At 34.9% G+C, this 66,907-nt stretch overlaps 7 protein-coding genes across 11 annotated transcripts in view; 6 read left to right on the forward strand and 1 right to left on the reverse strand.

The window, feature by feature from the left end:
* Positions 1–560: 560 nt before the first annotated feature.
* LOC132170084 (uncharacterized) lies at positions 561–989 on the forward strand. The gene has a single exon (XM_059580992.1). The coding sequence runs from the start codon at positions 561–563 to the stop codon at positions 987–989; it is 429 nt and encodes a 142-aa protein (XP_059436975.1).
* Positions 990–13,214: 12,225 nt separating this feature from the next.
* LOC132171744 (homeobox-leucine zipper protein MERISTEM L1-like) lies at positions 13,215–18,415 on the forward strand. 3 transcript variants are annotated; one of them, XM_059583135.1, is made up of 12 exons: positions 13,215–14,002; positions 14,304–14,565; positions 14,656–14,773; positions 14,981–15,169; positions 15,249–15,695; positions 15,919–16,020; positions 16,100–16,303; positions 16,384–16,558; positions 16,740–17,011; positions 17,154–17,249; positions 17,338–17,728; positions 18,016–18,415. In XM_059583135.1, the coding sequence occupies exons 2-11, from the start codon at positions 14,357–14,359 to the stop codon at positions 17,701–17,703; spliced, it is 2,178 nt and encodes a 725-aa protein (XP_059439118.1). In that variant the 5' UTR covers positions 13,215–14,002; positions 14,304–14,356; the 3' UTR covers positions 17,704–17,728; positions 18,016–18,415. The 3 variants fall into 3 exon arrangements, with proteins under 3 accessions (XP_059439118.1, XP_059439119.1, XP_059439120.1); XM_059583136.1 differs by having other exon boundaries at positions 13,215–13,630; XM_059583137.1 differs by having other exon boundaries at positions 13,216–14,002; positions 15,255–15,695.
* A 13,804-nt stretch (positions 18,416–32,219) lies between these two features.
* Positions 32,220–35,646, forward strand: LOC132168657 (tryptophan synthase beta chain 1-like). Of its 2 annotated transcripts, none has more exons than XM_059579657.1 (5): positions 32,220–32,557; positions 32,732–33,088; positions 33,312–33,745; positions 34,007–34,101; positions 34,923–35,646. In XM_059579657.1, exons 1-5 carry the CDS (start codon positions 32,252–32,254, stop codon positions 35,102–35,104), a joined length of 1,374 nt encoding a protein of 457 aa, XP_059435640.1. In that variant the 5' UTR covers positions 32,220–32,251; the 3' UTR covers positions 35,105–35,646. The 2 variants fall into 2 exon arrangements, with proteins under 2 accessions (XP_059435640.1, XP_059435641.1); XM_059579658.1 differs by having other exon boundaries at positions 34,942–35,037.
* A 291-nt stretch (positions 35,647–35,937) lies between these two features.
* On the reverse strand, positions 35,938–42,788 carry LOC132168656 (polyadenylation and cleavage factor homolog 4). The gene is made up of 7 exons (XM_059579656.1): positions 42,286–42,788; positions 40,908–41,009; positions 40,560–40,814; positions 39,220–40,059; positions 37,080–38,045; positions 36,412–36,960; positions 35,938–36,196 (listed from the first exon to the last, which is right to left on the reverse strand). The coding sequence occupies exons 1-7, from the start codon at positions 42,634–42,636 to the stop codon at positions 36,149–36,151; spliced, it is 3,111 nt and encodes a 1,036-aa protein (XP_059435639.1). The 5' UTR covers positions 42,637–42,788; the 3' UTR covers positions 35,938–36,148.
* A 5,847-nt stretch (positions 42,789–48,635) lies between these two features.
* On the forward strand, positions 48,636–52,409 carry LOC132171274 (F-box/LRR-repeat protein At3g26922-like). Its single transcript, XM_059582557.1, has 5 exons — positions 48,636–48,830; positions 49,026–49,978; positions 51,388–51,543; positions 51,645–51,948; positions 52,179–52,409. The coding sequence occupies exons 2-5, from the start codon at positions 49,046–49,048 to the stop codon at positions 52,238–52,240; spliced, it is 1,455 nt and encodes a 484-aa protein (XP_059438540.1). The 5' UTR covers positions 48,636–48,830; positions 49,026–49,045; the 3' UTR covers positions 52,241–52,409.
* A 4,943-nt stretch (positions 52,410–57,352) lies between these two features.
* On the forward strand, positions 57,353–59,515 carry LOC132172441 (F-box/LRR-repeat protein At4g14103-like). Of its 2 annotated transcripts, XM_059583949.1 has the most exons (5): positions 57,353–57,452; positions 57,680–57,871; positions 57,974–58,649; positions 58,789–58,944; positions 59,054–59,515. In XM_059583949.1, exons 2-5 carry the CDS (start codon positions 57,696–57,698, stop codon positions 59,375–59,377), a joined length of 1,332 nt encoding a protein of 443 aa, XP_059439932.1. In that variant the 5' UTR covers positions 57,353–57,452; positions 57,680–57,695; the 3' UTR covers positions 59,378–59,515. The 2 variants fall into 2 exon arrangements, with proteins under 2 accessions (XP_059439932.1, XP_059439931.1); XM_059583948.1 differs by having other exon boundaries at positions 57,680–58,649.
* Positions 59,516–62,989: 3,474 nt separating this feature from the next.
* Positions 62,990–66,907, forward strand: part of LOC132170086 (F-box/FBD/LRR-repeat protein At5g56420-like) — a 4,765-nt gene continuing 847 nt past the window's right edge. Inside the window, exons 1-3 of the mRNA XM_059580993.1 lie at positions 62,990–63,952; positions 64,102–64,257; positions 64,363–64,585. Of these exons, the coding sequence (XP_059436976.1) occupies positions 62,990–63,952; positions 64,102–64,257; positions 64,363–64,585 (1,342 nt within the window). The remainder of the gene's footprint in view (positions 63,953–64,101; positions 64,258–64,362; positions 64,586–66,907) is intronic.

Raw genomic sequence — 66,907 nt, forward strand, 5'->3', positions numbered from 1 at the left:
TGGGCTGGAAAATGGCCATTCTATGGATCAGGCAGATCTGGAGGCCCTAATGGGCCTAGTCCATCAACCAAGCAGGCCATGCGGCTTGCATCTAATTCCCTCGATCACATCCCAACACAAGCCGACAAGCCATGCATCTGCAAAAACAAGAATCACAGGATTAAAAAAATCAATTGAAATATTACTCAATCAATTGAAAAATCACCGTCTGATGATCACCGTCTTCCACAATCAATTGAAAAATCAAAATAAAAAAATGTCTCCATTGCTTTCTTCTCCATTGCACACCGAAAACCAAAACAAACAGCACCCATATATCAAAGCATCCTCGTTTAAAATATTACTCAATCTCAATCAATCTTAATCAATATTCCATTCTTATATCACCCTCTAATCAGAAAAAAAAAGGCAAAAACATCATCATCATCATGAAGAGGAGCCTGAAAATATGTTATGGTGTCACAACCATTTTCCTGATCATTTCCTTAGTGGTTTTAGTTGTCTTGTTCTTCACCGTCTTAAAGCCTAAAGAACCAAAAATTGTCTCTCAGCTTGTAACCATGGCAGGCTTCAAATTTGAAGTATTTCCGGCGGTGGAGCTAAACATAACATTAGGAATATTGGTGACGGTTGATAATCGCAACTATGGAAGCTCCAAGTACCAAAACGCCACGGCTTATATCAGTTATCGTGGAGAAGTCGTCGCCGAAGCTCCGATAGCGGATGACACAATTCCGGCTCGTGGGAAGCATAATATAAGCACCACCATGAATCTAATACCAGATAAGTTCGTAAAGAATCCGTATTTTTTGGCTGACGCAGTTGGTACTGGGATCTTGAATTTTACTTCCACCACCACGTTGCATGGGAAAGTCAGCTTATTCAAGCTAGTCAAGATGAAAGGTACCAGCTTTTGCACGTGTGACATCTCCATCTTTGTTATGCCCAAGACCGTTAATTCAGTTTGCAAAGCCAAGTTCACCTTATAAATTTGCAATATTTAGTAAATTGTTATACGATAGACTGTCATATAACTAAGATGATATGGCAGTGAAAATTATTAATTTGAGTTTTTTTTTTTTTTTTTTTACAAGTACGGAAATCAATGACGGATTTGATTTCAATACTCTACTAAACAGTATGAACAAAGTTTTTTTTTTTTAAATTGGATTTAAAGAATTTCCTTCAACTCGATCTATTTAGCTTACATGTGCTCCAAATGCACGTGTATTTTTAAAAATTATAGACTGAGCCAGAGGAAATTTCTTCAAACCCAATTTGGAGGAAAGTTATATATTTGTAATTTTTTTTTTTTTTTTTCATTTATTGAATTTGACCATTAGGGTGAGAAGTTACAAATCCTTAAGATTTCAATAAGCTGGTAATTAGTAACAAATTATCTTAATTAATTAGGTTATTTATTTTACATTGTTTTAATTGTTATTGTTAACTCTTTTGCAACTTAGAGCCAATATTACTCTATGAATGGGGCCTTCAAGCCCACATAGAGGACACAATATGTTAATCTATTTTAGATACATTTTCTTCTACTATTGTCATATTGTATTTTCCGTGATGCAAACTTTATCTGGGTATAAAAGAGGGTGTAATCCTTCTAGAGCTTTTTATTTTATTTTTTTTATTTTTGGTTCTGTTCTTTTTTGGATGAATGAGTAAGCATTTCATATCAACAAACCAAAATGTACAAATCTCTCTTTAGCAATCAAAATAAAGAACATTGACACTAAACAAGTATCAACCCCAAACCATACTAGCCCATTGAGCCCGACAAATAAAAACAACTAAACCAGTATTTTGTATCTACGGCAACAAAGATCCATATGTTAAAAGTGGTGAATGTCCTAATATGTATATTAACTTACTCTTGTTTGATTTCCTTAGCGTTTCTCTCCCCAACAGTACCATATTCCCAGCAGTACACTGGAATTTCCTTTAAAACTAACACACCCTTTAACTTCCCAAAGATTTTTTTGAATTACTTGTTCTTCAGTTTTAGGCCAACCCCATTTCCGATCTTATATATTCCTATTCCTCCAGATATTGTAAACCAAAGCACCAAAAATAAGCCTGCACAAATTAACTTTAAGACTCTTCCTACACCATTGATGGATACCATACCTTCCATGTGACAGGAATACTGTATATATATCTTGCACATCTTCGTCCCGTTACACCAAACACGTTTACTATACCCACATGCACTGGAAAAACAAATGCTCATGATCTTCAATAGTACTAATCCTACAGAAACTACAAAGAACAGCAGTACCCATGAAACTCCAATATTGCAGGAGGTTTGCACAAGTAGTAATTAAGAGCATTCTTTATAGCAAGCCAAGAAATGAATGAGTGCTTAGCACACCATGCTTAGGCCAAAGCTCATTCCAAGTATCATATTTTTTTGTTAATTCTCCTGAAATATTCTTATTTACTAGTGCTTACGATCGAACAGCAGGACTACAAATTAAACAATAAATTCTTTTGTTGATCATCAAGTATTTGCCACTATGAAGTAAAGTCGTTGCTCTGTTGCTTTCAATTGTATTTATTAAAAGTTGTAGAAGATGATAGAAGTATGGTGCAAATTTAATTGAAGCACTTATATTTCTACTTCCAAACTGGCCCATTTTGATTCTCTCAAACTTCAAGAGTGATATTGCTTCAGATTATTAAATTTGAGCGAGATGGGGAAGTTATTATATGTATCAACTGCATTATTGATGCAACATTAGTCTGCAAGCTGTAGAAAAGGCCACCATTTGCAGTAACCATCCATTGAGGCCTTGGCTTATTAAGGGTTTTTTTTTTTTTTTCTTTCTTTCTTAATTAGCCGGTAAAAAATTATGAATCTAATCATTTACTTAATATCTTACACTTTCTTTACGTGATGATAGTTTTTAATTGAAATATGATTAAGGGTGTGTTTCGCAAACCCTTTTACCTTTGTTACTACCGTAGTTGACATGGATTGTTGTAGTATAAAGTTTTAACTTTTTTACATTAAAAAGTGAAAAATTTTATTTTGTTGTGATTTTTTTATTTGAATAGTAATAAAAAGTAAAAATATTTACAGTTCTTTTTTTGATAAAAAAAAAAAAAAGTGTAAACGAGGGAAGGATAAGGGTTGCCAAAGCGCCCTATAAATAACTATATTAAATTATTATTTATCTCAAAACAATTTAAAAAAATAATAATAATGTTTTGGGTTATTTAATTTTAAAAGGACCACATGTCCGAAACTTTATGTAGGTACGTAGTCCATGACAAGCACGTTTTTGAGAAGCACAATAAATATAGATTGTCAACTTTTGGTAAAGTGGTTGGTGAAAATTGAAATTCAACACAATCTAATTCAATGTACGTTGTACAAAATATCGTGCCCGAACCTACTGACCATCAAACATCATTATCAGCCTTACATTACAATCGTCGTTTTGGGCCCCTACTGATCATGAGAAATGTTCAAACGTAGGTTAACATGTGTACTAAGGTTCTTGTGATGCGCCCATGAGAAGCGACAGCTAGCACTTTACTTACGTAGTTTTCTGTTCAAATGTAGGTTAACATGGTAGCATCTCTCGGCGGGTTGGGTAGCTAAATAGTTCCTAATCGTTATATTTATGGTACGTTATATTTGAACAGGAAACTAAGTAAGTAAAGTGCTAGCTGTCGCTTCTCATGAGCGCATCACAAGAACCTTAGTACAATTAATATATACGTTTGAAATTGTGATTATATATATATATAAACTAAATTAAAAAAATAGATTGTTTGAGACTGTATTTTTACATAAATTGCGATTTAAAAAGGTAAAAAAATTTTGTTTTCAAATCACAAAGTAAGGAGGTGGTTTTTTTTTTTTAAAACGCAAAATTTTAAATGTCAAATTGCGATATTACTAAATGTTTAACTGCGTTTTTTAAAAATCACGTTATCAAATCACATATTTTAAAATTGTAAACCCAAATGAACCCTTAGCTAATTTGAGCTTCTTTTTTTTTTCTTTTTTATCATAAAAATGGTCATTATTATGAAGAAAAAGACCATTTTTTTTTTAAATACCAAATAAAAAAAAAAAGGACCACATAGGATGTTATTGCTTAAGAATTTTTTTTTTTTTTTTTTTTTTAAAAAAAAAATGACCACATAAAGAAAAAGTTTGACCAAAGTTGTGTCTTTATCATTTTTCTATTAGAATACTCTCAGAAGCTTCCCTTTGATTGTTCTTAACTTTAAGGAACAAAACTAACTACTTTTTTTTTTTCTTTTTCTTTTTTTAATCCAAATACACTCCATAATAGATTCCCATATATATATATATATATATATATATATATAACAAAATTAATATATAGTTAAATGCACTTGAGAAATTATAGCAACAAGGGGGACCGTGGAAAAAGACAAAATTCCCATGAGGGCTAAAGATAAAAATAACAGCTTCAATATTCATCCAATCAATTTTTTTTAAAAAAAATGGCCTCAGATATGTAAGAAAATTTAATTCTTGAAAGGGATTTATCCCGGCCACGACAAAATTTGGACGAGAAACATACCTGGAATCTTTTTTGAGCAGTAACATCAACAGATTTCATTTACATTTATAAATTTATTTTTCTTTCTTTCTTTTATTAATTATATTATATTTTTAATTTTTTATTAAATTTGGAGAAAAATTTATCATGTTTCATAATATTAGATTATCATGACTTATCCCAAATGCTTGATATCATAACATATATATAGATCTTGAATTTAAACTTTGTCTTCATAATTCACCATCAATTTTAATTAAATATTCTACTTGATATGTTTCACTCATAAAAGGAAATTCTAACCTACACGTGATCAGAAAGAATATTATAATAGTAATTAAATATTTATAATGAGTCAAAAAATTACTCAATCGTCCTCTCTGAAAATGTCGCATAAAGCGGTGTCTAAAGTAAAAGGAACATACACAGAAATTGACAACCCTTCCCAAACTCCCGGTAAGGCGCTACAACAACCACCATAAAGAGGTTGCTGAAGTAGAAGTACAGTAAAAATCTTAGCGGAATCTCGATCGATGTGTGCAAGGGCGAAGCCAGGGGACTTTTGAGGTATAATTATACCTTAAGGTATAATTATACTTATACATTAAGGGAAAGGAGAAAAATAAATTATACCTTTAAGGTATAATTTAGCATGTGAAGTTGAGTTGAGTTTAGCATGTTAACAATCGACATATATTACATATATATAAAAAATAAAACCTAAACTCATAAACTATGTTGCGATTTGGCGATTTCAAATTGGTAATTTGCAAATTCAATCAGCCAAATATCTCTTCTTCAAGCCATTATTTTTTGAGAGGTATGTAATCAAATTTTTACACTAATTTATTATTAAATAACAAAATGTCTAAGTACACTTTTATATTTAAATTGGTCAATATAGATTAATTTTTTATGAATATAAAAAGCAAAAATAAATTATAATTTACATTTATATATGTTTTAAACAATAATTAATTAATTAATTATTTATTTATTTATTTTATTAACTATATTTTTTATTTTTTTTAATAAATTTTTGTTAATTTTTTATTTTTTTTAATCTTGACCCGTCTAAACTAAAATCCTGGCTCCGCCACTGGATGTGTGGATGGAACAAGTCCTGCTATGCGGCTGCCAAACTAGCGTCATACATATATTAAAAAAATAAAAAATAAAAATTGTTATTTTTTTTTTATTAGTTAAATTTCTATGAGTTAAAACCTAGGGGTGAAAGGTTAACCCTTTAGGGATGGTATCACCTAAAAGGGATTCGATCATTCTAAATTTGGTGCTAATGCCTCAAATTTAGTGCTAATGCCTCAAATTTAAATTTATCTTTAATATCTCTCTTCTTCAATTAAAAAAAAAAAAAAAAAAAAAGAGCAAAATGTCTGAGGCTTGGCTGCCTCAATTTGGCAGCCGGAAATCTCTATTCGGATGGAAGATATGATTAATTTCCTGCTTAATTGTTCTGGTTATGCGGCAAGGGCAGCCTGCAGAGCTATGGTCAGCTGCCAATGTAACTCAGTTCAATTGGCTATGTGCGCGCCACTTCACCCAATTGAACTGAGTTTCTCAGCACTATAAACAAACGGTAGATGTCAAAATGGCAATTAGTAACTGCATACAAGATCTCACATGTACAGAAGATCTTAGTTTCAAAACTCATGACTTTGAGTTTTTCTTTTTCTTCATAATTTTAGTGGTATTACACTTCTTACAGTGATGCAGTGTACGGCAAGTAACTTAGTGATCATTTCAGGAATTACACTGAATTTACTGTGAAGAGCGTGAGTACTGAGGGAGAAGGTTCGTAGAACTGGAGGCAAGGATTGCGCGCAGTATGTCGTCACTTTGATATGCCGAGCACAGGCCACATTTGGTATTCTACTACGAAATGGTACGGAAGAGGATGAAATGGGTACAGTTTCATTTACTAAATTTTACGTTGATTTACGCACCGTTTCATTCAGGATATTTTCAAGGGTATTTGTGTACGTACATGTTATTTTCAACATAAAATAATAGATTCCTCATTTTAAAGAAATTAAATGCTATTCCTAAGACTAAAAAAATTATCAAATTATGAAATATATAGCTCCATGTGTTTAATCATTGTACCAAACGTACAAGATCTTGAACTAGCTAGATTTTTTTTTCCTTTTTTTTTTTTTTTTAATTAATGACGAAAGGGCAACAAGCCCAAGAAACTAGCTAGTTGTTGTTGAGCAATGCTATATACACCATTAACCCTAAGGGGTTAGCTCAAATGGTAATGATTTTGGTCTTGATAGCATATTCATCAAGTTCAAAGTTGGAATCATCTTAATTCTTGAGTTTAAACAATTCATTGAGGTCACACTTGCCAGCGAAATCGAAGTCTTATAACTCTATCCGTGTAGAGGGACGCTTTAAATAGATCTAAAATTTGCTTGACAGGAATGAGTACACAAAATAGCCATACCTTGAAAGAATCTCCTGTCATTAAAAAAAAAAAAAAATTGATATACACCGTCATTTTATCTTCAAAGTTCCTTAATTTTAATTCAATAGTACTAATTGTAAACTGAATATTGTAATGTCCAATCTGTTCAAAACACCCAGGATATTTCTGTGGAGATCGAAAGGCAAATCTGAAATGGCTAGCTGTCAAGTAAGTTGGTAAGTAATTAATGTTTGAAATGAAGTAAAAAGTTGTATTATTTTGGACGTTTTAATTATGTTTCTCTTTCTGGCCCTCTCTTCTTCACGATCGAAGAGACATGCATTTACCAGCATTCTGCAACCAAAATGCTGAAATGGGAACATCATAAAGGGACATGCATTACCTTCACAGCTCGCCTATGGTGATCGAGGACCTGCGCGAGCGCGACAAGCCACGTGTTTTTGCATGATGGGGTACACAGTGAAAGACTTTCAGAAAAGAATTTAGTTTGATAATTGGGTGGGGGTTATAATTCTGATTATTGAATATTCCATGTTCTTCACCTTTCAACTAGCAAAAGAATTTCACACATGAAATCCCCACTTAGAGATCAATTAGTGTTAGAATATTTGTTGTTTTAAGTTTTTGAAACAATTAATAGGAATTTGTTAATGAGAAATGACAAGTGCTAGCTACATGTTCTTTTCTTTTTTAAAAATAAAAAAATAAAACATGCCATATATATGTTAGATCAAAGACCAAAGTATTACTATATTTATTGGTTTGATTTAGTAGATCGAATGTAAACAAACAAGGATCCTCTCAAATTCAAATGAAATAGATCCAACTGATTTATTTTATGGTATATATTAAATTTTAGAGATTTAATTGTGTATATATGTTGTCATGCATGCTATTATTATAAATTTTTAAATAATAAACAGTTCAAATCAAACTATATAATTGTTTTTGTTTTTAATCTGAGTCGGGAATCTGAACGCATTGAAGGCCGGAGGTGAGCTTTGGTGGGTCGTGGGGTCACCTTGTAAGTGCAGTTTGCGCTCCGTTTGAAGGGCTCCTGCAGCACTGGTTCGTGGGCCAACATATATCATCTTCATCGGCAGCCATTACTACACAATGACATACAGAGTCAATTTGTCTGTGCTCGATCATGATGACTGAAATGACCAAAATGTAATTAATTAACTTGAAAAAGGAGTGGTGCACCAAACAAAATCTGTGTGATGGTGATGAGTAGTGAAGATGAGCTAGTCTGATGAAGTATAATTAATAAACAAAAGAAGAAATACAAGCTAGGTCCACTTTCTAAAAATAAAAATATATGCATGGTCATGTCGTCGATTCCTCTTCTTTACTTGCATGAATAATATTGTCAATGGTCCCTCTTTGCTCGGCCAATTCTACAGCTGAGCATGCAATCTTCACTGTTGAGAAACTTCTGCTTTAGTTTTTTCAACCACGAGAAAAATTGAAAGTAAAAGAAATTGCAGCATATATATATAAGAGTTATAAATAATGAAAAAAGGGGTAACTTCACTTTAGATTCCTAAATTACCACCAAATTTGAAAAACTTCAAAATCTCTCAATTTAGACCCTGAACTTTCAGTTGCAATCAATTTTAACCCTCTTCATCAATTTTTGCCGTTAAAACCCTTAAAAAGACAAAATTACCCTTTAATTTTCTTTTTATTAAAAAAGAAAAAAATGAAGAAAAAAAAAAGGTCACAATTAAGGTGGCCCAACCGTGGGTCACCTTGTGATTTTTTTTTTTGTTATAATCTATATATTTTTTTTTTATTTTTAATTTGAAATTAAGGGAATTTGGAATTTTATAAAAAAATTCAATGGTATAAACGTCATTGTCTCACTTTTAACGTTTACAAATTGACGAAGTGGTTCAAATTGATTGCAATTGAAAGTTCATGGGTTCAAATTGAGAGGTTTTAAAGTTTGGAGGAGGAGTTTCTCAAATCGGATGGTAATTCAGGGGTCTAAAGTGAAGTTACCTCTAATAAAAATAATTTGTGTCAGTAATTTGTCCATATTTTTCTTATATTTTCCTACAAATTATCCTACTTAAATTATCAAACTATCTGGTCAAGGGTTAATTCAAATCTTCTAAAAAAAATATGAGTTTTTGGGATGTTACGACTAGTCTAAGAAATTGCTTTTGTCTTGGAAGAAGATTTTGAATCTTAGAGGTATTATTCGAGATAATATATATATATTATGAATCCTAGCTATTAGGGATTTAATTATCGATTAAACGGGCCTGGGAGGGCTTGAGGGACCGCAACCCTAAAGTGCTCTGAAACAATCTTGTGTGGCATGCTAAAATGATTTCTCACAACTCTTTTTATTTTATGCCTTCCAATTATTTTTTTTAAAAAAAAAAAAAAATTATATATATACACCCAAGAATTTTGTGCATATGGGTTGGGTGAAGAATTTTTTTATTTTTATTTTTGGCAACTATAATTCATTCTTCTCAAACATTATTAATTAGCCGACAAGAGACGTTAGAACTGCAGCTTTGATGGATTGGGATTTGGTATTTTGCTGATCTTAGATCCAACTTTGAATGTATCAAGAATTTAATTATGTATCACTACTTAAATTGATACTTGACAGGGTAACATGTTATTATATATAGGAAAAATTACAGTTTATCTCCCTAAAGTTGACAACATTTTTTAATTTGAACATCAAAGTTTCAATTTTTGCAATTCACCCCCTCAAATTTCAAATTTTTGCAATTTGACAAATTGTACTCAAAACTTTCCATATTGCCCCTAATTTTTTTTTTTTTTTTTTATAAAAAAAATTTTAAAAAAATTCGGGATGGCCGTAGCCACCCCTTTGGCCATTTGGCCATTTTTGCAGACCCAAATTTATTTATTTTTTCATAAAAAATAAAAATAAAAAAATAAAAATTATGGACAATATGAGAATTTTGGGATAATATTGGTTGAATTGAAAAAAATTGAAACTTTGTGGGGATGAATTGCAAAAATTAAAACTTTTGTGTTCGAATTGAAAAATGCTATCAATTTTGGAGGGGTAAACTGTAATTTTCCCTTATATATATTAACTCGAGGAATGCTTCTATGCATTCTCCATACCATCTCTCCTCTTAAATTTTTTTTATTTTTTTATTTTGAAAAAATCAAGATGTACTTGGAAGAGATGGTGGGGAGATCGATGGTGTTGAGAATGAAAAGAAGAATATCTCTATTAACTCTACCTTAAGCATATTGGTCGGTATCAAAGTATAGATGTAGGAGGGCTAGCTATCTGTTATTATGTTAGCTCTACCCAAAAAAAAAAAGGCATGCATGCACTGAAACGTACGTACTGACGATATAACGGAGTTATTAATGCTATCTCTAGTACTAATAACAACAAAATAAAATTTAAACCATATAATAATATTATTTTAATTTTATGTCTCAGAGCTCACAGTATTTTTTTAAAAAAAAAAAACAAAAAAAACACATCTCACTGCCACACTTAAATGTACACACAATTAGGGGTACCCGTTTTGTGTTAGGGTATGTATCTGGTTCGGGTTATGTTGAATGAATAACATAAGACTATAATTGCAATTCATCTTTCTCAAATATGAGTTTATAAGTGGTTATTTTTCAAGCCATATTAATCAATTTTGTCTAAAGCAAAAAAAAAATTATTGATTGAATTACACAAAATCCATTAGAAATATTTTGATTCCCAAAAATTGCATTCATGAAAACTAATGAACACCAGTAGAATGAGTATACAAGTGCGTTTGATATTGCGATTTTATAGACAAAATATGCGATTTTAAGCCAAATCACAAAAAATTGATTGTTTGGCATTGGATTTGAAAACACATAATTTTAAAAGCTAAACTATAATTTTAAAGACTAAACTGCGATTTTGCTAATCGCTTTAACTATGTTCTTAAAAATTACGTTTTAATCCTCCAAAAAAAAAAAAAATTACGTTTTAAAGTCACTATTTTTAATCGCATTTTTTAAAATCGCAAACCCAAATGGACTCTGATGAATGAGTACTCAAAATACAATTTAGGTAGTTGAAGGAGAAGTGAAGTACTTATGATCAGATCATTTAGCATTATACTCCTAGAGATAAAGGAGATCGACTATATATATATGCTTGTTGGTATTATTGTTTGGGATGAAAAGAATTGGGTTAAGACATTTGGTGGTGGAAGACGATACAAAAGGTGCATTAATCAAGGCGGCCATAAACATCACCCATTGATTTCGATCGAGACTATGATTGAGGATATATATATAGAAGGACAATCTAGCTGTTTCAGCTAATGTTATTCACTGCAAAACGTTGAGAAGAATGCAAGACGGCTATTTTTTCATTAAATTATGTTTTATATTTTTTAGGATAAATTTCACTTAACCCCTTCAAACTATCACACTAATGACAATCTATCCCTCAAACTATCAATTGCGATAATTTACCCCTCAAACTACCAAAACAATGACAATGTACCTCCAATTTTAACAAAAAGACGAAATTACCCTTACTAAAATAAAAACAAAAATACTAAAAAAAAAAAATTTTCAAAATTTTAAGAGTATTTTTGTCTTATTGAAAATTCTATAGGGATAATTTCATCATTTTGCTAGCATTGGAGGGTACATTATCATTGTTTTTGTAGTTTGGGAAGTAAATTATCGTAATTGATAGTTTTTGGGGTAGATTGTCATTTGAGTGGTAGTTTGAGAGGGTTAAATAGACTTTACCCTATTTTCTGTATTCATTGTTTCTCTTGCCAGCTAGCTCTTGGGTTATATAATATAGTGTTATTTATTTAATTGACCTTTTTAATTCCTACCCAAATGTCGTCCTTTGCCAGTACAATAAAGAAGAGTTTGCAGAATTTTTTGTTGGTTGATAATTAAATTCATTCATCCAAATATATATAAGTTTGTATGTAACTAAAATCTGCTCTGCGGAATTCAAGATTGAGAACACCTCTAATAATGCCTACTACAAGGAAAGAAGAATCAGCACAAAGGGTTTCAGGTTGGGCCAGCAGGGTACTGATAGAATGGTGCATGTGTGCCATTTGATCGCTAGGCACCGTTTGAAGGACATAATTTTTCTCTAAACTGGGTTGGAAAAACTTCCTTCAACCTAGTCTATAAAATTGACATGTGTCTCTTTTTTTAATAACATGTGAGATGTATATAAGTTTTTAATATTATTTATTCTAACTTTGTCCTTATTATTAAAAAAACATGTGCATCTCATATATTCAAATGATACATGTCAATTTTATAAACTAAGTTTGAGGAAGTTTTTCCAACCCAGTTTGAAAGAAAACTCTGTCCCCATTTGATAATGCCGTTTGATCACGTGCAAGCATGCATACACAACCCCAAAACCTTCTAGAAAAGACCCACTTTTCCCTCTCCCTCTCTCTCTCTCTCTCTCTTGATGGTGCTAGACGACCAAATGGTCACTGAGTAATGTTAGATGTCACTCTTGTATCTCTCGTCTCTTGTGTCACTCTAAAAATGATGTGGCTTCTAAAATCACTATTAGACATCTTGTGATTGATCATTATTGAATTTTGATCAAATAGTAATTTTAAAAATCACCTCTAATAAGAATCTTGAGCTTGGTTGGAGAAAAAACTTAAAATATGATTTATATGTAATCCCCGATAGAACGATACCCTTCACCAATCGGACAATACATGTAAACCGATATATCTGCCTTTGTGCAGCGATCAAATGGTGGAGGTCAGCAAGTAAAATTTAGGGTTTTATGATTTATGAAAGTGACTAATAATATAGTAAAAATACATATTAAGAAGATTGATTTCTCGGAGAGTCCAAACTAAGAAGAAGAAGCAGAAGAAGAAAAGACCTTAATTATTTATTTTAATGGACATTCGAATTAAAAATTTAATAAAATAGAAGACCAAAACTAGGTTTTACTTTTTTTCTCTTTGGTGCAACATATGGGAAAAAATGACCGAGTTTTTGAGGCCGTGAAAATTGTTGAAAGTTCGGGGAGTTAGGAAGCCGTAGTTTCACCATGATACCCTTCTCTCTCTCTCTCTCTCTCTCTCTCTCTCTGTGTTTCTCTCGCAATTACACCTCCTTCCTACCATAAATGCTATTACATCCTATCAATACGCTCTGCAATAACTCCTCGCTGCCACATCCTCTCCACCTGTTTCCTTTGCTTCTTCCCCTTCTCTCACCCTCTCTTGATTTTATCTCCTCTTTTTCCTCGACCGTTTCTTTCTCTCCGTGACCCTTTTTCTCTCTCATCTGCATCGCTGCGTTCTTCTTAAACCCCTTTTTATTACAGTACAAGTACCAATCATCACACCCCAAAAAAAATTGAAAAACCCCACTCCTTCAGCCCCCAAAACCTAGCTTTCCGGTGACCCAATAGTGTCAAAAACAGATCTGATCCTTCTCTCCTCCTTCTTTCCTTACAACTTCAAAAGGGCTTTTGCGTTTCGAGCTCAAAACAGCCATAACATAAATATCTGTTTTAACCTCTATTTTCAAATTTCCGTATTTCCTTTATTTTAGCAAGAGAGAGAGAGAGAGGGGCGCGGCTTGGTTCAACGAGATCATAGTAAGCGTTATGTAATCTTTGTGTTTTTTAAGTGTTGAAATTTGCATTGTCAAAGGCCTTTCAAAAGGGTCAACTCTTTTCCTGCTACTTTTTTTGTGTCAAAATCTAGTCTTTTGGCACGTAAGAGCCCAAAGGCTGAAGACTTTTTGAAGCCCAAAACTGTAGTCATCGCCCTTTTGAAACATGTACTATTCCTATTAGCTTTTGCTCAGACTGTGCCAGAGTCTAGAGAATCTATTAATACCAAACCCACTTGCCTCTACTCTCAATACATATGATGCAAGCCCGGAAAATACTTCCGGTGAGTGAGTTGAAGGGAACATATAAGCTGCTCATCATCTCCACTCATCTTTCTGGCTAAGCAGCAATCAGGTTAGGTTTATTTCCCACCACTAATGAAGTTTTAAGCCGCACGTATATATTTGTTCCTTTCGGTTTATTTCACCATTTCTTTTTTATCATAGTTGTTAGGTTCTCTTCTTTCTCCCACTTCCTCTACTAGGTTTCTTTTTCTTTTTTCTTTTCTTTCTTTTTTTTGTTGTTGGGATTAGGGATGGGTGGTTTAATATTTCCATTTTCCACTGTACTTTAAATTTGGGTGTCTGTGCTACACACAAAGGTCTCAAATGCGTTCACATTAATAAATTAATTAAAGCTTCTCTTTCCTTGGCAGATTAAAAATCATATATATACATATATCCATTGAAACCATAGAGAGGTGCAGAAATGTTTCAGTCAAACCTGTTCGACACCCAGCATCATGTGCTGGATATGACACCCAAATCACCCGAAAATGAATTGGGAAAGATTAGAGAAGATGATTACGAGACCGAAACCATGGAAGCTCCCTCAGGCGAAGACCAAGACCCCAACCAACGTGCCAAAAGGAAGCGTTACCACCGCCATACACAGCGCCAGATTCAGGAAATGGAAAAGTAAGCATTCTCATAACTATTACAGAAAGAGAGATATGATTCACATGGTTTTTTAGTGATTTTTTTTTAAAAAAAAAAAAAATTTCTCAGCTTCTTCAAGGAGTGCCCTCACCCAGATGACAAGCAAAGGAAAGAACTGAGCCGTGAGCTAGGGTTGGAGCCTCTTCAAGTCAAATTTTGGTTCCAAAATAAGCGTACCCAAATGAAGGTACGTAGCATATTATTTGGTCTTGATGTCTCGTAAAGACTGTATAACTTTTCCTTTCGCACAGTATCTCCCAAAAAATTTCACCTTTATTCAAAATTTTATATTTTTCAAATAACCTATTAATAGGAACGAAGTCTTAATACTCCTGTTACAAATTAAAAATAAATAAATAAAGGCTACGATTTCACACGATTTCCTCGATGGCAGGCCCAACATGAACGCCACGAGAATGCAGTTTTGAAGGCAGACAACGAAAAACTCCGTTTGGAGAACAACAGGTACAAGGAAGCCCTGAGCAATGCCACGTGCCCCAACTGCGGAGGCCCAGCAGCACTTGGTGAGATGTCATTTGACGAGCAGCATTTGAGGATCGAGAATGCTCGTCTAAGAGAAGAGGTAATTACGGAATAAGGATTATGCCTTCAGCAGCCTTGTGGGGTTGTTGCATTTTTAGTGACCGTTAATTTTTTTTTAGTTGCAGATTGATAGGATATCTGGAATTGCGGCTAAGTATGTTGGGAAGCCATTGTCATCGTATTCTCACCTTTCCCCTCTTGTACCTTCCCGTTCGCTTGGTCTTGGGGTTGGGAATTTTGGGGCGCAAACGGGGTTCGTAGGGGAGATGTATGCAGGAGGGAATGATCTTTTCAGGTCATTTTCAGGCCCCACTGAGGCTGATAAGCCAATGATTGTTGAGCTTGCTGTTGCAGCAATGGAAGAACTAATAAGAATGGCTCAGGCTGGAGACCCCTTGTGGGTTTCCAATGACAACTCAACTGAAATCCTCAACGAAGAAGAATACTTGAGGACTTTCCCTAGGGGAATAGGCCCCAAACCCTTGGGATTAAAATCAGAAGCCTCAAGAGAATCTGTGGTAGTTATCATGAATCATATTAACCTTGTTGAGATTCTCATGGACGTGGTAGGTACTTCTCCTATGATTTGATTTGATTAGGATCCGTTTGAGTTTGCGATCCAAAAAAAATACATTTTTTATAAACCCAATTAATTATTTGATAAAATTACAGTTTTAACTTTAAAATCGAAATTTAGTTTAAAATCGGACTTCTGTCTGGGAAATTACTTTGCCTTATTATGAATATATTTGAAAGATTTATTAATTAAACTGATATTGTTTTTTTCAGAAACGATGGTCAACTGTGTTCTGCGGTATCGTTTCAAGAGCAATGACTTTAGAGGTCCTATCAACCGGAGTGGCAGGGAACTATAACGGAGCCTTGCAAGTGGTATATATATAATCTAATCAGCTTAATTTCTTTGTGCCTAATTATATGTTAATTGCTAACTTTGTTATCATATATACAGATGACAGCTGAGTTCCAAGTCCCTTCACCGCTTGTTCCATCTCGTGAGAATTACTTTGTGAGGTACTGTAAACAGCATGCCGATGGAACTTGGGCGGTTGTTGATGTTTCCTTGGACAATTTACGCTCACCAACCCCACTTTCAAGTAGTCGACGAAGGCCATCTGGTTGTTTGATCCAAGAATTGCCAAATGGTTACTCAAAAGTAAGTTACACTACTAATCAGTCGATTAATTAATCTAATTAATTCTGCCATCGATCCTTAATTTCATGACGATTCTTCAGGTTGTATGGGTCGAACATGTAGAAGTGGATGACAGAGCTGTCCACAATATATACAGACCAGTTGTTAATTCTGGTCTTGCTTTTGGAGCAAAGCGTTGGGTGGCTACGTTGGATCGACAATGTGAACGTCTTGCAAGTTCAATGGCCAATAATATTCCAGCAGGAGATCTATGTGGTACAAAATTTGCAATTTTTTTTTTTTTTTTTTTTTAAGAAAATTCGTTGACCCAAATGATGTTTTTGTTAGAGAATATGTGGGCTTGTCCCACATTGCTAATGTTTATGCCGAAGTACCTTAATCTTGTGTGTTTTTTTTATTATTCCGCTGGCCTTTCTAATTCAATTGTTATTTTCAGTAATAACAAGCACAGAAGGGAGGAAGAGCATGCTGAAGCTGGCAGAAAGAATGGTGATGAGCTTTTGTACTGGTGTGGGTGCTTCGACTGCTCATGCATGGACGACACTATCAGCAACAGGTTCGGATGATGTAAGGGTGATGACCAGAAAGAGTATGGATGATCCAGGCAGGCCTCCTGGTATTGTGCTCAGCGCTGCAACTTCCTTCTGGATTCCAGTTCCAACAAAGAGAGTTTTTGATTTCCTTCGGGACGAGAACTCGCGAAGCGAGGTACGTATGTATATCAATTAATCAAATTAAACGATTAAATTCGTTAGTTTTTTACATCAGAAGTCTTGAGTTTCAATATTGGCTTCCTTCGTGAGATAAGTGATGATTTAACGATTTACTTAAAATTTAATATTGTTTGCAGTGGGATATCCTTTCTAATGGTGGCCTAGTTCAAGAAATGGCACACATAGCTAATGGTCGTGATCCAGGCAACTGTGTCTCTTTATTGCGAGTAAATGTAAGTTTTCAGACATTTCTAATAAAAACTGTGGTATCATTAATAAAAACTAATGTTGTATATATATTTATCTGAAAACAAATTGTAGAGTGCTAATTCGAGCCAGAGCAATATGCTGATACTACAAGAGAGTTGCAGTGATTCTACCGGCTCATACGTAATCTATGCTCCGGTTGATATCGTTGCCATGAATGTTGTCTTAAGCGGCGGGGATCCAGATTATGTTGCCCTTCTACCATCAGGTTTTGCTATTCTTCCTGATGGGCCTGGCCTTAATGGTGGAGGCATTCTAGAGGTTGGGTCTGGTGGCTCTCTATTGACAGTTGCATTCCAGATCTTAGTAGATTCAATTCCGACTGCAAAACTTTCTCTCGGATCTGTTGCAACAGTGAACAGTCTAATAAAATGCACAGTTGAAAGGATCAAGGCAGCTGTGATGTGTGAGACTGCATGATTTACAAGCCCTAACTCTGTATTTGGTGAGCAAAATCTTCAAACTTTGTCTTCAATTTACGTACCAGGGGCTAATGGGTTCATGCAATTGACCATTGGGTTAGCTAGATGTCTACTGGATTATTTTTTTTTTTTTTTTCTTCCCCTTTTTGCCCTGATCTTAGAATACTTGAAAGCATAAAGCTGCAAGTACAATAATAGAAGAGTAATGACTATATATATATATATATATGAATCCTCAACTATATTTCATCTTGTATCTAATGACTACAGTGGGAAAGGACCTAACTTTCTGCTCCTCTTTATGATGCAGGCAGGAAAAAAGTAGGGAAGATCAGAAGAAACGAAATTAGGAAGGTGATTTAATTTGTAGTCTAAAGCCAGGGAAACAGGGGAAGAAGTCAAGAACGCACCTTACAATATATATCCTTGCCTCGTGGTGTTTGTCTGGGGCAGAGAAGCAAAAAGATCAGCAAACCACCACCCTGCAAGGGTAATAGGTTCGGGTATTGACTTAACCTAACAGAGGTGAAAGTAAAACCAGAACTTATTAGATGGAAGAAGTCCCCCCCATTCAGCTTTTGCTGATTTTCTGTTGGGGTTAGCTAGATTAATAATAGTTTTCTTGTAGGAGTACTGGTTATTTTGTAATGTCTAATCCTTTCAAATGTGACTTCGTTAACATAAAAAATGGATTGTCTTTCCCATTTTAATAGCTTAATTTTAGAATAAATAAGCTCTTTTTCTCTGCAATTATCATATTACTATTAATTGACATCTCAACTTTAAGGGTAAATTGGTTTACTGCATGCGGCCTGCATGCTTAAAATTCATGCTGCAATTCAAGCTGAACTCTAACCCTAGCTAAAGAGTTTCTATACAGATTGCAATTCAAGCTACAAAGGCATGCATTGGATCCAAAAATCCAATAATACTATAGTACTAATCCAAGGGTGATCATTATAACATGTGAGAGTGAGAGTGTTGGAGTGGGAGTATGTGTAATATTTCTCTTATATATATATTGGTTGCCCCGAGAGAGGATGGTATATATATATATATTAATTAAGTTTATGATTAACCATTATTGAATTTTGATCAAATAGTAATTTAAAAAGTCACATCATTTTTTAAGTAATAGGAGTAATTTCTAAAATTACTCGTATGTATGAGCTATGTTGAAGCATTCCGTGCCCACTTCATGTCAGATGCAGTAAATTATGTTTCAGCACATTTAGGATGAAATCCCTAGTGACATGGGAATTAGAGGCAGGCAACAGCAATCATAACTACTGGGGAGCATTATAAACTATTACAACCTCACTTTTTTTTTTTTTTTACGTTGTACGAAAGGGAAACTTCATCCGGTGAAACTGTATGTGGGTTGTTGAAACCAATGAATATAAAGCAAAAACTTCCCAGAGAGGACCCTGGAGTTTTGTGGTGTTCATTGCTTCTGATCACTGGCTAGTACTTATGCCGGTAGAGGAGTACTGGTTTGAGCTAGAGCTAGCATCTATGATAAGTGAGGTCATATATAGAGACTACCAATTGAATAACATTAGCAGACACAAAATGAATTGCATTAATTCTATCTTAACTCCCTTCATTTTTTTCAATCTAAGCGCGGCATGCAGCCAGTGGGATGAGAAACATTGTCGTCCTTGAATCTTGGTCATGCGTTCATTGAATATAAAGCAAAAACTTCCCAGAGAGGACTCCTGGAGTTTTGTGGTGTTCATTGCTTCTGATCACTGGCTAGTACTTATGCCGGTAGCTGAGTACTGGTTTGAGCTAGAGCATCTATGGCGGGCGTACAGATCAGTGAGGTCATATATAGAGGCTACCAATTGAATAACATTAGCAGACACAAAATGAATTGCATTAATTCTATCTCAACTCCCTTCATTTTTTCAATCTAAGCCAGTGGACTGAGAAACATTGTCGTCCTTGAAGCTTGGTTATGTGTATCAGGCTGCCGCTGTAATATAACCAGAAATCAAGGCAAAAACAAATATGGTAGGTGACGACTATAGTCTATAGTACATGTTTGTTTCCTTATGACTTATACGTGAGTCGTGACCTATTCTTTCCTTTTTTTTTTTTTCTTTTTTTTTTGTACTACATGTTCACTCAAAATGTGGAATGAAGATTTCAACTAGTGATTACTGCTTCGTGGTTCTCAATCAATTAAGCTACTTGAGCATGAGTCATGACGTATTAATTTATTTTTAAATTTTTGAAATAAATTATGATTTAATATTACGGTGTACGTATTGAAAAAAAAAAAAAAAAAAAGCAGCCCCCCCTATAGCTACCACAATTAAAGACATCCTCTAAGAAGCCGGCCCTAACAGTCTACTGCCACATGTTGAAGGAGATGGCTGGAAACCATGTAAGATATTAACCCTAACTCTAACTCTAGATGACGTGGACGAAACTAGCTAGTTAGAATTTTAAGTGGTGGCAAAATAAAAAAAATAAAAAATAAAACTTTTTGGGTAGTAAATAATTAATTTTAGTGGATCTATCTCATAACCTAAAATTTAGAGGAGATTTTCAAAATATGGGGGGAAATTTGGGTGGTTCTGCCTAATTTCATAAAGAATTCCAACTACACAACAATTTCAAAGTTTTTGACTAAGTTGTACTAAGGTTGATTATGTTGTGATGTTTTCTTATTTTTATAAAAAATATTTACCTTACCCAAAAATGAAATATGAGATTCAGCTTTTTTTGAAGTGCCAATTTTATTTAATAAATTTAAGGAAAAGTACATTTATGATCCCCCTCTAATTAGATAAGAATCCTCTCCATTTCACTTGAAATTGAGAGTAGACACTCAATGGTCTTGATTTAATGTTGTTGTATTTAGAGTATGTTTGGGATTGCGTTTGAGAAATAGAGCTTTTAAGTCAAAAAGTGATTTTTGAGAAAAGCTTAAATAAAGCTTTTTTGCCAAAAGTGCATTTTGGTAATTTTTAGGTTTTTTTGACCCTTAAAAATGCTTTCAATTTTTTTGGTAAAGTCCACATACCCTCCTCAAACTACCACCCAATTGACAATGTTCCCCCCAAAGCTAGCAAAAAGATTAAAATGCCCCTATATATTTATCAATATGACAAAAATACCCCCAAAATTCAAAAAAAAAATTAAAACGAAAATTGTATTAAAAAAAATCATTTTTTATTTTTTTAGATTTTTTTTAAATATGTTTTAAAAAACGAAAATTTTATTTTTTGAAACAAAAATATTTAAATTTTTTTTTAAAACGGAAATTTTTATTTAAAAATTATAAAAGAAAACATTTAAAAAAAAAAAAACAAACAAAAAAACAAACGAAAAATTTTCAATTTTTATAAAAAAAAAAAAATAAAAAAATCGAAATTTTTTAATTTTTTTTCTAATAAAAAGATTTTTTATTTTATTTTAGGTTTTTCAGAAATTTTAGTTTTTTTTAAAAAAAAAATTTACTAAAGGTAGTTTCGTCAATGAGGGGGACATTGACAATATTTTGGTAGTTTGGAGGGTACATTGTCGTAATTGAAAGTTTGGGGGGATATTGTCAATTGGGTGGTAGTTTGAGGGGGGTATGTGGACTTTACCCCAATTTTTTTTACTAAATTAGCATTTTTTTTTTCTTCAAGCGGAATTTTTGAGTCAAGCTATTTAAAAAGCACACCCAAACAGACCCATAATAGTGTAAATGATGTCGCATTATCTAAATGTTTTGAATAATGTGACAACATATTTATCATGTGGCATCATCTATACCATTAGATACAACAACATTAAATCTAAACTATAAAATAACTCATTTTCATTTCACTTGAAATAGAGATGGTCCTATTCCCTCTAATTATTAAGCAATTTGCAATGTCTCCTATCCCAATTGCTAGGATAATTGCTGTAGATCGAAAGACCTTGTCCAGCAAGATTAGACAATTTAATTAGCAATGGGATTAATTAGAAGAAAAAAATAATTAGCAATGGGATGGGATCGGTAGACTAGACTGGTTGATGATTGTGGCTACCAACTTACGATACCACTTTTTTAGAAGACAAAGCTGTGGATTTGGATCCCCTCATATTTTATAAAATATGAGATTTTCATGTTTTAAAATTTGAGCCATTCATTTCATCTAAGGGTTTAAACAAATGTGTAAGTTTGTGTTATCGAGATAATTAATTTTAAAATATGAGATTCTCATATTTTAAAACCTAAGTCATTCATTTCATCTAACGGCTTAAACACATGCATAAGTTTGTGTTATCGAGACAAGTTGATTTGACATATTAAAAACTAAAATTAATTACCTCGGTAATACATAAACTTTTGCATTTGTTTAAACTTTAAAATGAAATGAAGGGTTTAAATTTTAGAACATGAGAATCTCATATTTTAGAAAATATGATGGAATCTCAATCCTAAAGCTGCTGTTGGTAAGGCCGTGCACTGGCACCGAAATAGTTTAGGAACGGAACCATTGATTCAGTGCCACCCCAACAATATTAAGCCGGCATAGTAAAGATTACTACTAAAGAGTACTTCATTTAGATGGAACGTTGTGAATTGCAGAAAGCCATTAATTTGTGGAAGAAATTTGCCTCCGGGAGTTTTATAACTTGTCGGAATTAAGTGTATATATTATTATTATAAGGGGAAGAAGGAAAGAAAAAGCACAGTAGTCCCAACTCCCGGCTGTACCTGTCTTGTTAATAATTTAATTTTAATAATTTCTGGAGAAGACAGGATGAGCAAAAGGCTTGAGAGTGAGCAAATCATGCATTAATGGCATTGCCAGAGAATTAACACCATCTGTTTATTTGCATGCATTGTATAGCTGCTGCTCTTCGTCTTCTTCCTCTTCATCTTCCTTTCCGTCCTGTATAGTATGAAAGAGGCAGGGAAATAGATGATGGTGGTTGAAGGTACCGTTGCGCTTTTATTGAGTACGTTAGAGAAATGAATTACGGTGGTTAGGCTTTGCTTTGCTTTTACTATCCTGTTCCTGCATCTTGTGGCTTTAGTGTATAGACCAATTCTTTCTTTAATTATTGATTGAGAGAATCCGATCGAGAGGAACTTCATTTCAATTTTCAAAGTGGATCGAGGAGGAGATGAGGAATTTTATGTTGAATCTAAGGACGTGGGCGTGTCATGCACCTAATAAATATGTTGACACCACGTTTTTTCAAAAGATTTAAATGATGTACAACAACATTAAATTATGACTGTGAAATGGCTTGTCTTTATTTATAGTTCAACAGTTGATAACACCACTGAAATCTAGCGAAGTTTATCGTTGTGAATGATTGTTGTAAAGGGGGTTCGATTGTGCATTTGGGACCCCTCAAATTCATCCAAAGGGAATCGCGGTTAATTACGTCATTGACGTAATTATTGTGTGCACCACGATCGCAAAGTGGGTCGCTTTTAATTATGTGTTTGAAAACATTCTCAATTATTAATTCTTTCATTTTCTCTTCTCTCTTGGGCTCCGTTTCTTAAGCTTTTAAGGTTTTTGTGGTTTGGAACTATAGCAAAAATTGATTGATGTGAAGAAAGAGGGAAAAAAAAAAAAATTTCTTTTTTTTTTTTGAAAAGTGAAAAAGTATGAATATTTGGTGCGAAAATGTGAAAAAAAAAAATTGTTTGAAGTAATTTTTTTTATTTGAATAATTTTAAAAAAAAATGATTAATGTGATATAAAAGTAAGAAGATTGAGAAAATAAAAAAATGAGATGAATAATATCATGCCTCAAAGGCTTTTGCCTAATGTAAAGATAAACTAATTATGAAAACTGTAAATGCCTAATCACACTTGTGAGCACTCGAACTCTATTGCAAATTTGTCCGGTGTAGGCCGAGTCCAAGCCTCTTGGGAAGTCTCTCAGTGGGACTCAAATGTACCCTCGTCCGAACGGGTTGCAACCGATCGAGAGCCTCTCGGGAGGTCTCTCGATCAGTGGCTCAATTAGTACTATTCGGTTGCAACCCGCGTTTGGACAGCATTGCAACTGAGTCATAGTCAATAGCTTCAGTTGCAACTTGAGTTCGTTCGGACGGTGTTGAGACCGAGTCGTACTGACGCAACACATGACGAGTTGGGGAATAAAAGTAAGGAAAACAACAAGAAAATTGTGACAATGAAGTCTCAATAATGTCTAGACAAGTCTCATCTCTACCGATTAAGAATGAAGAACATCGTTACATCACCTCATGCATTGTTAACTACCAACTGATTAGATAACATTAACATAATCTAAAAACAGCACACGTAACCACGAGCAGAGGAATCGATCAATCAATTTTTTGCATCACGCACAGTCTTGTCTTGGTGCCGTGCTACGTACGTAGGTTGTGACCAAGATTAATTGAACACCACCAATTACCCTTTGGCAGGGACGATCGATGCCAATATTTATGAGAAAAAACTATTTGAAATAAAATTGGTATGCTGTATATATGTGGTCCAATTTTTAAATTATTGTAAGGTTTGTATTACAGCTAACCCGTTCATGTATGTGTAAAATCAAATTTCCTTACTTAGTACATGGACCACCCGTACTTTATTCATGCATCCCATTCTATATAGTGCATGGTCCACACGAACTTATAATTTATTTATTGTTCTGGTCTAGGGTACGTAGAAGAAAATTTCCTTCTATCCAAAGTGAAAACTGAAAACCCAATAAGGGATTATATATGTATTAATGCATCTTAATTTGCTGAGATATTTGTCTTGTTCTCCGGTAGAAGATATAGAATCAAATCCTGTTTACGAAAACGAAAAAAAAAATTGTTGATACGAAATATATCCCTAAGGCCCAAACTCAAAGGCCCACTTCGAATAAGAGGCCCATGGGCCATGGCTTGCCAGGACATCAAGGCATTAAACCCCAAAGCTCAAGAAATCCTAACACAATCACTCCATCGTATTTGACCGCACTCAAGCGTGTAGTTATGCACCATATCGAAATGGTTGCATGCAAAATCACGTACCCTTATAATCAAGGGGGTATGATCACTCTCCAAACAACCCGATCTGGGAGTTACAACCCAAATCAGAGAGTAAGCAATTGAATATCTCTCAAAAGGAGTCTAAATACATAATATCCTATCTATTTAAACCTCCCATATTATCCCAAAGGATAATATCGATTTCAAACCACTCCCACGAATCAAGGGAGTCAAGTGAAAGTCCCACTAGAGTTCATTCACTTATCACAACCTCTATAAAAGGAAAAGTCATCCCATAATACAGATACGTAGGGCCGACAATTTTGACACGACACGCGAACCCGACACGGACATGACACGAAAAAATAGGTATTGGGTTTGGGCTTATCGGGTTCGGGTCGTAATCGGGTCTACCCGATTAAGACCCGGTAATTTCGTGTTTGGCAGGTCGACCCGCTAGACCCGAGTTTTTTTTTCTTCTCTTCTTCTTTCTTCTTCAGGATAAGGCAGAGCAGATCTCTGCCTCTCTCACTCGTCACTTGATCTCTGCTCGCTCTCTCTCTCTCAAGTGACAATCTCGGTCTCTCAGACTCTCCCTCTCCCTCCGTCTCGGTGTCTCCCGACTCTCCCTCTCGAGTCTCGGCTCTCTCTCTCTCAAGTCTCCCTCCTCACAGTCGCCGTCCTCACCGATATTTCCTGCCAAACAAACAAAGCTTTAGAGATTACTGGTATGGAGAATTGGAGATTTTCTACTAGTTTATAAACATAGTAAGGATGAGCACTAAACTAAATTTTCTCGCTTTGTCCCCCACCCCCTCCCCACCAAAAAAAAAAAAAAAAAAAAAAGGAAAAAGGAAGGAAAGAGACCTTCTTTCTCGGTCTCTACAACTGCAATGGCGTTTCACAAAGTCACAGACCCACAAAGCCCAAACCAAAACCAAGATCCCTAATCCTCTTGCTCTTACGAGCCATAGCCCTCTTGTTCCTTTCTCTTCCCTCATTTCCATAAATGGGTTCTCTTCATATATTACAATTTTTATTTTTTATTTTTTTATTTTTTTTTAATTTTATAGTTTAGGGTTTTAAGTTTTAACGGGTCATGTCTACCCAATTAGACCCAGTTATTTTAAACGGGTAAAACGGGTCGTGTCGGGTTACCCGGCTAATTTCATGTCATAATCGTGTCAAACCCGATTACCCGTTTAGCTAAACGAGTCGTGTCTGGGTATAGGCTAATCGTGTAACGGGTACCCGCAGGTCGTAATCGGGTCGTGTCAGGTACCCATTTTGCCACCCCTACAAATACGTACGCATTTCTTACTCTTATTATTCATTTTCTTATTTTATTACTCTTGTCATAATCAAACTCTCACTCAAGCATCGAAGGTGGTCGTGGTCTGTCACTACTGATCCTTTTTAATTATTAGCAGGCTTTGAATCAAGTTGCTACTAGGGTTGATAACTGTCTCAACAAAAATAAATAAAAATATAAATATAAATATAACTATTCACCTTAAATAATTATTATTCTCTTGACAAAATACCTCATAGACAAAATACACATTGATAAAACCATCAGATCCATCGTTTTGGTTGATTTTGAGACTCCTATGTTGAGGCTCAGAGGTGAGTAAGAATTCAGTAGTGAGTAGTGGTCATTAGGTTAGAATTAATGGAAAAGTTCATGGGATTGATTTGAATTAAAGGTACGGTGTTTTTATCTCCATTGTATTTGGTGTTTTAACATGATGTATCAAATTTCTATTCAAAGCTATAAAAATGAGTTTTACACCACATCCTAATAGAATGGACTCTTAAGAGAATAGAGAAGACTAACCCATTGCGTAATACATGCCACCAATAGATAGATCTTCAATGAACAAATCACAATGACATTGAGAAAATGTCAAAGCAGTTCCTCTAATTTGCATTTTTATAAAATCAGTCTCTCTCTTATTTGAATTTTATAGAATAGACTCATGTGTTTTGCGTTTGTATAAAAATAGCCATTTCTTTAACATTTATAATGGAAGTGAATGTCACATGTCCACTTAAACACCTCAACACGAGTAAAGTTAAAAGTTTATCTTGTGTCACTTCAAAAATACGATAATTTTTAAAATTACTATTTGATCAAAATTTAATAATAATCAATTATAAACCCAGTATTAATTTTAAAATACACATTATTTTTGAAGTGACACAAGAAAAACATAAAAGTGACTTCTAGCATTACTCCATCAACACTAATAATATATTGACACATTGTAATTCAATCTAAAATTAAAAATCGGCACTGAATAAAAAATAAATTCAAAAGCAAGAAAATAAAGGTGGGCTGGCAGTTGGCCTCCCCATCACAGAGGAGTGGCCCCTCTCTTTAAAGGGAGGCTGCCCCTCATCTGGGGCAGCCATCCCTTGGCCACACCAGACGTGATGACAAAACTTAAGCCCAACTTGATCTTCGGCACGTAATGGAAACAATAATTAAGGCTCCATTTTCGATGTAAAATGTTTTTTTATTGGAAAATAGTTTTAACAAAATCATTTTTAAGGACAAACTCAATTACAACATTTAAAAAGGGAAACCATTTTTCGAAATTAAAGAAGCTTCTTTTGGTGTAACTAAAAATATTTTTAATTTGACTATTATTTTCGATCATACCAAACATTAAAAAATACGAAAATTATTTTTTAAAATATTTTATACCGAAACAGCCTTAGAAGCTTGCTCCATACTTGGGTTGAGCTTGAGTTGATATATACAATTGGCCTGCTCAAGATGTGGCGCTTTCTCAACCCTACTCCTCTGTTTTACTCTTAAATGGCCCAATACAGAGCAGGGCTATCTTTGAGATAACACATTAGCTCTGCATATCAATTTTTGTGCCTGGAAATTTTGATAAAAGCGACTAAACAACAAGGAAGACGTACGAAACAGCTTGGAGCTTTTGCTAATTTAGCACTATGAGCATCACTTAACTTAGTTTAGGAATTCTTCAATTGTTTGAAAGCGAAACAGAGTAATTACAAACAACATGAGTTACTTGTAGTACTCATTGCTCACAAACTTCCAAAGAAGTAGACCTTAATACTGGTAAAAAAGTGTCTAGCTCAAGTAACATGTGATCAATGCCTGGTTCTCTCTGCATCAGGTTTTTTGCTGGAGAGCGTCTAGTCTTAGTAGATTGAGAGTGGGATCTGTTGTGTTTCTGCTGTTGACTGTTGTTTGAGGCGTAGAACTACCGTTGAGTTGCTGCTGAATTGTTTTGTGTTCTTTGTTAGTGCTCGGCATTTAATTGTTTCTGTTGTTTTTGTAAGTTAATTGCTCATTTTCTGAGTAGTTGGTTGATGTAGAGGGTTTATTCTGTTCTTTCTTCTGGGGCTGGCTGTTGATTGTAGTAAGATATTTGTTGTTGGCATCAGGGGTTCTAGCTTTTTTAGCAAGAAAGAAGAAAATTGAAATTTCTTTTTTAGATCCCAAACAACACTTAGAGAAGGATGAAAAATACGTGATTGATGCAATTTATTACCAATTTTAATAAAACTTCACAGTAACTACAAAGCAGTCCAGCACACAAAAGCCGACGGATCCTCATTACAACGTTAGCTAGGGTATCACCAGCAGCGATAATTCATTGGTGAAGGAAATCCTCAAAATAGTTGGACACGTACTAAGTTGTGGGTTTGACTCTCTATAAACATGCCTTATTAGTATTTGTCGCATTGAATCTTACTGATGTCCTTGTGGGTAGGGGCGGAACTATGTTTTCCTCCAAATTTTTAAAAAATTCTCTTCGAATTTTTTTTTAAATTAGAATATGCCCCTCCCACCCCCCGAAATTTTTTTATTCAGACCCCCCCCCCACATAAAAAAAAAAAACTATGATTGCTAGTTTCGCTTGATGGTTTCAAACTATAGCTCAATTGGTCTTGAAATAGTGTTTGCGGTTCCTGCCGTTTAAGCATCACCTGAACAATTTCTAGATGGCAAGTGCTACCATGATCACGCCCCGATAGACTAGTCACAAGGTAATTAAACCACACAACCTTTGGCAGGGACGATGCCAATGTTTATGACAAAAGTGATTTTTTTTTATTAGAAGAAAGTAGATAGAACAATTTTGTAATTAATTTAAGTTTTAAGGGAAAATTACAGTTTATTCCCCATAAAGTTGAAAGCGTTTTTCAATTCGAACACTAAAGTTTCAATTTTTGCAATCCACCCCCTCCCCAAAGTTCCAAATTTTTGTAATTTGACCAATTGTATCCAAAACTTCTCATATTGTCCCTAATTTTATTTTTTTATTTTTTATAAAAAAAAATTCGGGGTGGCTAAGCCATCTCGCCATTTTTGTACCCACAAATTTGTTTTTTTTTTTTCATAAAAAATTTTTTTAAAAAAAAAAATCAGGGGCAATATGAAAATTTTGGGATAATATTGATCAAATTGAAAAAAAAATTGAAACTTTGTGGGGGTGGATTGAAAAAATTAAAACTTTGATGTTCGAATTAAAAATACTATTAACTTTAAAGAAGTAAATTGTAATTTTTCCAAGTTTTAAATTGTTGAGCTCTCAGTGAGCACTTGGGCATTTTAGCCAGCCCGATGCGGTGCTCTAACCCATTGCTAATCCATACCACCAATAGATCGTCAATTAACTAATAACAATAATAATAAGGAAAAAAATATTTGTATCTGATTTAAATTTTATAAAATAAATCATTTGGTTTGCTTCCGTATAAAAATTCAGGAAAAACATCACTTAATATTTGACCATTCATTCCTTTTTGCAATCACAATCTTGATTTTTAAGGGGAAAATTCATTTTACACCACCTGAAATTTTAGGTGTTTTTTCAATTTGAACCCCAAAATTTAAAAATTTGCAATATACTCCCCTGTTGTTTTAAAAATTTTCAATTTAAACCTTCTATTACTAATTTCCATTAACTTGGACGGAAATTTTTTTAAAAAAGCCTGAGGGTAATTACGTAATTTCATATATTTTCGTCCAATTTGACGAAAATTAGTAACAGAAGGTTTAAATTGAAAATTTTTGAAACATTAGAAGGGTATATTGCCAATTTTTAAACTTTGGGGTTCAAATTAAAAAACTCCTGAAATTTCAAGAGGTAAAGTGAATTTTTCCCGATTTTTAAAAAGTTGTACCATCAAATCGTTATATTTTTAACATGTGCAATGTAACACCTATTGCTAAAAGATAAAGCCAAACAGTCCCTATAAAAATTCAGGAAAAGCTTCACTTAATATTTGGCCATTCATTCCTTTTTGCAATCATAATCTTGATTTTTAAAAAATTGTATCATCAAATCGTTATGTTTTAAATGTATGCAATGTAACACCTATCGTTAAAAGATAAAGCCAAACCGTCCCTATAATATTTGTCTGCAGTGCCACGTCTGAATTAAAAAAATCTTATTTCGCAATGATTTGTAACATTTTGAGTTAGCTTTCCAATGCTATTAGTTTCACCTTAATCCGATATTTGAGCTGAAAGTTGTGGGCAAAATACTAAGACGTATGAAAAATCTAAAATTTAATCAAATCCGATTTTAACTCCAATTAGAGAAATTCTGATTTAATCATTTCTTTGATTTGATTAAATTTAATCCCATCATATAGGTCATCTATGATGAATTATGATTGATTAATTTAAGCTTAACCACATCTTCTAGGTTTTCTTAAAGTGTGTTTTAAGCCCAAAATTAATGATATTTCTTATATCTTTATTAAACACCTGAAAACACTAAAACAACACAAAATCAAACAAATAACCTTGCTAAGGAATTAACATATGCGAGTTAAAGGACTTGAATATACAACATTCGGCGCTTATCAATTCCTTTTTGCAATCGTAATCTTGAATTTTTAAAAGTTGTATCCTCGAATCATAATCTTGATTTTTAAAAAGTTGTACCACCAAATCGTATTGTTTTAAACGTGTGCAATGTAACACCTACCGTTAAAAAGATAAAGCCTATAGTATAAGTCCAGTGTCACCCCCCTTATCTTTGTGGGCCCAGATTCTCTCTGTTTCAAAGAAAATAGAAAAGTTTTCACTTGTATTTTTGGACCGCCATTCCACCGTCGAAGGTACGTAGGAGAACAGAAATAATGGAAGATCCTTCTCATCCTTGTAGACGTGGTACTCCAGCTCACAAAGATCCAAAAAAGTGGACTATAATGACATGTGAAGATGTATTTTCAGAACGCAAAATCATAGTGCACCACGTGTTTTATATGGGAAAGATACTGTAAGCTAGCGGCGGAGCCACATTGGTGGTCACGGCCCCTACGTGGGATTTTAAAAAAAAAAAAATCTACACCCCTTTAAACTATTAAGAGAAAAATATATAAGCGACCCCTACGTGAAATTTTTTTAACTCCTCCATTACTCCTTGGCTTCTCAAATCTCGTGCTTCAGCCTTCTTTTTCCTTTATTTGTCTCATTTTTCCTCTTTTCCCACCTTCTCCGCCAACTTCCTCTTTCTCTTTTTTGTTTTTTTTTGTTTTATTTTTATTTTCTCCTTCCCCACCATTCACTTTGTTTTATATTATTTACTTTATTTCTTTGTCTCCCACTATCAACTCTCTTTCTTTTGTTTTTTTTTTTACTCCCTTTCTCAAGCTTCCGGCTTCTTCTCTCCCTTTTTCTTCTCCCACTGTGGTTTAGTCCCTCTCAATTTCTCAAATCAAATACTCTCTCAGGTTTCGACTTTATTAAATTAAGGCTTTTGGTATGTAAATTTGATATTAATTTATTAGAGTTTGATCCTAAATTGCGTCATCACATATGAAAATATGATGTTAATCAACGAGGTGCAAAATAACTCAATACATATCACACTTTTTGAGGTTAGTACTCTAAGTTAAATTCTTAATCTAAGTGGTCTTGTAATTTGAATATTTTTGTTATTAACTATTGAGAATATTGGTTGTTAGAATTTAAACATTTAACTGGAGAATTTGACACAATTATAAGCTCAATTCATCATTGTATTTAAGTACTAGTGATTAGAAAAAGAAGAAAAAATAGAAAAAAAGTATCAATTCATTACACTGCAAAAAAAAAAAAAAAAAAAAAAAAATCCTAATAATCAAAAAAAAAAATTAAAAAAAAAAACTTAAGAAAAATAATGCCCACTCAAATAATAAGTGGGTTATTGTAACAAGTCCATCTATATATGGACGGTTAGAGGTCATTAAGGTATACTAGAAAAGTCAAAAAGTTCTTGAAAACAACTACTCAGTCAAGTGTTTGATATTCGAGCACGTGACATAAAACTTTGTTTGATCACGTTCATACTAAGGTAAGAGAAGGTCACACACTTTATGCATGTCTTTGGAATAGTCAAAGAAAAAAAATGAGTGGCTTTCGTTTTACAACACACTCGTCGAACGTGTTCCTCGTTTTTCTAATGCTTCCTTTCATTCGTGGAGTTCGTACGTATACGTTTGAGAAAGAGAAATATTCTGTCCTCTATAAGAAACACATGTTCATCTCCAACAACTTCAAGCAAACAAAACTCTCTCCCTCGTACACACATACAACTCGAAACTAATGGCTTGTAACATGCGAACTCGTGATCTTCTTACAGGACACTTGATCGTTAAGAGAAGAACTGGCGATTCCTCGGTGGTTCGTGCAGTAGTTGTTGATCGCAACATACTGGTTAAGAACACCCCGGGGTCGAGCAATTTGATCATGAAGACATTGACAAAGCCGCAGGTTGAAACTGTCGACATGGATGTCAGTAAAGGAAGATTTGGGAGGTTTGGTGGGAAGTACGTGCCAGAGTCATTGATCACTTGTTTGGCCGAGCTTGAAGCTGAATTCAACTCGGCTCTACGTGATACTGCCTTTCAGGTTAATTTATATTAAATTATCACTTATCTTAAAAGTTTAAGCAGATAATACATAAAATATTTAAATAAATGACGGGGAGACTGAGTATACCATATTAAATATAGGGAAAGAAAATGCTAAATTGACTCTTCATGCAAAAATGAAGTTTTTTTATTGGTCATGGATGTATTGCAGGCAGAGCTTGCAACAGCGCTAAGAGACTACGTTGGGAGGGAGACGCCTCTATACTTTGCGGAGCGGCTCACGAATTACTACAAGAATAGTAAAGGAGAAGGGCCAGAGATATACCTAAAAAGGGAGGATCTCAGCCATGGTGGAGCACACAAGATCAACAACGCCATCGCTCAGGCAATGATTGCCAAACGCATGGGCCGGAAATGTGTCGTGGCGGCCACCGGTGCCGGGCAGCATGGTGTCGCAACCGCTGCTGCATGTGCCAAACTTGGTTTGGAGTGCACCATCTTCATGGGCACCAAAGATATGCAGAAACAGTCTTCTAATCTGCGCTTGATGAAGCTTCTGGGTGCTACGGTATATATATATTGCTTCTTTTAGCTCCAAAACTCTCCTTTATTTATGAACTTCACTTAAATCTTTTCATTAACAAAAAGGAGTTAATTAGGATTTGAACTCATGACATTTAAGTGGACCATATTAAAGGTGAATCACACACGTTCAATTGACTGTCACTATCAAAACACATCTTAATTAATTAAAAAAATCAATTATTTATATGTGGATACTGTTGTCGTAGGTTGAATCCGTTGACGGAAATTTTAAGGATGCAAGCTCCGAGGCGCTCCGGGATTGGATGGGAACCATGGAAAGTAGCTACTACCTGACAGGAACAGTGGTCGGGCCCCATCCACATCCAAGCATGGTCCGGGAATTCCAATCAGTGATCGGAAAAGAGACAAGGAGGCAGGCAATGGAGAGGTGGGGTCACAAGCCTGAGGTGTTGCTTGCCTGTGTAGGGAGTGGCTCCAATGCATTGGGTTTGTTCCATGAATTTGTTAAAGATAAGGATGTGAGGTTGATTGGAGTTGAAGGTGCTGGGTTTGGCCTGGAGAGTGGCAGCCATTCTGCCACTCTGGCTAGAGGTGATGTAGGAGTTTATCATGGAGCCTTGAGCTATTTGTTGCAAGACGAGGAAGGCCAAATTGTTGAACCACACTCTATTGGTGTAGGGTAAGTACATATTACAAATATTTTATACTTTTTATCAAGTACCCCCGCTAACACCCCCCTCCCCCCAAAAAAAAGGCTTAGGGTCATCTTATTGCACTACAATAAGAGCCAGTGTGAGAGGTTGTACGGTTCCATCGATTCGAGTAAGTCTGGACCGGGCTATTTGAGCCGGTAGGACTTGAATAACCTCTCAAATGAAGCTTCTCTATTAAACGGGATTTGAATTCATTTATATTTATCTAACTGTTAAAATTAATGCAGGCTTGAGTATCCTGGAGTTAGCCCAGAGCTGAGTTATCTTAAAGACACAGGACGTGCAGAGTTCTACACTGCCACAGATCAGGAAGCTCTAGATGGTAAGCAACAACGCAATTATTTGGATACGGATCTCTAACAATTTGAACAGTAATTTTGAGACATAATTCTGAGACAATCTATATAGGATCCATCTGTTCGGATAAGTAATTGGACAACCCAAAATTCATTTGGGCAAATAGGCCTCATACAGGTTCTCACAATTAAATGCTCAAATTACAAGTCCTTTGGACAGAACAGGATCCTTTCCAATCCATTATGAACTAGAGAATATTTGGTTCATGACTAAGATTTATTCTCAGAAATCCTATAGCTATTTATGGGACACATATCCCCTAATAAAAATAATAATAAAATATTATTTTAAATAAAAAAAAAAATTAATAAAAAAAATTGAAAAAATAGAAGGGAAGGTGACCCTACCTGGCTTTAAGCCACCCCCCCTTCTTTGGCTACCCCTATGATGGCCAACCACACCCTTCTTTTTTTTAATTTTTTTATTAATTTGTTTTTTAATTTTTTTTATTTAAAATAATATTTTATTAAAGCCACCCCTACCCAAAATGGCCCTTCTTTTTTTTTTTATTAATTTGTTTTTTAATTTTTTTTATTTAAAATAATATTTTATTATTATTTTTATTAATGGGATATGTGTCACATTTGTAGCCATAGAATTTTTAAAAAGAAATCCTAACCACGAATTGGATATTCTCCAGTCCATAATGGACTGGAGAGGATCCTATTCCCCTTTGGACAGCAAATTGCTTGGATCCCGGTCCCAATTATTCTATAAGAGATTTTATTTTTATTATTATTTTTTTTAAGTATTTTTGAAAATTGATTTGGTTCCTATTGCTTTCAGCATACCAACTGTTATGCAGATTGGAAGGCATAATTCCAGCATTGGAGGCCTCTCATGCATTGGCGTTTCTTAATAAACTCTGCCCTACTTTGCCAGATGGCACAAAGGTTGTAGTAAATTGCAGTGGCCGTGGAGATAAGGATGTCGAGATGCTCTTCAATCACAAATTTCACTCAATGTAGCTAGCCTGTTCCCAATACTTGCAAATGTATGCAACAAAAAAATTAAAAAAATATGAATAATTAGGAACATATGTTTTAGAGCTTAGAAAATCTGAATAATTAGGTATGTTTTAGTGCTAGAAATGCTTGGAAGTAGTTCATACAGCACCGTAGTAAGAAGTCTCGATTGATATCATCACTTTCAGATAATGTAAGTGCTTTAATTCAATCTCTCTAGTGCCCTGATCCCAGATATGTTTGAGAGAGAGAGAGAGAGAGAGAGAGAGAGAGAGAGCCAAACAGGGAAGAGATGCAAAAGGTGCTTGAAAACAAATTCATTCAACTTAATAAAAGAGCAAGTACATTTGTTTATATGGGAAGAGAAAAAGCTCTTCAAATGTAACAGTTCCATGTGACAATAACACCCTAAACAAAACCCTACACAACCCCACTAAAATAGAAAAGAATTATTAATTGCATTATAAAGAACCTAAAACCAAATCCAGGAACGAAAAAAAAAAAAAAGATGAAGGCTCGAAGCCTATAGGTGGTCTCAACCATGATTGTAGTTTCACTTCCATTGCTGATTGGTTTGATGAGAAACAAGCATTGGAGCCCTCCGCTTACAGATAACTTCCACCTGCAGAATTTTTTAAGAAAACAGAGGGAAAAACAAAAGAGATAGTTCCAATAATTTGGCACCCCCCTTCCCCTTTTTCCTTCTGTTTTTGTTTTGACAGTTCAAAGGTGAATTTACTATCTCCTTGGGCATAAAAGGGATGATCGCTAGGAATACCTGCTAACGACAATAAGGAACATTTCGAATGTCCCTCTTGATGTTTTGACAGCAAATAGAAAAAGAATGCCAGAAAGGTAATAATGTGAGAGAATTTGTAACCTCTGCTGCAAGACAATGTTGCTTGGTACAAGTCCAACTATACATGTACAATATTCTGGCATCAAGCCAAGGTACCGCAATCTCCAACTCTACTGTAAAAGTAAGTTAAGAGCATACCGTTAACATGAAGAAAATCACTGTAAGTTACACACAACATAGAAGTTGATCTAACTAAGCCGCGTACGTTTCCTTTCACTACCCTCAGCAGTAATTCCCTGCATATGACAATTAAATAATGATCAAGTATAAAAATTAAAAGTCGACTTCAGGCAAAAGTACAAAAATATCAAAGTAACATATTGCTCACTGTTGTATATGCAAATGCATAATAAAGACCTCAAAAATACTGATGGAAATGACAGTCTAACAAAGACATACCATTCTAAAGAATGATGCAAGTAAAAATTAAATGTTGAATGAGAAATTATACCCTTTCGTCTTGTCTAAAATCTTCAGGGGAAACCATGCTAGTTTCTGACCGGCACTTAGCATGCACTATAGGACCTAACTGAGACCTATCCATGCCAGCTGTCGAGCCACTAGGTGCATTTAAGTAGACTGCCCCCTTATACATCCACTCCTCAGTCTCATCACTGTAAAAATCGTCAAAAGGCTCTCCACATAATGCACATGCATTCTGATCCTCATCAGCAGGAACAGCCATTTCTTCATCATCCTTCTTTTCTACAACGGTCTCTGTAGGCAAAAACCCAGGAACTGCTTCAGTTCCTAATGCCTCTGCACCACTGAGCCACATACTCGTACTGACAAACCATTTACGCGAAGGCTTCTGCTTACGGTTCTTAGACATACGATTCTTGGTTACATGCCAATCCATATGACTACTGTGCTCCTCTTTGGATTTGAACCGGAGGCCACAGGTTGTGCACTGTCTTGGGAGATCAGCATATAGGGCACTAATTGCAGACTCATGACGCACCTTAAGAAGGTCCGCATTAAACTCAACTCCCACAGAATCCTACATATCAAATAACTTTGTTGAGAGACAATCTAAAAATTGCATTTGAAGGGGAAAAAAAATATATATCAACTATTGAACATTGAAAGCATACAGAGAAACATCAATGCAGTAGGTACCTGTACAGGGGTTGGTTTGGTCAATGAGATCAAACCCTGAGCCATGAGAGAACCAATCAACCCAGTAAATGCACTGCCTGTCTGTTGATTAGAAACAACTGGAACTACGTTTTGTGTGAGAGGTATCATTTGTGATGAAGTGGGAGGGGGACCTGGAGGTAGTGGTGGCAAGGCTCCCCCCTGTAAACGTACAGAGCTGTTAGCGATATTTTGAATAGGTAGCATCCGCTGTACACCAGGTACACGATTTGGCAGAACTGTACTAATAGTGGCACCATGCCCTTGTGGAATGTATCCATGACTCAAAGGTGGTGCCACTAAATTTGGTTGCACCACAGTTGCTAAAGATTGATGTGCCTCCTGAGGTGGAAATTGTGGTTGTGAATGTGTGACTTGCACCTGATTTCGATGATTCAGAGGAATTAGTCCTGCACGCTGATTAGGCAATTGTGGCAGCTTTGTATAACTCAGCTGCTTATTGCCAAAATTATCCAACTGCTGCTCAGGCACATATAAAGAACCATTTGAATCAAGATTATTGACATTATTGCTAGCATTTATTGACTCGAATTGGCTCCTCATCTGTTTCTGCTGTGGAAAACTAGGCTGCAGAGGCTGTTGGCGAGAGTTCTGCACATTTAGAGCAGGCCTTACCCCAACCGATGCTGGTACAACAGCTGGTCGGGCCTCAACACTAACAGAATCAATATCGGAAGAACCAATTCTAATAGTTGAGGGTCTGTAAAGTTGTGGGTCAGCATCAGGAAGCTTATCAATAAGAGGAGACATTTTGCTACCATCTGATGAAGATATACCACTTGCTAATAAGGGCATACGGAAACTCCTTCCTCTTCCTTTGTTGAGATGGGGAGGCATATTCCAGGCCTCCTGAGGATAGCGAGAATCCAGAATCCGATTTCCCTCAGCTCTGAATCCAGATATGTTCCCCGATGATACACGGCCAAACTACAGTAAAAATATAAGAATTTCAAAAGTTAAGGTTGGAAGTTCATTTTTTTCTTAGTATTACCAATTCCTACAACAAATCAATAGTTTCCAAGTCAAAATAAAAATTGAATGTACTTATCAAAAAGAAAAAATTTGAATGCGAAAGCAAAAACATCAAATGATGTTGCACAGCAGTTAAAAGAGGATGTAATATGGTTTTCTTCCACGAATTTATCACTGGCTAAAGGTTGGGAAAAATCAGTGGTCTCAGGTTTGTGAAGAAAGAAGAGAGTACAGTTTTGAGTTCTGAATTTGGATAAAGAAAAAAGGCAAATTTTCAAATTCGTGAAACACCAATAATTAAATGTTGTCTGCAGAGAAATAGAGGCTGTTAACTCTTTTGACACTTGATGTTTGATGGAGAAACATGTATTAACTCTTTTGACACTTGATGTTTGATGGAGAAACATGTATGGCTTATCAAAAGTAGAATTTTTCAGTATAGGAGGAATAGTTAACAGTTTCCAGCCGTGATTCGAAGTAGAAATGCCCAAAAACATGGAAATTATAGAAGGAAAGAAAGAAACAGATTTGACAGGGACCACAATTTTATGACCTATTGGACCAGGAAACCTTAACTAGTAAAATCCTCTCAAGCGGACACACATAATAACTGATAACCAGAAACATATACAAAATATCCCAAAATTACCAAGCTGAATTTTCAATTTTGTCTTTTTTGACAAAGTACCATCAACTCCTAAAGTTTTAACAGAAACCAGAATAAGACAAACAAACAGCACAAAAATGTAAAGGCCTTAGGCATGCAAATCACCCTTTTAACATTCGTAACTTCAAAGAGTGCTCCCACCAATCCGCAGCATAAAAAAAAATGTTCATATTGGGATTCAAAATACTAAAAGGAAAACATAGGTGATTCCTTCTCAAATAGGAGACCCAAAATAAATGGATATATCCATCACTAATGGCTGAAAAGGACTAAATTAAGATAAAAGGCTCCTTATACCCTATAAAGGAAAACTCTAGCTGTGACAGTGAATTAAGAAAAAACACACCAATCTACACAACTAAGGAATACTTCGCAAGCAAGAATATCATTTGAATTCCAAATCATCTAACAAAGCTGCATAAAAAACAAGAATGGCAAATGAAACAAGTTGAGGAAGCATACAATTGGTAAGGGGGCTGCGTCTTCAGCAATTATAGAAGAATCATCCACTGCAGGGAGCTGAGCCTGACTAGACCAACTGATCCTGTTATCAGGCTCCAAAGAGGAAGCATTCTGTACTCCAAAGGCAGGCCTTGCCCTAAAGCTTCCAAGAGGTGGAACATATGATGACAAGAAATCAGTATTCCTATCACGGTCTACTAAAGTGGGACTCATATCTTCCCAATCAAACTCTTCCTCTTCAGTATTCTGCCATGATGCTGGAGCAACCTTTTTTTCCATACCATTTATGTCCAGGCGTTGACCCTGCAGAGGCTTATCATGAAAAGATCTCTTCCCTGTGTCATTTCCATATGCATCAATTAATGCCCTTGGTCTTTGGTGCTCATGTCCATTACTAAGGCTGTATGCTGTAGTAGTTTCAAAGCAGTTTTTACTATTATCTGAAAAGTGTTTTTTCTTCCAGCCACCCATTTTCTCATCTCTACCAGTTGTTTTACCAAGTCCATACTCAAAAACAGGATGAGATGGAGAGCCCCTATCAACAAACCTTCTAGGAGAATGGTCTGCTGCAAATTCGTCAACCCCCAACGGTAAAGACCTATCAGGCCCAGTTCTTGAAGGGGAAGAGGATCTTACAAGTCTGGCATTTGAAAGTGGATGTACCTTATTAGCCCCAAAGGCAAAAGGTGCATGACCTGCATTTCCTGTTGAGCTCAATCTTTGGGCTCCACCTTGGGAGGAAACAACCTCTGCATGAGCAGAATCAAACTCATCATATCCAACGGCAGATTTTTGACCATACATTTTTAAATCTGACGTTCCTTTAACTTCCTGAATATTCTGCAAGAGTGAAAAAAAAAAAAAACCATATTTTAACAAAAGGTGTCCACTTCATATACGCACAAATCAATAATAGAAAGCAACACATATATCAACTTTGAAAACCTCCAGGTATCATGTTAACTATTGCAAACCCTCCAGAAATTAACTATTGCATACTACAGTTTCAGAAGAAAATATTTCCAGATAATTCTCAATTGTTGGTAACAACCCCTCCAGAAAATCTGGATATCTGAATTGCAGAACTTTATAAAAATAGAAGATATCAATGTTAGTATGTTCCAATAAGGCTACTTCTGGTGACATATATAAGTTGACACTAGTCCAGCAACAAGGCCTTTAGAATATGCAGCATTGCATTTAATCACAGATATCTCATTGCAAGCATTTAAAAAGAGGCAAGTAAACAGAATTTCACCTACAACACTAATAAAGGAAGCAGTCTAACCCTTGTTTCTTCAGGGGAAAAAAAAACAGAGAGAATTCAACAAAAAGCTTACACTATCCACAGTTGAATGTTCCAAGTGACGCAGATACTTTGGATTAACATGTATGCCATGGGTTGGTCGAGGAGATTCAGAAGCCCTTAAGGGAGTCAAACCAGATGATTGACGGTTTACTGAAGGAGAAAATTGCAGTTGTGCCTCAATCTTACGAAGAACAGAAGGTGGAAACACTGCTGACCAGGTGCCAAAGAGGTGGCGCATGGCATTATACTGATTAGGTTGAACTTGCATGTATGCCTCACAGAAAACCTTGGAAAAGATGAAACCAAAAGTTCATCAGATTCAAATGATTTGCAAACTAATGTCTTATGAAGCATATGCAAAGTATAAAGCAAAACTCACCTCGGGTAGACTGGATGCGAAGAAACTAACATATTCGCGACCAATATTCTTGACGATACTGTCTAGAAGATATAAAGAAGGAAGCTTTTGCTCAACTGGGACCTGCAGAAGACAAGTATTAGCCATTAAGGATAATATAAGGATATCATACGACAACAACAATTCCCCCTACTTTCCCAAAAGTAGGTCCACCCAAAAAATTTACCAATAAAGATAGAAATTGGACACACACACTGGAGGGGTATATATGATAGGCACTTCAGACACACAAACTATATGATTCGTGCACATTCAAACACTACGAAGAAAATACAAACCTCCAAGTTAAGGATTGACTTGGAACAATATAGGGTTTGCTTCAAAATTAAACAATAATATTACAGGGTTCAACTCCCCTCTCCTTCCACACACACACAACAACAACAACAACAAAAGTAATATCAAATCAAGGCAAGGTGATTTTTAATTATTGTTGCACAGAAATTAAGCATGAGATGCCATGTAAGTTCTACCCCTTGACACTACAAATCCAAAAATTTATATTCCTAGGGAACTGGCCACCAATTACATGGGAGCTCAACTGCAGTCAAACGCACAGCCAACCGTATACAGATTAATTAGTATCAATAATCACACAGATATCAATTTCTAAGGCTTATTTTGATAGGACAGAAGCAATGAAACGAGCTATAAATCCTGATACTCAACAAGTACTACAAGCAGCATTCTGGCTTCTTTTGTGGGTGGAATCACAGATTTGTTCCAGTTCAACTACAGTCAAATATTCCATTAGATACCGAAACTACAACCTCTCCACTTCTCTCATCCGCAATCTTCCATGGAAATTCTTCGACTGGTGACCAAGTGCTCGTACTAACCAGCGCCACTCCTTAAAATTCTAACACAATATTAGTGCCATGAACTCGAAAGTAATGCTTCCAATTCTAGAACTACATGCCGGGAATTCCCACTAGTTTACCTTTTTTAATATTAAGACTATCGAAAGAAAATTAAATTGAATCCATCAACAAATCAGATGACACACGAAAAGGGGAAGGGGAAAATTTGAAGTCCTAAACATTTTAATCTCACTTCAATGGATGTTTTAGTCTCTTAGACCCCGAACAAATCATCGAAATTCAAAGTTTCTCCATAAGCTCTTTTCCAACCTTTCTCGGCAACCAAACAGTACAAAAGACAAAAATAGGGGAAACCATAAAAGTTGCAAAATTTTAATCTCCACACATCCAAGAACTCGAGAATTACACAAAAATAGGTCGAGTACAAGAGAAATACAGAAACCATAAATCCCATATCCATACAATTCAGCGAAGCCCTTTCCCACCCTCCCTAAGATTCCACAGGCACCGAAACCCACCTCGATAATCCGAGAGCAAATCGCGTCGGCGATGCCCTTGCCGTGCTCCCTCTGCTCGCCAGCGATTATGGTGAGATCTGTGATGATTGGCTTTGAGTTGAATGTTAGCTCCGACAACAGCAGCTCGTAAATCTGCACGATTTCTTCAGCACTCGGCGGCGAAACGGCGTCTTCTCCGGCTGAAACCCTAATCTTGCCGCGCTGCTTCAGCAGAGCGTTGAACCGGTCGAGAATCGTAAGCGGCGGCTTCTGGGCCCCGAGCTCGGCGGGCATGGCCCTCGTCGTGGCGGTGGTGAGGTTTCTTGGGTTTTCTCTGTTAACCGAGAGCTTTTCCGAGACCATGGAACCCATCAGAGAATGCAGGGACAGTGAATTAGGGTTAGGGTTTTATCCCACCAAGCGCGGGTGATAATTGAATTAGGGTTAGTTCCCACCATAGACGAACTTGAGCAGACAAATTAGAGCGAGCGAGAGAGAGAGAGGGGGGGGGAGAGGAGGAGAGGGTTAGGGTGTGGCTTGCGATTGGTTCTTTCCTCTTTAGGATTTTATACAACAAAAACGACCGTTATCTTTTTTATCTGTTCACGATCATGACGCGATCAACGGTCAGGATTAGAAGCCAGAGCTGGACCTGGGTCCACGGATTCTCCCAGGGGGAAAAGAGATCAAAAGTAGACCAATCGTACTATCCTTATAGGTCCAGGGTTTGGCCCATAATGTTCTCGATCACGCGGAAGGAAAACCTCCTCCGTGGGGTGGGATTTAAAAAGTGGACCAATCAGCGGTCCTTATCAACAGATCAGCTGACTCCGGATCTGCTTCTGACACGTGGTTTTACCGACTCTAACGGGAAGTACCAATCCTAAAACATTTGGAACTCCGTGGCGTCCAAGGAGTTGTATCTTTGTCTTAAACTTGCAAACTAGGGCTCCTTTTCCAGGTTAATTATAAGAAGAGAAATCCTAAAATCTAATAAAAATTTCACATTTTGTGTATAAAAGTTCACGTGACAAAATGCATATTATATTTTTGGTGGAGGAAAAAAAAAGATGATATGACATCTTACCACATAGACTTTTATTGGCAAAATATAAATTTTTTATTAGATTATAGCATATCTCTTATAAAAAATGTCTTTGTTCGAATCGTTTCTATGGGCTTCTCTTTTGATCATCGAATAATGTTTATTGTTTGAAAAAGTTTTTCAAGTTAACTGCATGCTTTTTTTAGGCCATTTGATGTTATATGTGACATTGACTTCATTGTTTGTTTATAAGAAAGGATCTAGGCAATTTTCTGTTTAGATTGCGAGTAATTTGGATAACAAATATGAGCATCTTCAACAATTGAATGCGGAGAGGCTGAAAAAGATAGTAGTGACTAGTGAGTGACATTGGTGGATAAGACCGGCAGAGAATAACAAATCCGACTTGAAAAAAAAAAAAAAAAAACACTCATATCTAAAATTTTTTTTTTAAAAAAAAACTCATATATAAAATTTAAGTTAGTTTTGAGTGTGATGAATCTAACATGATAATAGGTTAATATTACGTTTTATTTTAAGAGGTGTTTTTTTTTAAGGAAAAAATTTATTCATATGAAATGGATATTTGTAAAAATAAGGAAAAATTACAGTTTACCCCATAAAGTTGACAGCGTTTTTTAATTTGAACATCAAAGTTTCAATTTTTGCAATTTACCCCCACAAAGTTCCAATTTTTTTCAATTAAACCAATATCATCAAAAAATTTCTATATTGCCCTTAATTTTTTTTATTTTTAATGAAAACAAAAACAAATTTGAGGGTACAAAAATGACCAAATGACCGTAGCCACCCCAAATTTTAAAAAATAAAAATTAGGGGTAATATGGGAAGTTTTAGATAAAATTGGTCAAATTGCAAAAATTTGGAACTTGGAGGGGTGGATTGTAAAAATTAAAACTTTGGCGTTCAAATTGAAAAACGCTGTCAACTTTGAGGGGGTAAACTGTAATTTTTCCTAAAAATAATAGACAAACCAAACTATGAAATAGTATTCCATTTCTTATCTATTTCTGTCCACCAAACGGCCCCTTAATCCTTTTGTTTTGTTTTGTTTTGTTTTGTTTTTTTTAATTTTCTCCAAACCCTGACGTTTTAATGCATCCATCGTGTTGTCCCATAGAAGCAGCACATACTCACGTTTTGGAGGGAATGCTGTTCCGTTTTCCCCGCCAAAAAATACACCTATAAAAAATATTCCCTCCATAAAATGCTCTCTCTTTTATCCTCAAACCGAAACACCATTCCATCCCCGAGAAGCGCCGTCGTTTAGTCGCCGCCGGTGGCATTAGCCGTAAGTATCCCGCCTTTGTTTTTATCATCCTTATTAGCCATCGCTCTACACTCTTTAAGATCCCAGTTTTTTTTCTTTTTTCTTTTTTTCTCTCTTTGTAATTTTATCTTCTCAAAATCCCAAAATCATTTATTTTGGATTATTTTACCCTGACTCAAGGAAATCAAATCAAGTGATTCAATAATTATCGGGCTCTTCTTAGCGCTGGATTTACACGTTGTTAGAGATAATCAATCATCTGATCAACCACAATCACATTATTCAAAGCTCCCAACAGAGACGTGTGCAAAGACTACAAAACATAGATGATTTCCAGATTCTAATCTTTGAGATAATATTTACATTGTAGATATCTTGCTTTCAATCTCTAACTCTTGGAATACATACGTGTCTTATCTTTGATATTTGAACTGTAAAACAGTAGATGAGATATACTTTCAAGTTGTACAGATACTCTATATAATAAACATTCTCTCGTGTGTTTAAGTATTCAAACTAAAAGCACTCACCTTTTAAGGCTGAACCACTCAAATTTTAAATTTTTCCTTCCTCAAATTTTTCTGAAGAAGTATTGGGGATATAGGGGAACCGTCTGCATATGGAGGCAAATTCTCTTATTCAAAAACCCAAAAAGCAGAAACTGAATGAAGAACAAGTCATTGATGGGAACAGAAAATGCTTGAGTAACTTACCTGAGGATTTCTTCGACACATTCTTTCCTTTGTTTCCATAAAAGATGCTGTTAGGACAAGTGTAGTTTCTAAAAGGTGGGAATTACTTTGGACTTCTAATCCCATTCTATGTTTTTGGAAAACCTTGCCTGCTAAGAGAACTTCTCATGAAATTTGTGGAAAGAGTGCTGTGTCTTCAGGACTCTGATATAGAAGTTCTGAGTATTTCATTCTCTAATCATAAGGGAAGCTGAAGTGCTGATTTACAGTGATTCTGATTGGTGAATTCTTGAATGAATATTGATTATATAACTCATTCTTAGTAGAAAGGGCAGAAATTGATGTTAGTAGCCCTGGTGAGAGAGCAAGACAAGTTGCTTCCCGAATGTTTAAGGTTCTTGTATTACCCAATTTTTTACTATATAAGATTATGATTTATAAGTAATTTTAGAGAGTTACAAATTGAGTAATGATTTTGAAATAATAAAAAAATATGGCTAGTCGTATTATAATTGAAATGAGAAAATAGAAAGGAATGATACCAAACAGGCCAAATGTCCCTTCTTTTTGTCTCACGCTCACCATTTCTAGAGTTAAATACTCGATTAGTTAAGAGAAATTATATTTAGTAAATTCTCGTTGAACTACCATACAATTGTAATAATGTGGCAATGAATATTAGCATTGATTTTTATTTGTACAAGCTCTTATTAATCCAAAGGTTAAGTTTAACTATCACATCATCATTATTGTATGACTTAAGTAGTTAAATTTATCTATTCTTATTAGCTTAAGCTTTTAGATGATTAAATTTACATCTTTTTTTTTTTTTTTTCAAAGTGGGGGAAAGAGGAAAAGAGAAATTACAAGATCACAAACGAAAACGACAGAGAAATCCTAGTAACAATCGGGAATGGGTCAAACAAATGACCTAGCCCATCAAACGAACTTCCACGGCCAAAAGAGACGGTAATAAATGGCAATATTCTGTAAACGGGACAAAACTCCAAAGGGTAGACGACACGACCAACAGTAGTCGGAAAAGGAAAACAACGTCGACCATCAGTAGTCAGAAAGAAGAGGAAAATCTTTGTCAAAAATAAAAAGAAAAAAAAATGTCAGATCAAGGATCTAGCCAAGAAATGAAACACAATGAACATAAAATTACAACGAAAATAGAACAACTTAATTACAAGCAGAATAAAAACTTAAAGACCAAAAATAAGCAAAACTAGCAGGGGAGATGGCTGAGACGCGGGGGCCTGGGATTGCCGAAGGGATGAGCGAGAGGCAAGAGGAGCGCGAAGGGCGGCGGGGCTACCGTGGGAAGACAAATCGAGCTTCAAAGAAACCAGATCGTAGACCCATGATAGATTCGAACGAAAAAATCGTTGACGTGGCTCGGAGGAGGCGGTGGATCGTCGAAGGAGGGGCTGGGGTTGTGATTTCTGGCAGAGAAAAGATAAATCGCACAAGGCAATGGATAAAACCGAAGAAAGGAAATCACCGATAAGAACTCTAAGAAGCAACATAGAGAGAGAGAGAGAGAGAGAAGAAGAAGAGGGATAGAAGAGGGGAGGAGGGGTGGGAAGAATCGGAACAGCCGTTCTTCCCACCCCCATAGGCCTTAGTCTTTCTTTTCTCTCAAGAGGCGCTGGAGAGAAAAGAAAGAAATCAAATGACCTAGCCCATCAAACGAACTTCCACGGCCAAAAGAGACGGTAATAAATGGCAATATTCTGTAAACGGGACAAAACTCCAAAGGGTAGACGACACGACCAACAGTAGTCGGAAAAGGAAAACAACGTCGACCATTAGTAGTCAGAAAGAAAAGGAAAATCTTTGTCAAAAATAGAAAGAAAAAAAAAAATGCCAGATCAAGGATCTAGCCAAGAAATGAAACACAATAAACATAAAATTACAACGAAAATAGAACAACTTAATTACAAGCAGAATAAAAACTCCAAGACCAAAAATCAGCAAAACCAGCGGGGGAGATGGCTGAGATGCGGGGGCTTGGGATGGCCGAAGGGATGAGCGAGAGGCAAGAGGGGCGCGAAGGGCGGCAGGGCTACCGTGGGAAGACAAATCGAGCTTCAAAGAAACCAGATCATAGACCCATGATAGATTCGAACGAAAAAGTCGTTGACGTGGCTCGGAGGAGGCGGTGGATCGTCGAAGGAGGGGCTGGGGTTGATTTTTGGCAGAGAAAAGATAAATCGCACAAGGCAATGGATAAAACCGAAGAAAGGAAATCACCGGTAAGAACTCTAAGAAGCAACATAGAGAGAGAGAGAGAGAGGAAGAGGGATAGAAGAGGGGAGGAGGGGTGGGAAGAACGGCTATTCCGGTGGGAGTCTTCCCACCCCCATAGGCCTTAGTCTTTCTTTGCTCTCAAGAGGCGCTGGAGAGAAAAGAAAGAAACCATAGGAGCCGAGACTTGAATTAGTGTTTTTGTTTCTATTAGTTTAAGCTTTTAGAATAAATAGTAATTTAACACGGTATTAGAGTAAGGTCATGGATTCGAGTCACAGGATTTCAAATGTTATAAGAGGTTTTGGCTTTTTTCACTAGACACCAATTGGTTTTCAAATGAGATGGTCAACGGCATAATCCAACAAATGATACTATCTTAAATTACCATTTATCCCAAAAGGAAATAAATTTAAGGAGAAACTTCAGTTTAGCCCCCTGAACTTTTATGCGATTTGACAACCCCCAAACTTTCAAATTTCTTACTTTGAATTTTTGAACTTTCAATTACTTTCAATGTGGACCTCTATGTCAGATTTTAAATGTTACATGACGTTTATACCCTTGACTTTGTATAAAATTCCAACTTTACCCTTAATTTCAAAACTTTTTTTATTTAAAAAAAATGAAAATCAAAGATATTTTAGTCTTTTTTTGGTATTTTTAACGGTTAAAATTAATGGAGGGGTCCACATTGAGAGCAATTGAAAGTTCAGATGTCCAAATTAAGAGATTTGAAAGTTTGGAGGTTTGTCAAATCGAAAATTTCAGGAAGCTAAAGTGAAGTTTCTCCTAAATTTAATCACTTAATCATTACTTTAACAAATATTAATATTATTATTCTCATAAAAAAAAAAACAATAAAAAAAAATTAAAAAAAAAAAAAACTAACTATCTAAACTTGGTACCGATGAGTTGCACGTGTGCTCCAAATAGCTGCCTTCCATCTGAGCCGTTAAACTCCCTCATTAATTCCTTTCCTCATTAATATTATAAAGTACACCAGCGTGAGCACTGTTCACCCACGCTGGTGTACTCTATATCACCACTCTATCCCAATATCAGAAAATCTTAATGCTTTCCACGCGTTTTACCCACAGTTTTCTTCAGCTCTGAAGTCGTCGGCTACTACTTAGCACCACCACTGCTCGAAGTCATCGTCTGCTTCCCCTGCCCAAGAACCAGAGACCCCCTCTCCTTCCATCACACAAATTAAAACAGACTTTCAAAGCACGTTCCATCCAACAGATCTTTTTCCCTTTGGTTCCTGCCAGTGGCTTCAGCGGTAATCATCCAACCTTTGTTTTTATGATCCTTAAGTAATAGCAAAAATTAGCCCATTTTTGTAGATGCTCATGTGTTTAGCTGAATGTTTGTAAATTTTGTATCTCAGTGTTAATTTTTTTCTACAAAGTTTCCATTACAGGACTATACCCTTTTATATATGCTACTGTATCTGACAAAGTATTGGATGTATCAGGGGAAAGCAGAAACTTAGTTATGGAGACAACTTGTGTAATTCCAAAACCCCGACTGAATGAAGAAGAGGACATTGATGGGAACAGCAAGAGCTTAGGTAAGTTACCTGAGGAGGTTCTTCGACACATCCTTTCCTTTCTTCCAATAGAAGACGCTGCTAGGACAAGCGTACTTTCTAAAAGGTGGGAATACCTATGGGCTTCTATTCCCAATCTAGATTTTCTCCTGTTACGATCCGCAAAGCGTGATATAACGCTTTTTATGAATTTTGTGGATAGGGTGCTTAGTCTTCGTAAATCCTCTGTTATCAAACGATTCACTCTCTGTTGTTATGTGATACTTGATGCATCTCGTGTTAGTACGTGGATCTCTGCCACAGTAAGACATAAGGTTCAAGAGTTGCGTATTGAGCTTCACGATTGCAAAGGAGTATTTTCACTGCCTTATTGCTTGTTTACTTGTGAGACACTCATAAGCTTACACCTTGATATGCCCTGTATACTCAAGCTCCCGACAACGATTTGTTTCTCCAATCTCAAGATCTTGACTATTGAAAATGTTACATTTTCGGATGAATACTTGACCCAGCAGTTTTTCTCTGGTCTGCCAGTCCTTGAGAATTTGAAATTATGCCGTTGCGGCTGGGGGCATCTCAAGGTTATGCGTATATCCTCTCCCAAGCTTCATTTTCTGAGCATAGTTGAAAGTCATGTCCAAACTTCCAGTTTTAAGGATGGTTGTCGGGTTATAATTGTTGGAGGTAGCCTCAAAGAATTTCATTACAATGGTTGTCTGTTCAACGACTATTGCTTACATGAGTCATTCTCACTGGAAAAGGCAGAGATTGATACTTTCATCCTTGATAAATCAAAAAAGAATGGTTATCGCATGTATAAGCTTCTTTCCAGCCTCTCCAACGTAAAATTCCTAAAACTTTCCAACGGGGTGCTTGAGGTTTGCGTGCTTCTCTCTTTGTAAATTCAAATTATAGTGTATCATATCTGCATAATGGTGGACAATTTAAGCCCTCCTCCTTTGCATTGCTTGCATAAATGTGGTATTATTTAGTGGTAAAATTGGAAAGTGTAGCAAACCAAAGGGTAAAGCTAATGTCATATAAAGGATAGTGACCATTCCATGTTTTCATGTTATTTAAGTTGTGACAGATGTTACAACGAGCATTCTTGTGGATGGGCAAATGTCATGACACAGAAAGAGTTTTTACTCATGAAGAATCAATTATAATGCAGAACTCAAGTCTCGAATAATTTCATCAACAATTGACAAATAATTTAATCATATTCAATACTTTTTAACTTTTGCTTTCCAAACAGTCTGTGGGTTTATCCAGTCGTTTGATCCTTGGTGTAATGCTTGGCACTTAGTAAATGGCTTGGAGAAGGCTCCCATTCAAGGGAGAGGATGGTCATTATGGTAGAGGTTCACACACGAGTGAAAGATTAACTAGAGTATCCACGTTTGTTGGAATCTTACATTGAGTGGTACCAATAAAAGTGAGTAATAGATATAATCACATAACATTATTAGATCTTAGTCAATTAGTTTAAACTTTTAGGTTATGGTGTTCTCCCAAAACATGTGTTTCATGATCTTACTTGAGATATTTTCCAAGGTGTTTCACTCCCTTGTAACAAGTGTCTCTCCTATAAAAGATCCTGTTATTCTATGCCAATTTCAATGTCCATGAACAACTATGTTATATATTTTGTCTTCTGTTCAATTTCAAAGAAAGTTGTAGTTTGGTGATTTAACCATTTGATTGTCAAGTTAAATACTTCAGTGATGAGAATTATCTTGTTTTGTAATTTTTTTATGATGCTCACAAAATCAATTGGTAAAAACTAAAATATAATAAAGATATCAAAGGAGAACGTATGCTATTGAAAAATTAAAAATGCTATTCATAATTAGTATCTGTAGAGTATTTGAAACATCATTGGATAAGTGCTACTCTGGTTTCAATTTGTTGTTTATGTTCATACTCTTAGGCTATGTGTTATTGATATTAAACACAACATTCTTCCGCCCATCAAAAAAGAAACTGAAAATTTCTCTTCTTTTGCTTGTTAAGACTGGAACCTAAGTCTTGCCCTCATCCCATTCAATCTCTTACTACTAAATCCATATGACTTTCAATCTACATTAGTTAGTAATTGGAAATTACTGATTAGGTTTTTGTTTAATTCAAAGTTATTCTTCTTGTTGCTCATCTCATAATTCTTAATCACGCTCCACCATGATCCCAGTATGCTTTTTTTTTTTTTCTTAACGGGTTTGTCATTTTTATTTGCTTTTTTATTGAAGTATTTTAATAATGATTCATTTATTTATCCTGTGCATAGGTTTTGATATATGCAACAAAACTCCTACCTCGTATGCCTATGTTTAATAACCTGGTCAGTTTGTTGTTCGATGGACTGTCAGTAGATCTTGACAGTGAGGCACTCCTGAATATATTGCAAAGATCTCCTTGTCTTGAGAAACTGGAATTTTTGGCGGTAATCTCACCTATCTACATTGTCTACTATCTTGTATATGTTCCATCTTATTGCTGATTTTCAATGATGGATAAAACATTTATTTTGAAATGATCATTTAGGGTATCGCACTGTCCTCAAATTGTGAGGAAGATGATTGGGTATTGGACCCAGTGCCTTCATGTTTCTTGTCACATCTAAAGTACATTAAAGTTGATACGCATGATGGAAATAAGGAGGAGTTTTCTGCAATAAAGATTTTGCTCAAAAATTCACTTGTCTTGGAAGAAATGGTTATGACTTGCACGGAGTATACATGGAGCTTTGACGAGTTTGAGCATTTTTTTTCGAACGTAGAGAAGAACCTAGAGAAGCACAGCAACCTCCGCAAACAGTTGGAAGAGCTCCCTAGAGGGTCACAAAATTGTAAAGTTCATTTTGAAATCAACTTTTCTTAATTAAGCTCTTTACGATATAAAAAAAGCAAATAAATTTCTGTATTTTGGAAGATGTAAAAGTACGGCTAGCTGGCCTTTTACCTAAACTCAGAACTTGCTGTTATGGGATGTTCTTGTTTACGAATTTGTTTTGTGCTAATTATTATGTGATAAGGCCTTCCTAAAGCTTGTGTATTTTGCTGAATGTTGGTATATCAGACTCACTTCGGTTCTACAAAAGTTTTCTGAAGAAGTATTGGGGATATAGGGGAACCGTCTGAATATGGAGGCAAATTCTCTTATTCATAAACCCAAAAGGCAGAAACTGAATGAAGAACAAGGCATTGATGTGGATCGTACAATCCTCAAGGTTGTACGTGTTTCTGTTCCCAAGCTCCATTTTCTGAGCATAAAGGAATTTGTATGGAAAATTACAGTTTACTCCCTCAAAGTTGACAACGTTTTTCAGTTCGAACATCAAAGTTTCAATTTTTGCAATTCACTTCCCAAAGTTTTCATTTTTTGCAATTTGACCAATTTTATTCAAAACTTTTTATATTGTCCTTAATTTTTATTTTTTTTATTTTTTATAAAAAAAATTTAAAAAAATTCAGGTGGTCATTTTTGCACCCCAAATTTGTTTTCGTTTTCATAAAAAATAAAAAAATAAAAAAAATAAATCATGGGCAATATGAGAATTTTGGAATGATATTGGTGGAATTGAAAAAAATTGGAACTTTGTGGGTGTGGATTGCAAAAATTGAAACTTTGATATTCAAATTGAAAAAATGTTGTCAACTTTAGAGGGGTAAACTGTAATTTTCCCGAATTTGTAAGACAAAATTCGAGTTATGGGAATGGTTGTCAGGTTATGATTTTTGGAGTTGGTCTCAAAGAATTTTATTACGCGGGTCTTCTGTTCACCAACTATTGCTTGTATGAGTCATTCTCACTGGAAAAGGCAGAGATTGATACTTGCTCTATTTTTCTACCGAATGCAAATTTTTATCGCATGAATCAGCTTCTCATGGAGTTTGGAATTCTTGGTTGGTATGCCAGTAGATCTTGGTTATGTAGCACTATTGAGGATATTGCATTTGCATACATCTTGTCTCAAGACTCTGCAATTTGTTACGGTAACTTCGTCTAGGCTTCAATGTTTACCACCTTATTGTTGATTTATTATCATGGCTAAAACGTTTAATTTGCAATGATCATTTAGGGAATCCATTTGTACTCTGATCGTGAGATATTGGACCCAATACCTTAATGTTTTTTGTCCCATCTCAAGAGGATTAAAGTCGGGAGCTTTATGTTGTAAAGATTTTTCTCAAGAGTGCAATTATCTTGGATGAATTAGTTATAAGTTGGTCAGAGAAATTTGCAGGGGATTTAGAGAAGCAAGAGAACCACTGCAAACAGTTGATAGAGCTCCTTAAGAGCATCTCCAAGAAGGTTTTCATTTTACTACTCAAAATACGACTTTTTTCATTTTAGTTACTAGTTTTTTACTACACACTTCAACAAGAACATCTATTTTAACTATGTACTATAATTAAATATTATTTTTCAGTATTATTTTATTAGTTTTTTTATCATTTCCTTGTCTTCCCTATAAAAAGAGATAAAGAGAGAATGAGGGAGAAAATATTAAAAAAATAGAAAGAAAGAGAAAATATAATAAAATATTACTTACAAGTTGCTATAGTAACTTGTAAATATGAAAGTTCACTGTAGCAGTAGTAGGAAAACCTTATATTTTACAGTATCTGTTAGAGCAAAGAAAGTAAACAAAATAACTAAATTTAATTAAAAAGTTAGTTTAGAAACACTGCTAAAAATGCTCTAAAGGGTCGCAAAATTGTAATATTTAGAAACACTGCTGAAAATGCTCTAAAGGGTCGCAAAATTATAATATTTAGAAACACTGCTAAAAATGCTTTAAAGGGTCGCAAAATTGTAATATCATTTTGGAACAAGCTATTCTTGAGCTCTTGAGCTCTAACTCTAGAAAAAAAGCCATTAGTTCCTGTTTTTTTTTGGATTATAATTAGTTTTGAATCCTCCAAGCTTATAAGCTTATGATAAATTTTGTTTACATTGTTTGCTTTTTTATATTTCTTTTGTTTTTCTCTTCGATTTGGCCTTAATTCAGTGTCATTTGTCATGCTGTCTTTGGAAAATCAACTAACAATCTTCAATAGTTGGGTGCATTTGGATTGTTTGGTTAATTCTACATATTTGTTGTTGATGCATGTGTTCTAGTTCCTTTAAAAATGGCAAGGCCTACTTGTGATTCTGAAAATTATTTGATTTTGGGCCGCGAGCTTGGCTGGCATGGCCCTCGTCGTGGTGGTGGTGAGGTTTCTTGGGTTTTCTCTGTTAACCGAGAGCTTTTCCGAGACCATGGAGCCCATCAGAGAATGCAGGGACAGTGAATTAGGGTTAGGGTTTTATCCCACCAAGCGCGGGTGATAATTGAATTAGGGTTAGTTCCCACCATAGACAAACTTGAACAGACAAATTAGAGAGAGAGAGAGAGAGAGAGAGAGAGAGAGAAGGGGAGGAGAGGGTTAGGGTGTGGTTTGCGATTGGTTCTTTCCTCTTTAGGATTTTATACAACAAAAATGACCGTTATCTTTTTTATCTGTTCACGAGCATGACGCTATCAACGGTCAGGATTAGAAGCTAGAGCTGGACCTGGGTCCACGGAATCTCACAGGGGGGAAAAGAGATCAAAAGTAGACCAATCGTACTATCCTTATAGGTCCAGGGTTTGGCCCATAATGTTCTCGATCACGCGGAAGGAAAAACTCCTCTATGGGGTGGGATTTAAAAAGTGGACCAATGAGCGGTCCTTATCAACGGATCAGCTGACTCTGGATCTGCTTCTGACACGTGGTTTTACTGACTCTAACGCTGAGGAGTCCTGCAAATTTGGTAGCTAGCATAAGACAAATATTAAAAAAATAATAGTAAATTATGGGAAAATTATAGTTTACTCTCCCAAAGTTGACAGCGTTTTTCAATTCGAATGTTAAAGTTTCAATTTTTACAATTTACCTCCACAAAGTTTTAATTTTTTTCAATTCGACCAATATTATCCCAAAATTCCCATATTGCCCCTATTTTTATTTTTTTATTAAAAAAAATAAAAATAAAAAATAGGGGGTGCAAAAATGGCCAAGATGGCCAAAGGGGTGGCCATATGTTTTTTTAAAATTTTTTATAAAAAATTAGGGGCAATATGGAAAGTTTTGGATACAATTGGTTAAATTGCAAAAATTTAGAACTTTGGGGGGGGTAGATTGCAAAAATTGAAACTTTAAGGTTCGAATTGAAAATCGCTGCCAATTTTAGGGGGGTAAAAAGTAATTTTCTCATTATTATTATTTTTTTTTAGTTAAATTTTTATGAGTTAATATTTAATTTCTAATGCCTCAAAACTTATTTTTAGATTTAAAACTAAAACTCATGGGTGAAAGGTTAACCATTTAGGGATGGTATCACCTAAAAGGGATTTTATCATCCTAAATTTGGTACTAATACTTCAAATTTAGTGCTAATACCTCAATTTGAATTTCCCTTTAATATATTTCTTCTTCAATTTAAAAAACAAATTAAAAAAAAAAAAGTCAGATGTCTGATGCTGGCAGCCGAAAATCTCTATTCAACGGGGAATACCAATCCTAAAACATTTAGGAACTCCATGGCGTCCAAGGAGTTGTATCTTTGTCTTAAACTTGCAAACTATGGGTCCTTTTTCAGGTTAATTAGAGCACTCCTTGTGACCCCATCAAAATTAAATTTTAGTTATTTTGGTAAGGTAATTTAATCAAAATGGCTTAAATATTCACTTTTTAGCTTCACTATTTTATTGTTTGAAAAAGTTTCTCATTAACTAACTGCATGCTTTTTTTAGGCCATTTAATGTTATATGTGATGCTGACTTCACTGTTTGTTTATAAAAAAGGATCTCGGCAATTTTTTTGTTTAGATTGTGAGTAATTTGGATAACAAATATAAGCATCTTCAACAATTGAATGCGGAGAGGCTGAAAAAGATAGTAGCGACTAGTGAGGGGCATTGGTGGGTAAGATTGATGGAGAATGACAGATCAAACTTGAAAAAAAACTCATATCTAAAATTCAAGTTAGTTTTGAGTGTGATGAATCTACGGTAGATAATAGGATAATATTACGTTTTCTTTTAAGAAAAAAAAAATTATTCATATGAAATGGATATTTGTAAAAATAATAGACAAACCAAACTATGAAATAGTATTCCATTTCTGATCTATTTCTGTCCACCAAACGGCCCCTTAATCCCTTTTTTTTTTTTTTTTTTTAATTTTCTCCAAACCCTGACGTTTTAAACTTTTAATGCATCCATCGTGTTGTCCCATAGAAGCAGCCAATACGCAGGTTTTGGAGGGAATGATGTTCCTTGTTCCCCGCCAAAAAAAATACACCTATAAAAAATATTCCCTCCATAAAATGCCCTCTCTTTTTTCCTCAAACCGAAACGCCATTCCATCCACGAGAGCGCCGTCGTTTAGTTCCCGCAGGTGGGATTAACGGTAAGTATCCCGCCTTTGTTTTTATCATCCTTAAGCCATTGCTCTACGCTCTTTAAGATCCCAGTCTTAAAGAATGTTATAACAAAATTTTTTTACTTTTTAATACTACTTTTTTTTTTTTTTTTACATCAATTATTATTTTATTTTTTAAAACTATGAAGTATCGTAGGAGTTATTATTGTTTGCCAAACACCCTCTATGAAACGAGCTTAGAGAAGCAAATGAATGTTTTTAAACTGTTGATGGAGTTGCGAGGGTCACAAAATTGTAAAATTGTTTTGGAATGGTACGAATGGTAAAAAAAAAAAATGTAAAATCATTTTATAATGGACTTTTCTTGAGCACTCTCTCTATAAAAAAGCCATTAAATTCCTTTTTTTTTTTTTTTTTTTTTTTTTAAAGATGTAAAAGTAAGTCTTGTTGGCCTTCAATCTTAGCTAGGTAACTTCTTGTTATGAGATGTTTGTCTGTGATTTTGGTTTGTGCTAATTTTTTTTTCTAATTAGTTTTAAATTCCTTAAACTATAAGCTAAATCTGAATTTTATGTGATCAGTGTTTGGTTTTTGTCTTAATTCAGTGTTATTTTGGTTTCTGGTTTTAATTTTTTAAATTAAAATAAATAAATAAAAAGACTTTCAAACCATATATAACATGCGCTATAAAAGGCCTTACTAAATTAGGATAGACTCGTGCGGCCACACGAACCCCAAAGCAGCAGCTCCCCTTACACGTCCCTTTTTTTTTTTCTTACATCAGTTTGCTGGATGAGTTCCACGCGTCACCCATGCATTTTCCGCGTCTGCTCCGCTTCATCTGCCCGAGAACAGAGAGACCCCCTTCCATTACCTCAAAGGGTAAAAACACCAATCCATCTATGAGAAACGCCGTTTAGTTCTCGCCAGTGGCATGAGCGGTAACCCTCCAACCTTTGTCTTTATGATGCTTAAAAGTGAAAGCGAAAATTTTGCATTTGCTCATTGTTTGTAGATGAAAATAAATCCCTTTGTAATGCTCATTTTGTTTTGCTGAATGCTTGTAACTTTGTATCTCAGATGTTAATGCTTTTTTATGAAGTTTCCATTACCGGAATATTGCCTTCTATAGATGTTGCTGTTTCTGACATAGTATTGGATGTAACAGGGTAACCATCTGAGTTATGGAGACTACTTGTGTTATTCAAAAACCCCAAAAGAAAAAGCAGAAACTGAATGAAGAAGAGGACATTGATGGGAACAGCAAAAGCTTAGGAAACTTACCTGAGGAGATTCTTCGACACATCCTTTCCTTTCTTCCAACAAAAGATGCTGTTGGGACAAGCCTAGTTTCTAAAAGGTGGGAATACCTTTGGGCTTCTATTCCCAATCTAGATTTTGACATGTACTCGCCTGCTAAGAAAAAGCGTAAGAGAACGCTTTTTATGAATTTTGTGGACAGGGTGCTCTGTGTTCGTGACTCCTCTGTTATAAATCGATTCACTCTCTGTTGTGACGTGCTACATGATGCATCTCGTGTTAATACGTGGATCTCTGCGGCAGTAAGGCATAATGTTCAAATGTTGGATATTAAGCTTGACAAGTTCAAAGGAGAATTTTCACTGCCTTATGTTTTGTTTACTTGTAAGACACTAAAAAGCTTGCACCTTTGTATGCCCTGTATGCTCAAGCTTCCCACTGCAATTTGTTTCTCCAATCTAAAGATCTTGACTATCAAAAATGTTACATTTTCGGATGAGTGCTTGACCGAGAAGCTTTTCTCTGATTTGCCAGCCCTTGAGGAGTTGCAATTACACGGTTGCAGCTGGGGGGATCTCAAGGTTGTGCGTATTTCTGTTCCCAATCTTCATTTTCTGAGCGTAAAAGACTTTGAGAGACCAGATTCGAGAAATGGGAAAGGTTGTCAGGTTAGGATTGTTGGAGCTCGACTCGAAGAATTTCATTATGGTGGTCTTATGTTTAACGAATATCGCTTATTTGTGTCATTCAAACTGAAAAAGGCAAAGATTGGTACTCGAGCTAAAAACACTTCAGAACAAAGTGCCCATCGCATGCATAAGCTTCTTACACGGCTCTCCCCCGTACAATTCCTAATACTTTCCTCTGATGTGGTTAAGGTATATAATATATATGCCTGCTTCTAACTTTTACCCCAATTATTGAGTCCTACCTTAGTTTTATAACGTGTTTATCATTTTTATTTGCTTTGTTCTTGGAAGTATTTTAATTTTGATGCATTCTTTATCCTTTGCTTAGGTTTTGATAAATGCAGAAGAACTCCTAACTAATATGCCTACGTTCAATAACGTGAAGGATTTGGAGTTGAATGGAACGCCACTAGATCTTGACTGTGAAGCACTGCTGGAGATATTGCAATGTTTTCCTCGTCTTGAAAATTTGAAAATTTTGCGGGTAATTAAGCTCGCATGATCTACAATGTCTTTTATCTTGTATCTATTCTTTGTTATAAGTGTTGATTTGCAATGATAGATAAAACATTTATTTTGAAATGGTCATTTAGGAGATCAATCTGTCGTCAAGTTGTGAAGAAGATGAAAGGATATTGTGTCCAATGCCTCCATGTTTTTTGTCGCATCTCAAGTGGATTAAAGTCAATTGTTATAATGGAGATGAGAAGAAGCTTTCTGTCATAAAAATTTTTCTCAAGAAGGCAATTGCCTTGGAAGAAGTAGTTATATCTTTAGAGAATCTTGGATGGAACTTAGAGAAGCAATTGAAGGCTTGTAAACAACTTATGGAGCTTTCTAGAGCGTCACAAAATTGTAAAATTGTTTTGGAATGGCATGATTATTCCACTGAAAAAGAATGTAGGATTGTTTTGTAATGGGTTTTTCTTGAGCTCTTGGTCTAGAGAGAAGCTATGAAATTCCTGGTTTTTGGGCCATCTACCTTATCGTGGTAGCTTGTTATGCAATGTTCGTTTGTACAAATTTTGGTTTGTGCTAATCCTGTAATAGCTAGTTTTTAATCGCTCAATGAATATTGTTATTTTGAGATAAGTAGTTGCTTTTTATGTTTATTTATTGTTCTCTCATTGTCTTAATCCAATTAAGCTACTTAAATTTTTTGACACAAATTTCCTTCATATTCGAAGAAAGTTTCCTTCAATCCACTCCTGACAAAGTATTTTCTAATATGTTTGGGTCCTTAAAAATTAATGTTTGTTTGAGTTTCTAAGTTAGTAAAATAGTAATAAATTACTGTTAAGAATGTTAAAGAAATATGTGCATTTTACATGATAGATAATAATTATTTTCAAATAATCATTTTTGTAACTCTAATATTTTTGAAACGGTTGTATTTTATAATAATTATATTTTTCAACGGTTATATTTTTCGAATATCATATTTGCCAACGTTAACTATGAAAACCATATTCTCATAGTAATGTCAATCATATTTATGAAATATTTTTTTATTAAAAATTGTGAAATAATATTCTCATAATGATCTCTTAAAAAAGTGGAAAAAGTTTTGGAAAAAAAAAAGAATAGATGAAATAAATAATAAAAAAATAAAATAATTTTCTTGAAAAGTGTTGCTATATGTAGATTTTTTTTTGACGAATTTAATCAAATATTCATTTTGTATTTTTTTGGCTAATCCTATGGAAAGTTTTTAACAAATATGATTAACCAATAAAAAGTATCATTTCACTCCTCCCTCATTTGCCAATAATTTGTCGTTCAATGGATCGTCAGTAGATCTTGACGGTGAAGCACTGCAAAGGATATTACAAATATCTCCTTGTCTGAATGTCTGGTAACCTCTCTTGATCTTGATGCACAATGTCTACTATCTTAAAGAAAGAAGTGTTGATTTACAATGATGAATAAAACATTTATTTTGAAATCGTCATTTAGGGGATTAGTCTGTCGTCAGATTCTGAAGCTGATAAGAAATTGCATCCAGTGCCATCATGTTTTTCGTCTCATCATCTCAAGTGGATTAAAGTCTATTGTTATGATGGAGTAGAGAATATGCTTTCTGCCATAAAAGTCTATTGTTATCGTATCCAGTGCCTCCATGTTTTTCGTCTCATCTCAAGTGGATTAAAGTCTATTCCGAAGAAGTCACCTCAAACCGGCCGGCCAAGCTACTCTCAAGGGCCTTGTGGACCACCCCAAAGTGTCAGATTTTTTTTTTTAAAAAAAAAAAATACTCTTTCGGCCCTCGGGGTTTCGGCCCTCGGGGTTGGTCCGCCAAATGATATATATATATATATATTAGTTTGGGTGGCTTCAAGGCCATCCCAGCTAAAATGGAGTGGTCTATCTACCCCCTATAGCTAAGATGAGAGTGGCTAGTTGCTTCTTTTTTCTATTCTTTTTTTGTGTAGTGGGACATGTGTCCTATTTATGGCTGTAAGATTTATAAGAAGAAATTCTAACCATAAACTGGATATTTATGGACTGGAGATGATCATATTCCATTGTCTTGGAAGAAATAATTATATCTTCTTTAAAGCACCGTGGAGGGAACTTAGATAAACGAATGAAAGCTCTATTTATTTATTTATTTATTTTTTATATGTCTGCACAATAGGAGATGAAGATTCGAATCGGCAACCTCCACTTCATTAAGCGTGGTCTCAGCCAAGTAAAGACTTGTAAACAATTAAAGGAGCTTCCTATAGTGTCACAAAATTGTAAAATTGTTTTGAAATGGTGTTATTATCCTGCCGGTAAAGAATGTACATCCGTTTTGTAATGAACTTCTCTTGAGCTCTTGCTCTAGAGAGAAGCTATGAAATTGAGAAGCTATGAAATTCCTGTTTTATTGGAAATATTTGTTTGTGCAAATTTTGTAATAACTAGTTATAAGGTTATTCTCAATATTTTGTGATCAGTATTTGCTTTTTATTTCTTGTTCTCTCATTGTCTTAATTCAATTAAGCTACTCTTTTAATTTTTGGTGTATTTGGTAGGTAGTGTTGTTTAATGCAATACAAGGAAAAAAGGATTAGAGTTTTCTCAGCAGTTTTCCTTTAATTTTTTCTTTCTTTCTAAATTTAGAGAACGAAACCAATTTTTATTTTCAAACTGAAATCTCGATTCTCATAATTGACCCCACAAATTGTTTTTGTGAGTGCAATAGTAAATTTTTTTTTTTTCACAATTTATAAAATTTTGAAGGAACTCATAATGCAATGGACAATATAGGAATGGTACGAATGGTAAAAAAAATGTAAAATCATTTTGTAATGAGCTTTTCTTGAGCACTCTCTCTAGAAAAAAGCCATTAAAAAATTATCTAGGTAATTATTTTTTAAATTATTGTTCGCCTTCAATCTTATCAAGGTAACTTCTTGTTATGAGATGTTTGTGTGTGATTTTGGTTTGTGCTAATTAGTTTTAAATTCCTAAACCTATAAGCTAAATCTCAAATTTATGTGATAAATGTTTGGTTTTTATTCTCTTTTTTTGCTGTTGTCTTAATTCAGTGATATTTGTAATGTGACTGCGGTCTTTAAGGTTGTGTTTGCCAAAAGACTTGAAAATAGATCTGATTGATGTGAAAAAAAAAAAAAAAAAAGTTTTATATAAAAAAGTGAAATATATATATATATATATTTTGTAGTGATTTTTTATTTATATAATAATAAAAAGTAATTTATGTTATGTAAAAAGTACTAATGTTGGGGTTGATTTGAAGTTTTTTGGCATACACTCTAAATGTTTGGGGGTATTGCATAAAAAAAAAAAAAAAAAAAAAACTTTTAAATTCAAAAAATAATAATAATAATAATTAATTAATTTAAAGCATTAAATGGGCTATGAAAGGCCTACTCAATTCGAAGACTCGCGCGGCCACATCAATCCCAAAGCAGCTTCCCTTACACTTCCCTATCCGTTGGATTGCTCCACGCTCAATCTCAGCCGTCCTTTTTTTTTTGTTTTACATCGGTTTGCTGGATTTGTTGCACGCGTCACCCATGCATTTTCTACCTTCTTGAGCTTTGAAAACCTCACTAAATCTCAGCCGTCTTTGCGCCGAATAGCGAAAACCCCCAAACTTCCGCGTCTGCTCCGCTTCCTCTGCCCAAGAACCAAGAACAGAGAGACCCCCTTCCATTACTCAAAACAGACCTATAAAACACGTTGTGGTTCTCTTTCGCTAAACTCCAATACAAACACCAATCCATCTATGAGAAACGACGTCGTTTAGTTCCCGCCAGTGGCATGAGCGGTAACCCTCCAACCTTTGTCTGTATCATGCTTAAGTAAAAGCGAAAGTTTTGCATTTGCTCAATGTTTGTAGATGAAAATAGACCCTTTGTAATGCTTCTTTTGTTTAGCTGAATGCTTGTAACTTTGTATCTCAGATGTTAATGATTTTCTATGAAGTTTTCATTGCCGGAATATTGCCTTTTATAGATGTTGCTGTTTCTGACAAAGTATTGGATGTATCAGGAACCGGGGTAACCATCTGAGTTATGGAGACTACTTCTGTTATCCAAAAATCCCAAAAGAAAAAGCAGAAACTGAATGAAGAAGAGGACATTGATGAGACCAGCAAAAACTTAGGAAACTTACCTGAGGAGATTCTTCGACACATCCTTTCCTTTCTTCCAACAAAAGATGCTGTTGGGACAAGCCTACTTTCTAAAAGGTGGGACTACCTATGGGATTCTATTCCCAATCTAGATTTTAACCTCTATGGAATCTTGCGTGGTAAGAGAAAGAGTAAGAGAACGCTTTTTATGAATTTTGTGGACAGGGTTCTCTGTCTTCGTGACTCCTATGATATAAAACGATTCGCTCTCTGTTGTGATGTCACTGATGAGTTACATGATGCATCTCGTGTTCATATGTGGATCTCTGTTGCAATAAAGCATAATGTTCAAGATTTGAATATTAATCTTGAAATCTTCAACGGAGAATTTTCACTGCCTTATTGCTTGTTTACTTGTGAGACACTCATAAGCTTACACCTTGATATGTCGGGTATACTCAAGCTTCCCACTACGATTTGTTTCTCCAATCTCAAGGTCTTGACTATGGAAAATGTTACATTTTCGGATGAGTACTTGACCCAGCAGTTTTTCTCTGGTCTGCCAGTCCTTGAGAAGTTGAAATTATACATTTGCGGCTGGAGGAATCTCAAGGTTGTGCGTATATCCTCTCCCAAGCTTCAATTTCTGAGCGTAGTGGACTTTGAGAGGCCAGATTGGAGTAATTGGGAAGGTTGTCAGGTTATGATTTCTGGAGTTCGGCTCAAAGAATTTCATTACAGGGGTCTTTTGTTTGGCGAATATTGCTTATATGAGTCATTCAAACTGGAAAAGGCAGAGATTGACTTACATGAGTCTCAAGCTGATGCCCATGATCGCATGCATAAGCTTCTTACTGGGCTCTCCAACGTGCAATTCCTAAAACTTTCCTCTGAAGTGGTTATGGTATATATGCCTGCTTCTATGATTTACCCCCATCCCATCCAATCTCTTACTATTGAGTCCTACATTAGTTTTATAACGTGTTTGTCATTTTAATTTGCTTTGTTCTTGTGAGTATTTTAATTTTGATGCATTCTTTATCCTGCACTTAGGTTTTGATACATGCAGAAGAACTCCTAACTAATATGCCTACGTTCAATAACCTGAAGGATTTGGAGTTGAATGGAACGTCACTTGATCTTGACTGTGAAGCACTGCTGAAGATATTGCAAAGTTTTCCTTGTCTTGAGAATTTGAAAATTTTGCGTGTAAGCTCACATGATCTACAATGTCTTTTATCTTGTATCTATTCTTTCTTATGAGTGTTGATTTACAATGATGGATAAAACATTTATTTTGAAATGGTCATTTAGGACATCAATCTGTTGTCAAGTTGTGAAGAAGATGATAGGATATTGTGTCCAGTGCCTCCATGTTTCTTGTCGCATCTCAAGTGGATTAAAGTCAATCGTTACGATGTAGATGAGAAGAAGCTTTCTGCCATAAAATTTTTGCTTAAGAAGGCAATTGTCTTGGAAGAAGTAGTTATATCTTCAGTGAATGTTGGAGGGAACTTAGAGAAGCAACTGAAGGCTTGTACACAACTGATGGAGCTTTCTAGAGGGTCACAAAATTGTAAAATTGTTTTGGAATGTTATGATTATTCTGCTAAAAAACAATGTAGGATCGTTTTGTAATGGACTTTTCTTGAGCTCTTGCTCTAGAGAGAAGCTATGAAATTCCTGTCTTTTTGGCCTTTAAATCCCTCAATGATTAAGGTTTTGCTCAATATTTTAGTATTTGCTTTTTATTTTTATTTCTTGTTCTCTCATTGTCTTAGTTCAATTAGGCTACTCTTTTAATTTTTGGATACAAATTTTCTCCAAATCATTTCAGATGAAGTTTCCTTCAATCCACTTTAATAAATGGTTGGGTTCTCAAAAATTAATGTTTGTATGAGTTTTCAAGTTAGTACAAGAGTAATACATTACTGTTAAAGAATGTTAAAGAAATATGTGAATTTCACGTTATATAGGACCCTAGATATTTATTATAGTGTGTAGGAAAAAAAAAAGACATTAAATTCTGTTTTTTATTTTTCAAAAGAAATAATGTAAATGTAAGGCTTATTCGCCTTCAATCTTGGACCTAGATCCTCTCTATTTTAAATGAAATGAAAGTGATCTATTTACTTTTTTTTAAGAAGTAATTTTGTCGTTTTACCGACTAACAGGGAGTACCAATCCTAAAACATTTAGGAACTCCGTGGCGTCCAAGGAGTTGCATCTTTGTCTTAAACTTGCAAGCCTCACTATTATTTTATTGTTTGAAAAAGTTTCTCAGGTTAACTAACTGCATGCTTTTTTTAGGCCATTTGATGTTATATGTGATGCTGACTTCACTGTTTGTTTAAAGAAAAGATCTCGGTAGGGGTGCAAAGGTTGGCGGTTTTTAACCGCCTGCTAACCATTAACCGCTTTAACCGCTTAACCGTATCAACCCCTAACTGCCTAACCGTTATAACCGCCTAGCCGTTAGCGGTTAGCGGTTATTGGGTTTACTAACCGTAACCGCTAACCGCCTTTTTATATAATATATTTTTATAATTATAATTATAAAAATATTTATACATATAACATAATCACTTTATCATTAAATCACAATTTTTTTTTTTAAATAATTAAATCACAATTTGAGTATTAATATATTATCACTATGATTTATATGATTATATCCCATGAGATTGATCATTAAATCATTTGATTATATAATAATAAATTATACATATATAATATGACATAACTCATAAGTATACCAATTCATACTAATACAACAATTAAATATCTAGAGACTTATTTCCAATGTATGTTATAAACTTATAAGTCTATATATGTTATAAGTCTATATAAGTCTACATATGCATATGAATAATATAAATGTATAATATTAATACTTAATCATATGATTCAATGACAATTCAAATACTTTATTCAAGACTTCAAGTTTCATATTATTAATATACAATGATGATATGATTCATATAATATCAAATTAAGTAATTGACATTGGATTAAACAATGACCAATGTGTTACTTATAAACACAATTTAAGTATTAATGTATTATCGTTATAATTTTAGTAATTTATATATTATCACTATAATTGATATGATTATATCAAATGATGACTTGATCATTAAATCATATGATTATATAATAAGCCCAAATATTTGGGTCAAATATTTTTTATTTTTCTGTATTTGGGTCAAACATTTGCATATGAATTTGTAGTCAAAACAAAAACAAGAACAAATGTACAAATTTAGGATTGGTGATCCTAAATTTTGGGTCAAATATTTTTGATTTTTTAATATGGGCACTTTTTATAGCAATTGGGCACAAGAAGATATTAAAAATACAAGAAAAAAAAAAAGAGGGTAAAAGAAAAAGCCCCAAAAAAGCTCAATTTTAAAAAAGCGGTTAGCGGGCAATTATTTATTTCGCTAACTGCTAACCGGCGGTTAGTGAAATCTACTAATCACTAATGCGGTTACGGTTAGCGGTTATTGCCACTAACCGCTAACCGCCTTTGCACCCGTAGATCTTGGCAATTTTTTGTTTAAATTGTGAGTAATTTGGATAACAAATATGAGCATCTTCAACAATTGAATGCGGAGAGGCTGAAAAAGATAGTAGTGACTAATGAGGGGCATTGGTGGGTAAGATTGACGGAGAATAACATATTAGACTTGAAAAAAAAAAAAACTCATATCTAAAATTCAAGTTTTTTTTTTTTTTTTTTTTTTGGACATATCTAAAATTCAAGTTAGTCTTGAGTTTGACGAATCTACGGTAGATAATTGATTAATATTACATTTTCTTTTTTTTTAAAAAAAAGGTTTTGTTTTTAGAAAAAAAT

The sequence above is a fragment of the Corylus avellana genome, chromosome ca2, assembly GCF_901000735.1.
Source record: "Corylus avellana chromosome ca2, CavTom2PMs-1.0".
NCBI classification, from domain to species: Eukaryota; Viridiplantae; Streptophyta; class Magnoliopsida; order Fagales; family Betulaceae; genus Corylus; species Corylus avellana.

Excerpts from the sequence above, each read along its gene's own strand:
- LOC132170084 (XM_059580992.1), top strand. The coding sequence starts at position 561 with ATGGCAGGCTTCAAATTTGAAGTATTTCCGGCGGTGGAGCTAAACATA.
- LOC132171744 (XM_059583135.1), top strand. The coding sequence starts at position 14,357 with ATGTTTCAGTCAAACCTGTTCGACACCCAGCATCATGTGCTGGATATG. Across the intron at positions 15,170-15,248 it reads ATGCTCGTCTAAGAGAAGAG|TTGCAGATTGATAGGATATC; the intron begins GTAATTACGGAA and ends ATTTTTTTTTAG. Across the intron at positions 16,559-16,739 it reads TCCAGCAGGAGATCTATGTG|TAATAACAAGCACAGAAGGG; the intron begins GTACAAAATTTG and ends TGTTATTTTCAG.
- LOC132168657 (XM_059579657.1), top strand. The coding sequence starts at position 32,252 with ATGGCTTGTAACATGCGAACTCGTGATCTTCTTACAGGACACTTGATC. Across the intron at positions 33,089-33,311 it reads TGAAGCTTCTGGGTGCTACG|GTTGAATCCGTTGACGGAAA; the intron begins GTATATATATAT and ends CTGTTGTCGTAG. Across the intron at positions 33,746-34,006 it reads CCACACTCTATTGGTGTAGG|GCTTGAGTATCCTGGAGTTA; the intron begins GTAAGTACATAT and ends AAATTAATGCAG.
- LOC132168656 (XM_059579656.1), bottom strand. The coding sequence starts at position 42,636 with ATGGGTTCCATGGTCTCGGAAAAGCTCTCGGTTAACAGAGAAAACCCA. Across the intron at positions 40,060-40,559 it reads AACATTCAACTGTGGATAGT|AATATTCAGGAAGTTAAAGG; the intron begins GTAAGCTTTTTG and ends TCACTCTTGCAG. Across the intron at positions 36,197-36,411 it reads ATTTTAGACAAGACGAAAGG|GGAATTACTGCTGAGGGTAG; the intron begins GTATAATTTCTC and ends TGTCATATGCAG.
- LOC132171274 (XM_059582557.1), top strand. The coding sequence starts at position 49,046 with ATGGAGACAACTTGTGTAATTCCAAAACCCCGACTGAATGAAGAAGAG. Across the intron at positions 51,544-51,644 it reads AGAAACTGGAATTTTTGGCG|GGTATCGCACTGTCCTCAAA; the intron begins GTAATCTCACCT and ends ATGATCATTTAG. Across the intron at positions 51,949-52,178 it reads CCCTAGAGGGTCACAAAATT|ACTCACTTCGGTTCTACAAA; the intron begins GTAAAGTTCATT and ends TTGGTATATCAG.
- LOC132172441 (XM_059583948.1), top strand. The coding sequence starts at position 57,696 with ATGGAGACTACTTGTGTTATTCAAAAACCCCAAAAGAAAAAGCAGAAA. Across the intron at positions 58,650-58,788 it reads TTTCCTCTGATGTGGTTAAG|GTTTTGATAAATGCAGAAGA; the intron begins GTATATAATATA and ends TCCTTTGCTTAG. Across the intron at positions 58,945-59,053 it reads AAAATTTGAAAATTTTGCGG|GAGATCAATCTGTCGTCAAG; the intron begins GTAATTAAGCTC and ends ATGGTCATTTAG.